Here is a 60948-nt window from a genome sequence, read left to right as displayed (position 1 = left end):
ACCCTGTCTCTACCAAAAACACAAAAATTAGCTGGGCATGGTGGTGTGGGCCTGTAGTTCCACCTACTTGGGGTGGTGGGGGGAGACAGGCAGGAGAATCGCTTGAACTCAGGAATGGAGGTTCTAGTGAGCCGAGATGGCACCACTGCACTCCAGCCTGGGCCACAGAGCGAGACTTGGTCTTAAAAAAAAAAGTCCGGAAGCGGTGGCTCATGCCTGTAATCCCAGCACTTTGAGAGGCTGAGGCGGGCAGATCACCTGAGGTCGGGAGTTCGAGACCAGCCTGACCAACATGGAGGAACTCTGTCTCTACTGAAAATACAAAATTAGCCAGGCATGGTGGCACATGCCTGTAATCCCGGTTACTCGGGAAGCTGAGGCAGGAGAATCGCTTGAACCCAGGAGGCAGAGGTTGTGGTGAGCCGAGATTGCACCATTATACTCCAGCCTGGGCAACAATTGCAAAACTCTATCTCAAAAAAAAAAAAAAAAAAAAAAAAAAATTGGCCGGGCGTGGTGGCTCATGCCTGTAATCCCAGCACTTTGGGAGGCAGAGGAGGGTAGATCACCTGAGTTCAGGAGTTTGAGACTAGCCTAGCCTAGCCTACATGGTGAAACCCTGTCTCTACTAAAAATACAAAGCCAGGCATGGTGGTGTGTGCCTGTAATCCCAGCTACTTGGGAGGCTGAGGCAGGAGAATCAATTGAACCCGGGAGGCAGAGGTTGCAGTGAGTCGAGATCGCACTCCACTGCACTCCAGTCTGGGTGACAGAGGGAGACTTTGTCTCAAAAAAAAAATTGTCTGAAGATTTCTGGGATACCCATGTGACTATCTCCTACCAGAATGGTTCTCCCATGCTCAGCCCTACCTGCCTTGTAGGTGACCCCCTCAAACCCAGCACCTCTCCTCCACCCAATCCATTCCTTCTTCCAGCATCCTTATCACCAAGCCAGATACCAAGGAGTAAGCATGGCTCCTTTCTCCTCTTAACCTCTGGCCTGTACACGTTCCCTTCCAACTCTGCCCCTTCCTCTTGGCATGGGCCAGTCCCTCTGCTGGGATGACTTCCCTCTAGCTCACCTTTCAGGGCCAAGCCCCACTGCACGTCCTCTTGGACGCCCTCCAGGGTGCACCCCCAGTCCATAGAACAGAGCGTGATATAGGGCTGGAGCCTTAGCCATACTTGCTGAATACATGAATGAACAAATAAATAACCCTCCCAGGCAAAGTCCTCACCCACCACCGGTGTACCCCAGGCCCTTCCCAGATTCCATGCCTTTCTCTGGCCCAGCCCTGAGCCCTCCACACTGGGTGTGTGTGCGTCTAGCTTTTTCTTCCCCAGACTGGAAGTTCCTCCAGGGCTGGGCTCCAGGCCTCTCAGGGTCCCCTTTCTTTCCACAGGAACAGAGGGAGCTGCAGGAAGGCTGTGCAGCATGACTGATTTGGGAAAAGGCAATTGATCAAGGCTGGGCGTGGTGGCTCACACCTGTAATCCCAGCACTTTGGGAGGCTGAGGCGGGCGGATCACTTGAAGTCAGGAGTTCGAGACCAGCCTGGCCAACATGCTGAAACCCCGACTCTACTGAAAATACAAAAATTAGCTGAGCGTGGTGGTGCACGCCTGTAGTCCCAGCTATTCGAGAGGAGCCACCGCGCCCGGTCCGACTTTTAGGTTTGTGAATGTTTTAGATCAGAGTCCTGGGGAAGCTTGGTGCATGGGCTTGCATTTGTGCGTCCGTGGCTGTGGGTCCATGAGCCTCTCAGGACGTGACTGGCCTCAGTTTCCAGGGTTTCTGGGAGGCTGTGTTTTTTGTCCCGGCTCCAGAGGTGTCCGGCTCTGGGTGTGTACTGGGGGATGGGGATGGGGTGCGTGGGCGTTCACGAGGTTGGGTGTGCCCGCCACTCCGGGTTCTGCCCGCGTCTCACTGCATGCTCGGCCTGGGTTTCCGAGGGTCCGCGCGTCCCAGGCTGTGCGGGTGGAGGGTGGGCAGGGACCCCGGGAGGTCGGGAGGGGGGCGGGGGCGCGCTGGGCCGGCCCCGGGGCGGGGCGAGCCTTCGAGGGCTGGGGGCGGGGCGGCCCGGCCGCCTCACTTCGGCGAAGTTGGCGGCGCGGAGGCTGGCCCGGGACGCGCCCGGAGCCCAGGGAAGGAGGGAGGAGGGGAGGGTCGCGGCCGGCCGCCATGGGGCCGGGGGCCCGTGGCCGCCGCCGCCGCCGTTGCCCGATGTCGCCGCCACCGCCACCGCCACCCGTGCGGGCGCTGCCCCTGCTGCTGCTGCTAGCGGGGCCGGGGGCTGCAGGTGAGGGGCCGGGACCTGGCGGATGGGACGAGGGCGGCAGAGGGGGAGTGCAAGAACCCCCAAGGCCGGGGCTGGGGGGGGTTCATGGGAGACAGGAACCAGGGTCTGGGAAGGGACGCAGGAGCTCCGGACTTCATGCCAGTCCTGGAGGACGCAGAGATTCAGAATGGGGAGGACCCCAGAGGCCCAAGGAACAGGGACCCTTGAGCGATCAGAGCTGAAGATGAAGGGACCCAGGAGTCCGAGACTGGGAGCTCGAGGTGCGGGGATCAGGGACTCGAGGTGGGGGGGGCGTACAGAGTTCGGGACTCGTTCCCATCCAACTCACGCCTGGAGTCCTGGGTAGGTTATGACTGGGGGCCCAGGTACTTCTAGGCCGGGGACCTCTCGCACAAAAGCCCCCCCACCCCGGCCCCGACACCCCGGGCGGGCCGGGCCAGGCGGGGGGTGGGGAGGGGGCGCGAAGTTCTGGGAGCTCTGAACTCGGAGAAAACTTCCCAGGCCGGCGCGCAGCAAGACCCGGAGCCGGATTCGGAGCCGGAGCCTCGGCGGCGCGCGCGCCCCCTCCCCCGCCCGCAGCCCCGCTCCCTCCTCTGGTCGCGGGGACCCGGAGGCCCTGGGACCCCGCCCCTGCGCGGGGAGGGGAAGGGGCGAGGGCCCACGTGCTCCCCTTCGGCTCCAGCGCCCCCTCCCCGCGGCCAGAGCCCCTCCCCAGCCGGCCAGGGGCCCCCCGCCCCTCCTCCTCTCTTCCCTCCCCTCCCCCGCTCGGGACAATGGCCGCGCCGTCTAGACACCCCCTCCCCCCGGCCGGCCTCGCGCTTTCTTTGCCAGACAAAGCGGGACCCGCTGCTGGGCCGGGGAGGGGGCTGCGGGGGCACCCCCCTCACCGCTACGGGAGGCCTGGTGGGCGGGGGAGGGGCGCGGGCCAAGGCCCCTCGCCAGGGGTCCCAGACGCCACTGTGGGGCTTGGCGCTGGGCGGGGTGGGGGTTTCGGGAGTGAACGTCTTCCCCAGCCCAGCCCCGGGGCCCGGACGGGGCAGGACCAGGCAGGAGCCGCCGCCTCCGCTGGACCAGCGGCGCACACACATGGCCTGTGACATACTCGCTGGCGCACACAGCTCTAGGTCACGTAACAGAGATGCAAACCTGCACACACACAGCACACTCGCAGACATGCACACCTGGCTCAGGAAAGACACACCCAGCTGCACGCACACAGCTCACACATTCACATACATACACACACAAATATGATCACACAGGTGTGGCACACACGCTGCCTGCACACACTCAGACAGCACATAGATGAAGACTCCAGGACATGCTTACACCCAGCTCACACATGCAGATGGACAGACACAGCCAACCCATACACAGACACACCGGTGCACACACAGGTCACACCAACACACAGCTGTACACCCATTTACACGGTTCACATACACAGACGCACAACACACACAACCCGCATACAGACAGCACACACATCTGTGCATTCCCGTATGGGTGTGCAGCTCATACACACACAGGCACACCCACAGATAGACTCACATGTAGCTGCACTGGGACACAATAGATGCATGCCCAAATCCACATACAGACTGACACACAAGCCCGTGCACGCACGCACATGTGGCTCACATTGCCTACAGCTCAGCGTGGCCCATAGCCCATGTTATGGGACCCACAGTGTGAGCTCACGAACACCCACAGGTCCTGGTGTGGGTGATAGTGTCCAATCAGCTTGTCCTGTGAGGAAGGGGCCTATATCATGTAGGCGCATGCTAAGGTTCAGCTCGACAGATTCTGTAACTCACCCTCTTGTTTTCCATTTCTTTCTGTCCTTCTCTCTCTCTCTTTTTTTGAGACAGAGTCTCACTCTGTCGCCAGGCTGGAGTGCAGTGGCGCAATCTCGGCTCACGGCAACCTCCGCTTCCCGGGTTCAAGCGATTCTCCTGCCTCAGCCTCCCTAGTAGCTGGGACTACAGGCGTGCGCCACCACACCCAGCTAATTTTTTTTTTTTTTTTTTTTTGAGAAGGAGTTTGGCTCTTGTTGCCCAGGGTGGAGTGCAATGGCGTGATCTCGGCTCACTGGAATCTCCGGCTCCTGGGTTCAAGCGATTCTCCTGCCTCAGCCTCCTGAGTAGCTAGGATTACAGGCACCCGCCACCATGCCCAGCTAATTTTTGTATTTTTAGTACAGACTGGGTTTCACTATGTTGGCCAGGCTGGTCTCGAACTCCTGACCTCAGGTCATCCACCTGCCTCGACCTCCCAAAGTGCTGGAATTACAGGCATGAGCCACCGTGCCTGGCCGCTTTCTTTTTCTTTCTGTCCTTCTCTGTCTTCTCCTGGTCTGTCTGCTTCTAGTTCATTCTTACGTGTCTTTGTGTTTTTCTCGATCTTCCTTCCTCTCTCCATCACCCTCTCTCTGACAAGAGCACGCATGGACACACGCACTGTGTCCCCACACCTGATCGCATGCACACAGTTCTCCACTAGCTCAGACCCAGCCATACCCTGGACCCTTCTGGTAGGACAGTTAGACTATGCCACACCCTAGAGGGACACAGCCCTTAGGGATGGCGATGTTGGACAGGGCAGCACATGCCTTATGCCAGTTGCCCCTCCCTTCAACACACACCCTACTCCAGCAACGCCCAGCACTGGCTGCTTCTGGAGATGCTGTGCTCACTCGTGGGTACATGCCTTGGTCCCTCTCCCAAGAGCACCACGCAGGCCTGCCTGGCAGGAGTAGATGCCCATCAGGAAAAGGAAGACCCGTGGCCCTAGGACCCCCTGCCCCTTCCCCTTCTATTACCCCTGAACCTGGGCATGAAGCCCCAGACCTCCCTGTAACACTCAGCACCCTTACTTCCTGTCTCAGCACACCCCATTCTGCACATCTTAGCTCTGGCAGCTTCCCGAGCCCCCACATCTGGCACAAGACAGCCCCTCCTCCTGCCCGCCCCTGCTTTGTGGTTCCCAGGGCTTGAGCTGGCAGGGACAGCTGCAGCCTCAACAGCTGGGGCTGGGGCGGGGGGGCCGTGGGAACTGTGGATGGGGGGACTCCCTGCACCCGCAGAGACGCCCCCAGCCCCATGCAGCTGTTGCCTGGTGGAGGGAGGGAGGGGGTTTGTCACTTGGGACCTGGGGTTCCTGGGCACCTGGCTGATTCTCCACCTTCCTTCACCCCCACACAGCCCCTCCTTGCCTGGACGGAAGCCCGTGTGCAAATGGAGGTCGTTGCACCCAGCTGCCCTCCCGGGAGGCTGCCTGCCTGTGAGTGCCTGGCTCAGAGCCACCAGTGGGCCCTGTGTGTGGGGGCGGGGGGGGGGCGATTTGTCTTCTCCCTCTGCCTCTGTGTTCACCATGGATGTCTCTACCACTTCCTACATGTGTGTGGCTTGGGCAACCTCTCGTGTTTCCCCATTGGAAACTGAGCAGGGGCTCTGCACTCTTCTTGGCATGGGTTCAAGTCCCATATCATGTTGCTGACCGGCTAGGAATTAAACTCTTTACATCTCAGTGTCATGGTCTGCAAAATGGGCCCAGTAATCCCAGCTTCACAGTTCTTGGCCACCTGAGGTCACATGTAAAGCCCCCCATGAGGCAGGTATTATTCAATCCACAAACTATCAGGGACCAATGGCAGTGGCTCACACCCTCCACACCCCTCCCATCTCTCAACATTTAGTGGTGGGGGACATAGGAGGCCTATAATACAGTCCCACACTGCCACTTACTTGCAGTGTGACTTTGGGCTAGTCACTTTCCCTCTCTGATCATCATTGCACCTGTGAAATAGGGAATGCTTCACTCTGGCGACTGTGAAGGGACTTAACAATTTAGTTGTTAGATATCACAAGGAAAGGCAAGGGGTTGCGGGGAGCAGAGCAGAGGCTGGGAAGGAGCTGAGCAGAGACAGAAAGAGCTCAGTTTGAATTCTGGGGTCTGGGACACCTTGAGCATTCAAGCTTTTTGAGCCTCAGTTATTGCATCTGGAAAATGGGGCAATAATAACTCCTGTATGCACGCAACATACATTAAGTGCTCAGAATATCGTATGTGCTCAACATAGACATTATTATAAATAATAATGGTAAGGAGGCAGGAAACAGGTGCTCTAAGGAGAAGTCTCTCAAGGTTATGAGGAAATGCTTGGCTCCTTTCATGCTATCATTAATAACAGCAGTTCACGCAGTAGCCATTAATTGACTCATTAATGTATTCATTTATTCAGCATCATGTGTGCCAAGTACTGGGTCAGGCCCAAGCTGGGTGGGTCTGGGGTGATTTTAGACCAAGAAGAGCCGCTTTGAAGTTACACCTACATTTACTTTGGCTGGATCTCCCACTCGGGCTCACCTTTGTGGAGGGCTGAGCCTGACTGAGAGGGTTTCCTGGGGCTGGGGGGTCTGCGAAGGTGGGGCGGGATGGGCAAAAGTGTGACCTTACCTGGAGCCACACACCTGGGAGGGCGAGCGGTGGGGCCGGGCGCCTGCGCAGTGGAGCTCCGCGCCTGGAATACTGCCGACAGGTGAATGCGCCCGCGGCTGCCCCGCCCTTCGACAGGTGAATCACCGGCGCGCGCGGCACCCGGAGCCCGGATCGCCCGGAGTGGAGCGGGCTCAGTCCTCCGAGCTGGGCTGTGGGAACCACTCCCTACACGCCCTCCACCCCCCACGAGTCTCTTTCATGGTCTCAAATACTCAAGTCCTTTCAAGGATGCCCCAAGCTGTCACCCCACCCATGGATCCCCCAAGACCCCCCCACCGGCCGCAGACGTTTCCACAGACCTCGTCCCCATCTCCTAGTCCTCGCCTCACCCGCCGTGCCCCCCCTAACTAGGTCTGCACTCCCCCCTCCGTCTCCCCCAAAGCTTAGGCCGTGGGGCGGGGCGCGGGCTGGGGCTGGAACCGGCCCGACCGGTCGGCGGGGGCGCGGGACGCAGAGCGTGGGAACCCGCCCGGGGCGTTGGGAGGGGGCCCGCGCGGGTCGCGCCCTGCCTGGCGGTGGGACCTGCTATCCTCGGCGCCCAGAGCAGCGCGCCCCCTCCCGACGCGCGGTCGGGGCCGCAGTGGTCGCCCTGCGGGCCTTGGAGGAGGGGGCGGGAGCTGTGCCCTCCCCTCCCAACGCCACACGCACCCCTGCTTGTTCGGCCGTGCCCCGACCTGTTTCGCTGGGGGCCGGGGTGGGGGGGATCTTGCGGGTGACGCTAAGGACTGAGTCAGCCGCTTGTTGAGTTCAGTCTCAGGCGTCTGGGACAAGCCGGAGGGAGGACAACTGCGCCAGGGGCGGGGGGGAGGGTAGAGAGGGGTGGGGGTTGGCAGCGTCGGGGGGCGGAGCTTGGACTCTGGCTTCTCTAAGCCCCTCCCTCTGACCCCGCTAGTGCCCCTTGGAGATTTCCAGTCTTAAGACCAACCCCTCCCAGTTCCAATTCCTCACACTCCTTGGTGGGCTTGGGGAGGGGGCTGCAGGTTGAAGGACCACCCCCCCAAGATGAGGGTACCAACAGTGGTGTCAGTACCCCAACCCTCCACCCTCCCATCCCTTCATAGGAGGCTGTATAAGTCCCAGGGAAGGGACTTGAGGGTTTGTGGGAGCCCTGCTGTCTGTCCCTGTGAGTGAGAGTTGCTCATTTCCGCGTGGGATGCTGTGGGTTGGTATCTTGAGTGCTGGCCAGGCCATGGCGTCCAGTTGGTGTGTCCCTCTGTGTGTGTAGCTGTGGTTTCTGGGCCTGTCTGTGTGTGCCTGGGTGGTTGTGTCCTGGGGTCTGAGACTTCTTTTTTTCCTTTTTCCTCCTTTTTTTTGAGATCGAGTATCGTTCTTGTTGCCCAGGCTGGAGTGCAGTGGCTCGATCTCGGCTCACTGCAGCCTCTACCTCCTGGGTTCAAGCGATTTTCCTGCCTCAGCCTCCCGAGTAGCTGGGATTACAGGCATGCGCCACCACACCCGGCTGATTTTTTGTGTTTTTAGTAGAGAAGGGGTTTCTTCATGTTGGTCAGGCTGGTCTCGAACTCTTGATGTCAGGTGATCCACCTGCCTCGGTCTCCCAAAGTGTTGGGATTACAGGCGTGAGCCACTGCGCCTGGACATGGGTCTGAGACTTTTCATTTGCTGTTCCCTCTGCCTGAAATGCTGTTCCCCAGAAAGCCCCATGGCCCCCTCCTTACCTTCATATGTCTGTGAAAATAGAATTCCACCTCCTCAACCCCATCATTCTATCCCCCTTAACCCAGTGGTTTAGCTTCTGACGGCTGCTCTAACAAATTACCACAAACTGGATAACTTGAATAATAGTAATTTATTCTCTTGAAGTTCTGAAGGTTGGAAGTCTGAAAAAAAGGTATCGGCAGGGCTGAGCCTCTCCATGGGGACCCAGGGGAGAACTGACTCTTGCAGCTTCTGGTGGCTCCAGACATTTCTCAGCTAGTGGCTGTCTCACTCCAGTCCCTGTCTCTGTCTCCTTCTCTTCCTTCTCCCACCCAAATCTCCTTTTGGCTGCCTCTCTCATTTTTTGAGACAGAGTCTTGCTCTGTCACCCAGACTGGAGTGCAGTGGTGCAATCTCAGTTCACTGCAGCCTTCAACTCCCAGGCTGAAGTGATCCTCCCACCTCAGCCTCCCAAGAAGCTGGGACTACAGGTGTGAGCCACCACGGCCAGCTAATCTTTCATTTTTATTTTTTAGATGGAGTCTCTCTCTGTCACCCAGGCTGGAGTGCAGTGGCATGATCTCGGCTTCCTGCAACCTCCGCCTCCCAGGTTCAAGCAATTCTTCTGTCTCAGCCTCCTGAGTAGCGGGGACTACACGCGTGCACCACCACGCACGGCTAATTTTTGTATTTTTAGTAGCGACGAGGTTTCACCATATTGGCCAGGCTGGTCTTGAACTCCTGACCTCGTGATCCACCCGCCTCAGTCTCCCAGAGTGCTGGGATTACAGGCGTGAGCCACTGCGCCCGGCCAGTTTATTTTTATTTTTTTATTTTTTTATTTTTTTGAGATGGAGTCTCCCTCTGTCAACCAGGCTGGAGTGCAGTGGCGCAATTTCGGCTCACTGCAACCTCCGCCTCCTGGGTTCAAGCGATCCTCCTGCCTCAGCCTCCAGAGTAGCTGGGATTACAGGCTCCTGCCACCATGCCCGGTTATAATTTTTAAATTATTTTTGTGGAAAAAAGGTCTCCTTATGTTGCTCAGGCTGATCTTGAACTTCTGGCTTGCAGTGATTATCCTGTCTTGACCTCCCAAACAGCTGGGATTACAGTTGTGAGCCTTTCTCTTGTATGAACACTTGTCACTGAATTTAGGGCCCAGGTGGATAATTCAGAATAATCTCATCTTGACATCTCTCCTTTAATTACATCTACATAGCCAGGCGTGGTGGCATGTGTCTGTACTCCCAGCTACTCAGGAGGCTGAGACAAAGAATTGCTTGGACCCCGGGAGGTGGAGGTCACAGTGAGCCAAGATCGTGCCACTGCACTGCAGCCTGGGTGACAGAGCAAGATTCCGTCTCTTAAAAAAAAAAAAAAATTACATCTGCAAAGAGCCATTTAAAAAAAAATAAGGTCCTAGTCACAGGTTCTGGGACATGGACGTCATCTTTTCAGGGGCCACCACCCAAATGACTACATCCTTCATGGTTCTGATGGCTTTCACCACCCGCTGCCAGCATGTTGTATATTAATTTGTTATTTGGATATGTTCTCCTTGCCTGGATCTGGCTGCAAGGATCCAGAGGGGTAGGGACCCCTTTCATTGTGTTTGTTGCTGTATTTCTATTGCTCAGAACATAGTAGGTACTCAGTAAATATTCGTTGCATGAATGAATGTGTGTTTTGTTTTGTTTTGTTTTGTTTGAGACCGAGTCTCACTCTGTCACCCAGGCTGCAGTGCAGTGGCGCGATCTTGGCTCACTGCAACCTCCACCTCCCAAGTTCAAGTGATTCTCCTGCCTCAGCCTCTTGAGTAGCTGGAACTACAGGCATGCACCACCAAGCCCAGCAAAGTTTTGTACTTTTAGTAGAGATGGAGTTACACCATGTTGGCTAGGCTGGTCTTGAACTCCTGACCCCAAGTGATCTGCCCTCCGCAGCCTCCCAAAGTTCTGGGATTACAGGCGTGAGCCACTGCACCCAGCAAATGTGTGTTTGCTGCTCTGTTTCCCTGTGTGTTTCTTGCCTGTCTTGTGTGTATCTTTGTGTCTGGGGCCATCCTGCCCTGTGCTGCCCGACCAAGCCATCTCTGCCCACAGGTGCCCACCCGGCTGGGTGGGTGAGCGGTGTCAACTGGAGGACCCCTGTCACTCAGGCCCCTGTGCTGGCCGTGGTGTCTGCCAGAGTTCAGTGGTGGCTGGCACCGCCCGATTCTCATGCCGGTGCCCCCGTGGCTTCCGAGGTGAGAGGGGAAGAGTCTGGAGGGGAGGCAGGCGGGGGTGTGGTCAGTCCTAAACTCACCCTGTCCCGGCCCCTCCAGGCCCTGACTGCTCCCTGCCAGATCCCTGCCTCAGCAGCCCTTGTGCCCACGGTGCCCGCTGCTCAGTGGGGCCCGATGGACGCTTCCTCTGCTCCTGCCCACCTGGCTACCAGGGCCGCAGCTGCCGAAGCGACGTGGATGAGTGCCGGGTGGGTGAGCCCTGCCGCCATGGTGGCACCTGCCTCAACACGCCTGGCTCCTTCCGCTGCCAGTGTCCAGCTGGCTACACGGGGCCGCTATGCGAGAACCCCGCGGTACCCTGTGCACCCTCGCCATGCCGTAACGGGGGCACCTGCAGGCAGAGTGGCGACCTCACTTATGACTGCGCCTGTCTTCCTGGTGAGTGAGCCCTACTCAGGGGAGGCAGAGGTGTGGGCGTGGGGACAGCAGGCCAGCCCGGCGGTGACCATCCTTGCCCCTTTCCCTGCTAGGGTTTGAGGGTCAGAATTGTGAAGTGAATGTGGACGACTGTCCAGGACACCGATGTCTCAATGGGGGGACATGCGTGGATGGCGTCAATACCTATAACTGCCAGTGCCCTCCTGAGTGGACAGGTGGGCACCGCGGCCAGAGGGAGCGGGGAGGCAGGCCTCTGGTGGACATGAACCAGGTGGCTGGACTGCTGCATCTGTGTGCCACAGGCCAGTTCTGCACGGAGGACGTGGATGAGTGTCAGCTGCAGCCCAACGCCTGCCACAATGGGGGTACCTGCTTCAACACGCTGGGTGGCCACAGCTGCGTGTGTGTCAATGGCTGGACAGGCGAGAGCTGCAGTCAGAATATCGATGACTGTGCCACAGCCGTGTGCTTCCATGGGGCCACCTGCCATGACCGCGTGGCTTCTTTCTACTGTGCCTGCCCCATGGGCAAGACTGGTGAGCGGCCGTTTTCTCTGCAGGGAGCCATGGATGGTTTTTAGTGGGGGCAAATAAGAAGTCTGACTTGAGTGTGTTAGAAAGATTATGCTAGGCTGGGCGCAGTGGCTCATGCCTGTAATCATAGCACTTTGGGAGTCCCAGGCGGGCGGATCATCAGGGTCAGGAGTTTGAGACCAGCCTGGTCAATATGGTGAAACCCTATCTCTCCTAAAAACACAAAAATTAGCTGCGTGTGGTGGCGCGCACCTGTAATCCAAGTTTCTCAGGAGGCTAAGGCACGAGAATAGCTTGAACCCAGGAGTGGAGATTGCAGTAAGCCAAGATCACGCCACTGCACTCCAGTCTGGGTGACAGAGTGAGACTCCTTCTCAAATTAAAAATAAAAATAAAAAGATTATGCTAGGCTGGGCACAGTGGCTCATGCCTGTAATCCCAGCACTTTGGGAGGCCAAGATGGGAGGATCGCTTGGGCCCAGGACTTTGAGACGAGCCTGGACAACATAGTGAGACCTCATCTCTACAAAAACTTGGTAGGCTGGGTGTGGTGGCTCACGCCTGTAACCCCAACACATTGGGAGGCCCGGGCAGGTGGATTGCTTGAGCTCAGCAGTTTGAGACCAGCCTGGGCAACATGGCAAAACCCTATCTCTACCAAAAATACAGAAAATTAGCTGGGCATGGTAGCGCATGCCTGTAGTCCCAGCTACTCTGGATGCTAAGGTTGAAGGATGGCTTGAGCCCAGAAGATGGAGGTTGCAGTGAGCTGAGATTGAGCCACTGCATTCCAGCCCGGGAGACAGTGTAAGACCGTGTATAAAAAAAAAGAGAGAGGAAAGAAGGATTATGCTGGAGGCAGCTTTAGAGGGGAAGTGTAAGCCTGGGAGAGGCTTGGGAGGAGGCTGACATTGCACTGATGCATGGCTCAGGGCAGAAGCCATTGGGATGGGAAACTCCTGGGAGTTACCTTTGGAAGTGGCAAAGATCAGAGAACATGTTTAGGAGGGGAACGTGGATATAGAAAGAAGGCGTACATGGCAGAGGGTATTACAGAAGCAAAGGCTGGAGTGTAGGACCCTTTTGTAATCAGAAGAGTCAAAAGGTTTTAAAACAATATGTGGATGTTTGCAATTTATTTTATTTTGTTTTTGAGACAGAGTCTCACTTTGTCACCCAGGCTGGAGTACAGTGGCATGATCTCAGCTCACTGCAGCCTCGACTTCCTGGGCTCAAGTGATCCTCCCACCTCAGTCCCCCAAGTAGCTGGGATTACAGGCGTGCGCCACCATGCCCAGCTAAGCTTTGTATTTTTTGTAGAGACGGGTCTCGCTATATTGCCCAGGCTGGTCTTGAACTCTTGAACTCAAGCGATGCACTCACCTTGGCCTCCCAAAGTGCTGGGATTATAGACGTGAGCCACTGTGTCCGGTCTGCAATTTATTTTTAAATGGTTTAGAAAAAAAGATTAGTAGATTAAGCTAACAATAGTTGAATCTAGGTGGTGGGTATATGAATGGTCAACTTTTCTGTATGTTTGATAGTTCTCATAATAAATGGATAAAAAAAGCAGCTACTAAATACTGTTTAGGTTTAATAAAAACAACAACAGGCCGGGCGCGGTGGCTCACGCCTGTAATCCCAGCACTTTGGGAGGCTGAGGCAGGCAGATCACCTGAGATCAGGAGTTTGAGACCAGCCTGGCTAACTTGGTGAAACCCCATTTCTACTAAAAATACAAAAAATTAGCCGGGCGTGGTGGCACATGCCTGTAATCCCAGTTACTCGGGAGGCTGAGCAGGAGAATCGCTTGAACCCGGGAGGTGGAGGTTGCAGTGAGCCGGGATCGCGCTATTGTACTCCAGCTTGGGCAACAAGAGCGAAACTTCGTCTCAAAAAACAAAACAAAAACAACAACAACAACAAAACAATACTCAAGGGGTGTGGGCCTTTTGGGCAGAGCAGGAAGATCTGCCTATGACTTCTGCTTACCACTTCCCAGGCCTCCTGTGTCACCTGGATGACGCCTGTGTCAGCAACCCCTGCCACGAGGATGCTATCTGTGACACAAATCCGGTGAACGGCCGGGCCATTTGCACCTGTCCTCCCGGCTTCACGGGTGGGGCGTGTGACCAGGATGTGGACGAGTGCTCTATCGGTGAGGGGAGCGCCATCGTCTGTGAATGGGCTGGGAAAGAGGGGAGAGGAGGGGGTCCCGGCCAGCCACGCCCACACCGATCGCACTCCATCCGGCAGGCGCCAACCCCTGCGAGCACTTGGGCAGGTGCGTGAACACGCAGGGCTCCTTCCTGTGCCAGTGCGGCCGTGGCTACACTGGACCTCGCTGTGAGACCGACGTCAACGAGTGTCTGTCGGGGCCCTGCAGAAACCAGGCCACGTGCCTCGACCGCATAGGCCAGTTCACCTGTATCTGTATGGCAGGTGGGTGGTGGGCGTGGCCTGGGCGGGTCCTGAGGCAGGGGGCGGGGCCAGAGAAGCCCGCGGATGGGGAGCTGAGCAGAATGGGGTGTAAGTGGGTTTGGAGTGGGACCCTTAGAGACTGAAGCCTGGAAGGAGGTGGGGTCAGGGCCAGAAGGGAATCCTGTGTGATTCTGGGGGCTTGGTCAAATGGAGTCAGCAGAACTTCAGGTGGGCTGGGAGTATTCTTGGCCTTAGGACCCACTCGGGAAGGGGTTGGGGATAGAGAGGCAGAGTCGGGGCTGCTGTGAGGTCAAGGTGAAGCCTGCAGACAAGCTTGCAGTAAGCCTGGGCAAAGGCTATGGGGGGCCCTGGGGTTGGGGGCTGGGGACTGGGGAAAGGGCTTAGTCTGAGGGCTGGGGAGAGAAGGAGAGGTTTGAAGGCAAGGCCTCTGCGGACACCCATGAGCCTTGGGCCAGTTGGGACCACGGCTGGGTGACAGTCCAGCCTGTGGCTGAAAATTAAGGTTGGGCTGGGAGTGTGGAGGTGGGGACGAAGGCTCGGGGGATTTGTCGATGAGTAGGAAGGGAAGTACCTCCTTCCTTGCACCCCTTTCACACCATAGGGTAGCCCCCGCTTTCCTAAGCCCTATTCCCTGCCCCAGGCTTCACAGGAACCTATTGCGAGGTGGACATTGACGAGTGTCAGAGTAGCCCGTGTGTCAACGGTGGGGTCTGCAAGGACCGAGTCAATGGCTTCAGCTGCACCTGCCCCTCAGGTGAGGACCTCGGGAGAGGGAGCCCGAAAAGACATGTCTGGGAAGGGGCAAAAACTCCAGGGTGGGAACCTATAAAACCACGTTAGCAGATAACTTACAGTAGAAACCATATGTTATGAAACACATTGAAGTTAATTTAAATCTAAGTAAATGGGTTTTTCCACCCAAACAAGGCGGGCCTGGAGAGGGGTGTACTGCTCTCACCCTTTCTGGGCCTCTGCTCATCCCACTCCCCACCCCAGGCTTCAGTGGCTCCACGTGTCAGCTGGACGTGGACGAATGCGCCAGCACGCCCTGCAGGAATGGCGCCAAGTGCGTGGACCAGCCCGATGGCTACGAGTGCCGCTGCGCTGAGGGTGAGGCGGGCCAATGACAGTCCGACAAGAATCAGGAGGCGGGGCTTGTGGGCTACAGGGCCAATAACAGACTTGGGGAGAGCTTGGGGGCGGGGTTGTAGCAAGGCAGGACCCAGTGACAGAGTTGCGGGGTGGAGCCAATAATGCATATAGACTGACATAAGGCTACGTGTGGAGCCAAAGGGTTGGGCTGGGCACAGGGTGCGTGTAACTGAATGGGGAGGGCCCAATACCTTCCCCTACCACCTGCCATGTGCTCCCATCTCCAGTGGAGGGTGGGGCAGAAACAGGGCTGGAAGTGGGGCCACAGCTGGGGGTGGGATTTAACTGTGGGAGAGTCTTGGCTAGGGACGAATTCTGGAGCTTGTAGCGGGGTGGAGTGGAAGTAAGTGGGGGGTGGGGGGTGGGGCCTGTATTGAGCCTGCCTCCTGACAGCTTGATGGGCAGGGCCTCAGATAGTGCTGAACCAGGATTGGTCCGAGGCCTCACCTGTGGGCAGGCCCCTGGCGAGTGGGCAGAGCCTGACCCTTCTGGCCCCGCAGGCTTTGAGGGCACGCTGTGTGAGCGCAACGTGGACGACTGCTCGCCTGACCCATGCCACCATGGTCGCTGCGTGGATGGCATCGCCAGCTTCTCATGTGCCTGTGCCCCTGGCTACACGGGCACACGCTGCGAGAGCCAGGTGGACGAATGCCGCAGCCAGCCCTGCCGCCATGGCGGCAAATGCCTAGACCTGGTGGACAAGTACCTCTGCCGCTGCCCTTCTGGGACCACAGGTGGGACCGGGGGCTGGGGCAGAAACAGCACACCTGGAGGGGCACAGAGGGTTTGGGAATGGTGCATCTAGTGGGACACAGTGGTGGCCACTCCATGCCATGTTCCTGGCCCCCAGGTGTGAACTGCGAAGTGAACATTGACGACTGTGCCAGCAACCCCTGCACCTTTGGAGTCTGCCGTGATGGTATCAACCGCTACGACTGTGTCTGCCAACCTGGCTTCACAGGTGGGCAAGTGGCTGCCATGGAGAGGGGGTCCTTAGATGGAGGGTGAAGTCACTCGTCTCTGTGGGCCTGTTTTTCCCGTATCTTTGCAGACTCTTGTCCAACGAGGTTGTCCATGCTTTGCCCTGAGTCTGTGCTGTCTCACTGTCATAAGGTTGTTTCGAGATTATTCTGGAGGCCGGGCGCGGTGGCTCACGCCTGTAATCCCAGCGCTCTGGGAGGCCAAGGCAGGTGGATCATTTGAGGTCAGGAGTTCGAGACCAGCGTGGCCAACATCGCGAAGCCCCGTCTCTACTAAAAATACAAAAATTAGCCGGGTGTGGTGGTGGGCGCCTGCAGTCCCAGCTATTCCGGAGGCTGAGGCAGGAGAGTTGCTTGAACCCAGGAGGCGGAGGTGGCAGTGAGCCAAGATTGTGCCACTGTACTCCAGTCTGGACGACAGAGGGAGACTTCATGTCAAACACACACACACACACACACACACACACACACACACACACACACACACACACACACACACAAAGATTATTCTGGAACATAGATGAAAGTGTCCTAACTCAGTGACTAGATTATTTCTGAATGGGGCTAAAGTAATCCTTAGTGGAAATGAATGTGACTTTGCTAGGTGTGTTGGCTCATGTCTGTAATCCCCCAGCACTTTGGGAGGCTGAGACATGAGGATCACTTGAGCCCAGGAGTGCGAGACTAGCCTGGGCAACATAATGAAACCCTGTCTCCACAAAAAATAAACACACTCCCAAAGCCAGATTAGTCGATAAGTAGATAAACACACACACACACGCACACACAATTAGCCAGACGTGGTGGTGTGCAACTGTAGTCCCAGCTGCTCGGGGGGCTGAGGTGGGAGGATCGCTTGAGCCCAGGAGGTGGAGGCTGTGGTGAGCTATGATCATGCCACTGCAGTCCAGCCTGGGTGACAGAGTGAGACCCTATCTCAAAAAATAATAAGAAGAAAAGAAAAAGAAAGGGACTTCATGGAAGTTTGGGGACCAGAATGATCTGGGGCAAGTCAGCTCTTGGTTGAGGAGGTGGGTGTCCTAATTTGCACAAGAGCTGATGCATTATGAAAAAGAGGTCCTTGCTCGGGGGTGTGGGTGTGCTAAGTGGGGTCAGGTTGTCCCTCCCTGGTTGTCCCTGCTGGCTTTGTTTTGAGATGAGATTGCTTGTGTACTCCCCAGGGCCCCTTTGTAACGTGGAGATCAATGAGTGTGCTTCCAGCCCGTGCGGCGAGGGAGGTTCCTGTGTGGATGGGGAAAACGGCTTTCGCTGCCTCTGCCCGCCTGGCTCCTTGCCCCCACTCTGCCTCCCACCGAGCCATCCCTGTGCCCATGAACCCTGCAGTCACGGCATCTGCTATGATGCACCTGGCGGGTGAGGGCCCTTCTCAGCCTCAGACACTGCCCCCTCTCCCTGGCCCACCTCCCTGGCCTGACTACCTTCCCCTGCCAGGTTCCGCTGTGTGTGTGAGCCTGGCTGGAGTGGCCCCCGCTGCAGCCAGAGCCTGGCCCGAGATGCCTGTGAGTCCCAGCCCTGCCGGGCCGGTGGGACATGCAGCAGCGATGGAATGGGTTTCCACTGCACCTGCCCCCCTGGTGTCCAGGGTGTGTACCTCACCTTCCCTCTGCAGCCCCACCAACACCATGGGCCTTCTCATCTCTCTTCTCCTCTACTCTCTCCTCCCCCTATATTAGCTTCTTTTTTGCTTTCAATCATTTCCCTCCAGGAGCTTGGGAGGTGGGTATCGAGGTGGGGACCCTGGGGTTGGGGGAGGTGGGGGGAGATGGGATCAGGGAGTCCCTCAATGCTATCTCTGCTTCCCTCTCTTCCACCCCTCACAGGACGTCAGTGTGAGCTCCTCTCCCCCTGCACCCCGAACCCCTGTGAGCATGGGGGCCGCTGCGAGTCTGCCCCTGGCCAGCTGCCTGTCTGCTCCTGCCCCCAGAGCTGGCAAGGTATGCCACCTGCTTCTCTTCCCTCCTCCTCTCCGTCTCCTCTGCCCCCTACCCTATCAGGGATGATGCTGGGGATCCAGAGGGGGACCCATCCCCAGCCCTGCCTTTGAGAGGGGCTTCCTTCTGGGAAGGACAGAGCTGGACACAGATATGCAGCCTGTGTGGGTCAGCCCTTGGAAGAGGAAGGGCTATGGGGCTGGAGATGCTGGGACTTAGGGCGGGGTTTGGGGTACAGCTTCCTGGAGGAGCAGACCTCATAGTAGGTATTTGCCACCGACTGAGATGGGGAGATGGCCATTCTGAAACTGTATATGCAAAATGCCTAGACGCGAATGACAGCATGGCTTATTTTGCCTTCACCCATCTCGGCCTGCAGGTTCTTCCTGAGCCCCAGGTCCCTGGGACCCTGCTCTGTACCCTGTAATCCTAGGTGTAACCTTGCTCCCCACCCTCAGGCCCACGATGCCAGCAGGATGTGGACGAGTGTGCTGGCCCCGCACCCTGTGGCCCTCATGGTATCTGCACCAACCTGGCAGGGAGTTTCAGCTGCACCTGCCATGGAGGGTACACTGGCCCTTCCTGCGATCAGGACATCAATGACTGTGACCCCAGTGAGTGCAGGGGAGCTCTTGGGGGTGCTGCTCTGGGGAACACAGTCATTAAGCTTGAACTGTGTGCCTGGCACTGTGCTGTCATTTCATCTTCACAGTTATCTTACTTTTCCCATTTTATTTATATGGAAACTGAGGCCCGAGGAGGTTGAGTGACTTCTTGCCCAAGGCCATGGAACGAGTTAGGGAATGAGCTGGGCTTAGAACCTTGGAGTCTGTGCGCTGCCTTTTTTTTTTTTTTTTTTTTTGAGACAGAGTCTTAGCTCTGTCGCTGGAGTGCAGTGGTGCAATCATGGCTCACTGCAACCTCTGCCTTCTGGGCTCAAGCGCCTCAGCCTCCCCAGTGGCTGGGACTATAGGCGCGCACCACCACGCCCAGCTAATATTTTGTGTTTTTTATAGAGATGGAGTTTCGCCATGTTGCCCACGGTGGTCTCCAATTCCTGGGCTCAAGCAATCTACCTGTCTCCACCTCCCAAAGTGCTGGGATTACAGGCGTGAGCAACCACACCCGGCCTGAGTGCACTGTCTTTGAGAGCAAGCAAGTTAATATCGTGTGCAAAGTATGAGATAAAATACCCCCCAGAGGCCAGGCGAGGTGGCTCACACCTGTAATCCCAGCACTTTGGGAGGCCGAGGTGGGTGGATCACCTGAGGTCAGGAGTTCGAGACCAGCCTGGCCAACATGGAGAAACCCCATCTCTACTAAAAATACAAAATTAGCAGGGCATGGTGGCGCATGCCTGTAATCCCAGCTACTTGGGAGGCTGAGGCAGGAGAATCACTTGAACCTTGGAGGTGGAGGTTGCGGTGAGCCGAGATCGTGTCATTGTACTGCAGCCTGGGCAACAAGGCGAAACTCCATCTCAAAAACAAACAAACAAAAAGGCCCCCCAGAGGGTTCCCCAGGGGCGCTGCTGAACAGATAAATAACACAAGCCACATATGCAATTTAAAATTTCCTAGTAGCCACATTAAAAAATAAACAGAAATGGGAGATATTAAATTTAATATTTTATATTTATTTATTTATTATGTATTCAGAGTGAGGCTCTGTCGTCCAGGCTGGAGTGCAGTGGTGCGATCTTGGCTCAGTGCAGTCTCGAACTCCTGGGCTGAGGCATTCCTCCTGTCTTAACCTCCTGAGTAGCTAGGATTACAGGCACTCACTACGATGCCTAGCTAATATTTTTATTTTAATTTTGTAGAGATGGGGTCTCGCTGTGTTGTCTAGGCTGGTCTCAAACTCCTGGCCTCAAGCCATCCTCCTGCCTTGGCCTCTCAAACTGCTGCCACTGTGCCTGGCCAAATTTAATATATTTAAATTTAATTTATTGAATGTATATAATCGGCTGGGTGCGGTGGCTCACACCTGTAATCCCAGCACTTTGGGAGGCTGAGGCAGGTGGATCACCTGAGGTGAGAAGTTTGAGACCAGCCTGACCAGCATGGAGAAACCCTGTCTCTACTAAAAATACAAAATTAGCTGGGCGTGGTGGCGCATGCCTGTAATCCCAGCTACTCGGGAGGCTGAGGTAGGAGAATCACTTGAACCTGGGAGGCAGAGGTTATGGTGAGCTGAGATCGTGCCATTGCACTCCAGCCTGGGCAACAAGAGCAAAACTCCATCTCAAAACCAAAAAATAAAAATAAAAGTAAATAAATAAATAAATAAATAAATATAATCTATTTTATTTAACCCAATATATTAACATATCATTTCAACATGTAATCAGTATAAAATTGTTAATGAGATATTTTACATTGTTTCCTTTTTTTTTTGAGACGAGGTCTCACTCTGTCACCTAGACTGGAGTGCAGTGGTGCGATCATGACTCACTGTAGCCTTGACCTCCCAGGCTCAAGTAATCCTCCCGTCTCAGCCTCCCCAGTAGCTGGGACTACAGGTGTTCACCTTCACGCCCAGCTAATTTTTGTATTTTTTATAGAAATGGGGTCTTGCCATGTTGCCCAGGTTGTTCTTGAACTCCTGAGCTGAAGTGATCTGCCCACCTCGGCCTCCCAAAGTGCTGGGATTACAAGTGTGTGCCACCACGCCCAGCCTATTTTTTTTTTATACCAAGTCTTCAAAATCTGAAACCCAGTGTGTATTTTACATTTATAGCACATCTCCATTTAGTCACAATTTCAAGGACTCAGTAGCCACATGTGGCTAATGGCCACTGTCCTTGGCCTGTTCCAAGCACAGGAATTAGATCAGGCACAATTAGCAGCGTTTGCTTGGCAGCTTAAAGGGACCTTTTGGTTTTCCCAACATCCTGCCCTTGCCACATAGGTGAGGTTTCCAGATAAAGGAGGGGACGAGGCCACAGAAGGGCATGGATTTAGAGTCCTCTGACCAAATGCACCCCATCCCAGTTGAATCTGGTTTCCTCCTGAATTCTTCTCAATCCAAGGCATATCCCAGTCGGACTGGGCTAATGGGGGCAAGGTAGGTGACCAGACCGCCTTCTTCCTGTCCGCAGACCCATGCCTGAACGGTGGCTCGTGCCAAGACGGCGTGGGCTCCTTTTCCTGCTCCTGCCTCGCTGGTTTCGCCGGCCCACGATGCGCCCGCGACGTGGACGAGTGCCTGAGCAACCCCTGCGGCCCAGGCACCTGCACCGACCACGTGGCCTCCTTCACCTGCACCTGCCCGCCGGGCTATGGAGGCTTCCACTGCGAACAGGACCTGCCCGACTGCAGCCCCAGGTGGGCGGGGCCTCTGCTTGGAGCGCAGGGACTCTGGCTTGGGATGGGGCCTGGGACCTGGGACGAAGTGGGGACAGCAAGGACTTGGGGGAGTCCTCAGCTTGGTACCCACTGCGGACTCTGATGACTGATGGGGCAGGGCCAGGAAAGGAGCAGGGCGTCTGTTTGGAGATCACCTTGGAGTCTCTGGCGCCTGAGAGGGCATGGCCTCCAGGTGGCTCTCACCTTAGGGCTGAAGTCCCTGGTGAATTGGAGCTGAGGGACCTGATTGGCTTCTGCTGGGGCTGCAGCTTCTTGCGGAGATACGGGTCAGGGAGTGGGACGTCCCCAGCGATACCAGCGGGACTCAGCGATACCAGCGGGACTCAGGAAGGAGGGCAGAGCCTGTAACGGGGCGGAGCCTGATCCTCTCTCCCACTCCTTCCGCTCCAGCTCCTGCTTCAATGGCGGGACCTGTGTGGACGGCGTGAACTCGTTCAGCTGCCTGTGCCGTCCCGGCTACACAGGAGCCCACTGCCAACATGAGGCAGACCCCTGCCTCTCGCGGCCCTGCCTGCACGGGGGCGTCTGCAGCGCCGCCCACCCTGGCTTCCGCTGCACCTGCCCCGAGAGCTTCACGGGCCCGCAGTGCCAGGTGGGTGGAGTTACTGGGGACCTGGGGGAGGAGCCTGCCTGGGATCCTAGGAGGGAGAAGCCAAGTCGGAGCACAGTTTCTCCCAGACTACCCCTCACCCCTCCCCAGTACTGACTCTGAGCGCTTCCCCTCCAGACGCTGGTGGATTGGTGCAGCCGCCAGCCTTGTCAAAACGGGGGTCGCTGCGTCCAGACTGGGGCCTATTGCCTTTGTCCCCCTGGATGGAGCGGACGCCTCTGTGACATCCGAAGCTTGCCCTGCAGGGAGGCCGCAGCCCAGATCGGTGAGTGGGAGCACGCGGCGGGCGTGTGGGGCCTCGGGAAGGGGCTCATGCACGTCCCTCCTGCTAGTGTGAGCCGAATGGGGGTGCCACAGAGCCTATGGGGCATGATGGGGTGTGGCTGAGTGGTGTGGGTGTGTGAGCATGTGACAACTGGCCAGGATGGTGTGTGTCTGTCACTGTGAGACAGCAGGGATGGTGTATGTGCTACAGGGTGTGACCGAGCTGCTGTGAGCATTGAAGGCATGTGTGTGTATGTCAGTGATGAGACCTTGCCTGCTGGGGGGATGTGTGACAACCTGATGGAGTGTGGGTGCGATCCTGGGGACTCATTCCACCAAGGATGTTGAATGATCTGTGTGATGGAGGCAGAAGGGGGATGTATGGGATTACCTCTGTTCCTGTGCCACTCTCCTCTTTGCAGGGGTGCGGCTGGAGCAGCTGTGTCAGGCGGGTGGGCAGTGTGTGGATGAAGACAGCTCCCACTACTGCGTGTGCCTAGAGGGCCGTACTGGTAGCCACTGTGAGCAGGAGGTGGACCCCTGCTTGGCCCAGCCCTGCCAGCATGGGGGGACCTGCCGTGGCTATATGGGGGGCTACATGTGTGAGGTAAGGGGGTGCTCCCCAGGAGAGGGAAGAGGGGGTGGGCATGCTTGGGTGTGTCTGGGCACATGTTTCTGTGCATCCGTGACTTGGTATGGGTGTGTCTCTAGATGTGTCTGAGTTTTTGCTTTTGTGACTCTTGGTGTATCTGTGGGTGTCACTCTGGGTAGATCTGGGGTGTTTTTTGTTTGTTTGTTTGTTTGAGACAGGTTCTCACTCTGTCACCCAGACGAGTGCAGTGGCATGATCTCGGCTCACTGCAACCTTTGCCTCCCGGGTTCAGGTGATTCTTCTGCCTCAGCCTCTCGTTATAGCTGGGAGTACAGGCACCCACCACCACGCCCAGCTAATTTTTGTATTTTTCGTAGAGATGGGGTTTCACCATGTTGGCCAGGCTGGTCTCGAACTCCTGATCTCAGGTGATCTGCCCACCTCGGCCTCCCAAAGTGCTGGGATTACCTACTGGTAGTGTGCTGAACATCTGTGTGTGTCCTTTTGTGCTGGGGTTCTTTGCATCTTCATGGGTATGTCCAGGTGTGTCTGTGTCCCACTAAGCTGAGTGGGTCCCTCTCTTACCCCACTGAAGTGTCTTCCTGGCTACATTGGTGATAACTGTGAGGACGACGTGGACGAATGTGCTTCCCAGCCCTGCCAGCACGGGGGTTCATGCATTGACCTCGTGGCCCGCTATCTCTGCTCCTGTCCCCCAGGAACGCTGGGTATGCCAGGGCCAGGGTTGGGGGGACAGGATGAGAGGCTGTCTTCATTCCCTCTTCACCACCCCTCGTTTCTTCCCCCAGGCGTGCTCTGCGAGATTAATGAGGATGACTGCGGCCCAGGCCCCCCCCTGGACTCAGGGCCCCGGTGCCTACACAATGGCACCTGCGTGGACCTGGTGGGCGGTTTCCGCTGCACCTGTCCCCCAGGATACACTGGTTTGCGTTGCGAGGCAGATATCAATGAGTGTCGCTCAGGTGCCTGCCATGCAGCACACACCCGGGACTGCCTGCAGGACCCAGGCGGAGGTTTCCGTTGTCTTTGTCATGCTGGCTTCTCAGGTAAGTGTTGGCGAAGGGGCTGGCCTGGGACCCCGCCTGTCATTCCTCCATTGTGGCTGATCTACATGCTCCTGATCGCTCAGGTCCTCGCTGTCAGACTGTTCTGTCCCCCTGCGAGTCGCAGCCATGCCAGCATGGAGGCCAGTGCCGTCCTAGCCCGGGTCCTGGGGGGGGGTTGACCTTCACCTGTCACTGTGCCCAGGTAGGTGTGGGTGGCGGCCTTTGGAGGAGGAGTAGGGGCGTGGCCTCTGGAGGAGGTGGTAGGGGCGTGGCCTCTGGAGTAGTAAGGGCGTGGCGTCTAGGAGGAGGATGTGGCTTTAGGGGAGACATCGAAGGGAAGGGAGTTTCTGGAAAATGCTGACATTTCCGCCGGGTGTGGTGGCTCACACCTGTAATCCCAGCACATTGGGAGGCCGAGGCGGGAGGATCACTTGAGGCCAGGAGTTCGAGACCAGCCTGGGCAACATTGTGAAACCCCGTCTCTACTAAAAATATAAAAATTAGCCGGGCGTAGTGGCAGCCGCCTGTAATCCCAGCTACTCGGGAGGCTGAGGCAGGAGAATCACTCGAACCCGGGAGGCAGAGGTTGCAGTGAGCCATCGCGCCATTGCACTCCAGCCTGTCAACTGAGTGACACTCCGTCTCAAAAAACAAAGAAACAACCCCCTGCCCCGACATTTCCTGGAGGTTTGAAGGGAAAAGGGGGTGAGGATGGTGATTGGGGGGCGTGGCCTCCTGGGATGGCAGGGCTTATCTGCCAGGTGGGGTCTCCACTGTGGAAAGGGGAGAGGTTGGGTGGGACATGGGGAGGTTGGGGGGGTCTAACCTTCCTTAGTCTTGACCTCTTCTCTCCCCCCTGTCTCCCCTTGACTCTTCTTTTCCCCACTCCTCCATTCTTCTCCTCCTTCCCTCCACTCCCCACCCTCACTTTTTTTCCTCCCTCCCCAAACCCGACCCCCAGCCATTCTGGGGTCCGCGTTGCGAGCGGGTGGCGCGCTCCTGCCGGGAGCTGCAGTGCCCGGTGGGCGTCCCATGCCAGCAGACGCCCCGCGGGCCGCGCTGCACCTGCCCCCCAGGGTTGTCGGGACCCTCCTGCCGCAGCTTCCCGGGGTCGCCGCCGGGAGCCAGCAACGCCAGCTGCGCGGCCGCCCCCTGTCTCCACGGGGGCTCCTGCCGCCCCGCGCCCCTCGCGCCCTTCTATCGCTGCGCTTGCGCGCAGGGCTGGACCGGGCCGCGCTGCGAGGCGCCCGCCGCGGCACCCGAGGTCTCGGAGGAGCCGCGGTGCCCGCGCGCCGCCTGCCAGGCCAAGCGCGGGGACCAGCGCTGCGACCGCGAGTGCAACAGCCCGGGCTGCGGCTGGGACGGCGGCGACTGCTCGCTGAGCGTGGGCGACCCCTGGCGGCAGTGCGAGGCGCTGCAGTGCTGGCGCCTCTTCAACAACAGCCGCTGCGACCCCGCCTGCAGCTCGCCCGCCTGCCTCTACGACAACTTCGACTGCCATGCCGGTGGCCGCGAGCGCACTTGCAAGTGAGCCCATCCACCAGATCGATCCGTCTGTCTATGCATCCATCCCAGTCTGTTTGTCCATGGGCCCTGCCTCTCTTTCCGCCTGCCCATCCACTTGCCCCTCTGTTTCTCTGTGCACCCTATCTGCCCATCAGTGTGTCCCACGTGTCTGTCTGTCTGTCTGTTCATCCATGTGCCCTGCCTATCTTGTTCCTGTTTCTATCTGCCTATGCACTTCTCTGCCCCGTTTGTCTGCCCTTTTCTCCTTCCAATAATTCCTTTTTTTTTTCTTTTTTTCTTTTTTTCCCGAGATGGAGTCTTGCTCTGTGGCCCAGGCTAGAGTGCAGTGGCGCGATCTCGGCTCACTGCAACCTCCGCCTCCCGGGTTTAAGCAGTTCTCCTGCCTCAGCCTCTGGAGTAGCTGGGATTACAAGAGTGAGCCACCGTGCCCAGCCGAATTCCTTTTTTGTTGTTGTTGTTGAGACAGAGTCTGGATCTCTTGCCCAGGCTGGAGTGCAGTGGCTCCATCTCGGCTCACTGCAACCTCCGCCTCCCGGGTTCAAGCGATTCTCCTGCCTCAGCCTTCCGAGTAGCTGGGACTACAGGTGCCTGCCACCACGCCTGGCTTTTTTTTTTTTTTTTTTTTTTTTTGTATTTTTAGTAGAGACAGGGTTTCACCATATTGGCCAGGCTGGTCGCAAACTCCTCACCTTGTGATCCGCCCACCTGGGCCTCCCAAAGTGCTGGGATTACAGGCGTGAGCCACCGCACCTGGCTCCTTTTTTTTTTTTAGACAGGGTCTTGCTCTGTGGCCCAGGCTGGAGTGCAGTGGTGCGATCTTGGCTCACTGCAATCTCTACCTCCTGGGCTCAAGTAACCCTCACACCTCAGCCTCCCTAGGAGCTGGGACCACAGGTGCGAGCCACCATGCCCGAGTAACTTTTGTGCTTTTTTTTAGAGATGGGATTTTGCCATGTTGTCCAGGCTAGTCTTGAACACCTGAGCTCAAAGCGATCCACCCAGCTTAGCCTCTCAAAGTGCTGGGATTATGGGCCTGAGCCACCATATCTGGCCTAAAAATTCCTTTTATTGGCCGGGCACAATGGCTCACGCCTGTAATCCCAGCACTTTGGGAGGCCGAGGAGGGCGGATCACCTGAGGTCAGGAGTTCGAGCTTGGGCAATATGGTGAAACTCCGTCTCTACTAAAAATACAAAATTAGCCGGCTGTGGTGGCACATGGCTGTAATCCCAGCTACTCGGGAGGCTGAGGCAGGAGAATTGCTTGAACCTGGGAGGTGGAGGATGCGGTGAGCTGAGATCATACCATTGCACTCCAGCCTGGACAACAAGAGTAAATCTCTGTCTCACCAAAAAAAAAAAAAAAAAAAAAAAAAAATTGCTTTTGTTCCTCTGTGTACCCAACTGTCTTCCTCCACCCCTGCTTGTCCATCCTTGGGTGGAATCTGTCCATCCATGCACTCTTTTTGCTTCTCTATATGGCAATCTGTGTGTGCCCCTGACTATCTCTGCCCCTCTCTCTGTCTGTCCTAGGCAGTCCATCTGTCCATCCCTACACCCTGCCCTTTCTGTTCCTCTGCATACCTCTCTGTCCGCTTGGAACCCTCCACCCCCTTAATCTCCACATCCTCGTCTTCTCTGCTTTCCCCTCACTCACTCTGTTCCAGCCACCCTGGCCTCTCTGCTGTTTCCCAGATACCCCAGGCTTGATCCCACATCAGGGCCTTTGCACAAACTGTTCCTACTGCCTGGCTGTTCCCTTCCCCCACGTGGCTCCTCCCTCACCTCCTTCAAGTCTTTGCTGAAATGGTGCTACCTTCTCAGTGAGCACCTCCCTGGTCACCCCCAGCCCTTCCTCTGCTTTATTTTCCTGCTCAGCATTTAATTCCATCCAGCACTATGTGTGTGCATGTGTGTGTGTGTGTGTGTGTGTGTGTGTGTGTGTGTATATATATATATATATATATATATTTTTTTTTTTTTTTTTGAGACAGGATTTCTCTCCCATTGCCCAGGCTGGAGTGCAGTGGTGTGATCTTGGCTCACTGCAACCTCCACCTCCTGGGTTCAAGCTATTCTCCTGCCTCAGCTTCCCGAGTAGCTGGGATTACAGGCGCCCGCCACCACGCCTGACTAATTTTTGTATTTTTAGTAGAGACAGGGGTTTTACCATGTTGGCCAGGCTGGCCTAGAACTCCTGACCTCAGGTGATCCGTACACCTCGGCCTCCCAAAGTGCTGGAATTAGAGGCATGAGCCACCGCACCCAGGCTGTATTTTGATTTTATTGATGAGTGATGGAGATGCTGTATATTTGGCTCATGTATCTCCCTTACTATCTGTCTTCACCCAGTGGAATGCCAGCTGCACATGGACCAGGAATTGTGGCCAGGCCTTATCCTTGTGCCTGCAGCAGTGCCCAACACATGGTAGTCAGTTAGTATTTACTGATTAATTAATAGTTAGCCAGTGAGGGCAGGAGTCTGGTGTGGGCTTGTAGTCCTAGCTACTTGGGAGGCTGAAGAGGGAGGATAATTTGAGTCCAGGAGTTTGAGACTGCAGAGAGCTATGATCGCACCACTGCACTCCAGCATGGGCAACAGAGCAAGACCCCATTTCAATCAATCAATTTAAAAAAATATTATCAAGGGCTGGGCGCGGTGACTTATGCCTGTAATCCCAGCACTTTGGGAGGCCGAGGTGGGTGGATCACCTGAGGTCAGGAGTTCAACAGCAGCCTGGCCAACACGGTAAAACCCTGTCTCTGCTAAAAATACAAAAATTAGATGGGCGTGGTGGTGCATGCCTGTAATCCCAGCTACTTGGGAGGCTGAAGCGGGAAAATTGCTGGAATCGGGGAGGTGGAGGCTGCGGTGAGACGAGAGATCATGCTACTGTATTCCGGCCTGGACGACAGAGCAAGACTCCGTCTCAAAAAAAAAAAAAAAAAAAAAAAAAAAAAATCCAGTGAATAGCAAGATTTGCAGAAAGCCTGACATGGGTCCGTACATTCCAGTCCCTTGTGCAAGCCTTGTCTGGAGTCTCTGTACTCTACGGTGTGCATGCATGGAGGGGGATCGTCTCCTCTGACCCCTGACTCCGCCCCTCTCTGCCTCACCCTTCCCCACCAGCCCAGTGTACGAGAAGTACTGCGCCGACCACTTTGCCGACGGCCGCTGCGACCAGGGCTGCAACACGGAGGAGTGCGGCTGGGATGGGCTAGATTGTGCCAGCGAGGTGCCGGCCCTGCTGGCCCGCGGCGTGCTGGTGCTCACGGTGCTGCTGCCGCCGGAGGAGCTACTGCGTTCCAGCGCCGACTTTCTGCAGCGGCTCAGCGCCATCCTGCGCACCTCGCTGCGCTTCCGCCTGGACGCGCACGGCCAGGCCATGGTCTTCCCTTACCACCGGCCTAGTCCTGGCTCCGAATCCCGGGCCCGTCGGGAGCTGGCCCCCGAGGTGATCGGGTGAGTGACCCCACCTGGAAGAGCCGTGGTGGCCGGGGAGAGGAGAGATGCCGTTGATCCAGGTCTTGTGTGCTTCATTTCACTTAAAGCCTTTACCCACCAGATGTCAGGAGCACCGCCTCCTGGCTGTGACAAGCAAAAAATGCCTCCAGATGGAGCTAGTGCTTCTGGGGTAGAATTGCCGAGGTCTAGCGCTGGCTCCTGGGGAGGCAGATTGCTAAGTGGCTTGGCAGAGTGGTTAAAGATATGCGTAGGGTTTTTTTCTTCGTCTTCTTTTTTTTTTGAGACGGAGTCTGTCTCTGTCGCCCAGCTGGAGTGCAGTGGCGCGATCTCGGCTCACTGCAACCTCTGCCTCCCGGGTTCAAACAATTCTCTGCCTCAGCCTCCAGACTAGCTGGGATTACAGGCAACCACCACCACGCCGGGCTAATTTTCTTCTTCTTAAAGACATGGAAGATAAAGCCGGGCACAATGTGTATTCTTGTAGTCCCAGCTACTTGCCAGATCACTTGAGCCCAGGAATTAAAATCTAGCCTGGGCAACATAGCAAGACTCCCATCTCTCTCTCTCTCTCTTTTTTTTTTTTTTTTCTGAGACGGAGTCTTACTCTGTCGCCCAGGCTAGAGTGCAGTAGTGCGATCTCGGCTTACTGCAAGCTCCGCCTCCTGGGTTCATGCCATTCTCCTGCCTCAGCCTCCCGAGTAGCTGGGACTACAGGCGCCCACCACCACGCCCGGCTAATTTTTTGTATTTTTAGTAGAGACGGGGTTTCACCGTGTTAGCCAGGATGGTCTTGATCTCCTGACCTCGTGATCCACCTGCCTCGGCCTCCCAAAGTGCTGGGATTACAGGCGTGAGCCACCGCGCCCGGCCTCCCATCTCTTTAAAAAAAAAGAAGAAGAAGAAGAAAGAAGACGAAGAAGAAGAGGAAGAGGAAGAGGAAGAAGAAAGAAATAGGCCGGCGCAGTGGCTCACGCCTGTAATCCTAGCACTTTGGAAGGCCGAGGCAGGCAGATCATTTGACATCGGGAGTTTGAGACCAGCCTGGGCAACATGGCAAAACCCCGTCTCTACTAAAAATACAAAAAATTAGCCAGGCGTGGTGGTGCATGCCTTTAGTTCCAGCTACTCAGGAGGCTGAGGCATGAGAATCACTTGAACTCAGGAAGCGAATGTTGCAGTGAGCCAAGATTGTGCCACTGCCCTCCAGCCGGGCAACAGACCAAGACTCTGTCTCAAAAAAAAAAAAAAAAAAGAAAAAAGAAAAAGAAAAAATATAGAAGTATCCTGCTAGTGGCCTGGTAGAGGTACAAGAAGGGAGGTTTAGCTGTTGTTGAGGAGAGGGCAGAGACCTGAGAGGGGTGGGTCTCTGACACAGAGAGGAGGGTTGGGTTTTACAGATATTGGGATGTGGGTGGTGGAAGGGGAGGGGTAGAGGGATGAAGGAGAGTGGTTGATGTACCAGCCCCTGGCTAAGCTAGCTGAATGATAGGGCCACAAAGTGAAAAACAGGTCATTTTGGAGCTTGCAGAGTCTGAGGGACCTGGGAGTATTGGGAAGGCCTCCAAGGAGGTACCTGGGGGCCAAAGACACAAACAAGAAAGACATAAAAGTGTTGATGATCATTGAAGCTATGAGAGGGACTCAAAGGACTGGGGAGAGAAGGGAACAGAAGAATTAATCTGGGGACATGGAGACCTAAGGATTGGACAAATGGAATTAGCTCAAAAAAGAGAAAGAGGCTGGGTATGATGGCTCACAACTGTGATCCCAGCACTTTGGGAGGTCGAGGCGGGAGGATCACCTGAGGTCAGGAGTTCGAGACCAACCTGACCAACAGGGAGAAACCCTGTGTATACTAAAAATACAAAATTACCGTGGCGTGGTGGCGCATGCCTGTAATCCCAGCTACTCGGGAGGCTGAGGCAGGAGAATTGCCTGAACCCTGGAGATGGAGGTTGTGGTGAGCCAAGATAGCACCATTGCACTCCAGCCTAGGCAACAAGAGTGAAACTCTGTCTCAAAACAAACAAACAAACAAAAACAATGTCCTGGCCAACACGGTGAAACCTCGTTTCTACTAAAAATACAAAAATTACCTGGGCGTGGTGGCGCATGCCTGTAATCCCAGCTACTCGGGAGGCTGAGGCAGAGAATCACTTGAACCAGGGAGTCGGAGGTTGCAGTGAGCTGAGATGGCACCACTGCACTCCAGCCTGTCGACAGAGCGAGACTTCGTCTCAAAAACAAAAAACAAAAAACAAACAATGTCTATTGGCTGGGTGTAGTGGCCCAGGCCTGTAAACTCAGCACATTGGGAGGCTGAGGTGGGAGGATTGCTTGAGCCCGGGAGTTCAAGACTAACCTGGGCAACGTAGTGAGACCTAGTCCCTATCCCCCCACACCCACCCCCCCCACAAAAAAATTAGCCGGGTGTGGTGGCACATGCCTGTGGTCCCAGCTCTTTGGGAGAATGAGGTAGAAAGATTGCTTGAGGCTGGGAGGTCAAGGCTACAGTGAGCTGAGAGTTCGCCACTGTGCTCCAGCCTGGGTGACAGAGTGAGACTGTCTCAAAAAACAAAACAAAACAGAACAAACAAAAAAAGACAGGCTGGGCACAGTGGCGGCTCACGCCTGTAATCCCAGCACTTTGGGAGGCCAAGGCAGGAGTATCACTTGAGGTCAGGAGTAAAAGACCAGCCTGGCCAACGTGGTGAAACCCTGTCTATACTAAAAATACAAAAAAATTAGCTGGGCATGGTGGTGCACGCCTGTAATCCCAGCTACTCGGGAGGATGAGGCAGGAGAATCACTTGAACCCAGGAGGGGAAGTTGCAGTGAGCCGAGATCGCACCACTGCACTCCAGCCTGGGTGCAAGACCAAAAAACAATATCCATTGGATTCACGGCTCTGAGGGGAGTGCTGACCACAGCAAGACACGTTTTAGGGGTGCAGTGGGGTTGGATGCCAGGTGGATGCAGGTGGGCCACAGAGACCTGTGGGTGGAGATGGCGCTTCAGAGCTAGGCACTGGGGAGGGAAGGTGGGGCTTGGTGCCAGGGGGTGCATCGGGCAATTCTTGAGCCCTCTGGTCCCTCGCTGCTGTCCCTGCAGCTCCGTAGTGATGCTGGAGATTGACAACCGGCTCTGCCTCCAGTCGCCTGAGAATGATCACTGCTTCCCCGATGCCCAGAGCGCCGCTGACTACCTGGGAGCGCTGTCAGCGGTGGAGCGCCTGGACTTCCCGTACCCACTGCGGGACGTGCGGGGTGCGGCCCGGCCTTGGGGAGGGAGTGGAGGGAGCGGAGCTGGGGGCAGCCGAAGCCCCGCCCCGAGGCCAAAGCCCCGCCCTCGACTGAAGCCCCGCCCTCTGCTTGCTGCTCTTAGGGGAGCCGCTGGAGCCTCCAGAACCCAGCGTCCCGCTGCTGCCGCTGCTACTGGCGGGCGCTGTCTTGCTGCTGGTCATCCTCGTCCTGGGTGTCATGGTGGCCCGGCGCAAGCGCGAGCACAGCACCCTCTGGTTCCCCGAGGGCTTCTCACTGCACAAGGACGTGGCCTCTGGTCACAAGGGCCGGCGGGAACCCGTGGGCCAAGACGCGCTGGGCATGAAGTGAGAACCCAGCTCGCTCCCTGTCCCTGACTACGGGGACCTTGTGAACCCTGGACCCCGCCTTGACCTGACTCAGACCTCTGACCCCACCCCAAATCCTCCTTCCCAGCTGGACACCTCTAGTGTCCCCTCTCACATCCCCTCTTCCCATTGTCCGCCAGGAACATGGCCAAAGGTGAGAGCCTGATGGGGGAGGTGGCCACAGACTGGATGGACACAGAGTGCCCAGAGGCCAAGCGGTTGAAGGTACTGCCCCTTCTCTGACCTTTGCCTCCTCCTCTGACCCCTCCCCTCAGGGTACTGGCTGGGGTCCCCAATGGATGATGGGCATAATCAGGGGGTGGCACTGCTGTCCCCACCTCCCTAGCTCCAGAGAATAGTCCCAGCTTTGCAACCGTTTCTTCTTGGTGTGGTTCTTGACCTTAGAGGGAGGAAGATTTGCCATTGGGGCCCCAAGGGTCCCTCTGGGCAGGTGGAAAATCCTCCCCTCCATCCTGCCCCTCCCCAGCCAGGATCCTGCTTCCTGGCCAGCCTGCACTCTTCCTGGAGGTGTGCCCCCAGCCCAGAGAATGAGTCTGCCTTATCTGTCAGTTCCTATTTCGTCTAGCATGGGCTTAGCCTGAGAGTGCTCTGAGCCAGTTCTGAGCTCATGGAGTCATGCCCCTGGGTTCAGTATGAGTCAGCTTTGGCTGCCATTAAAAGATCCCACAGAGTTGGATCACCTGAGGTCAGGAGTTCGAGACCAGCCTGACCAACATGGTGAAACCCAGTCTCTACTAAAAATACAAAAGATTAGCTGGGCATGGTGGCGGATGCCTGTAATCCCAGCTACTCGGGAGGCTGAGGCAGGAGAATCCCTTGAACCCGGCACTCCAGACTGGGCAACAAGAGCGAAACTCCGTCTCAAAAAAAAAAAAAAAGTCCCACAGCATGGGTGACCTAAACAACAGAAATTAATTTTTTCATGGTTCTGGTGGTTGGAAGTCCAAGCCCAAGGTGCCATCAGGGCTGGTTCCTGGTAAGGGCTCTCTTCCTGGCTTGCAGATGGCCACCTTCTCACTGTAGCCTCACATGGCCTTTCCTCCATGTACACAGAGGGGAGAGAGAGAGAGAGAGACAGAGATTTGGCGTCCCATCCTCTTCTTGTAAGGATACCAGTCCTATCGGATTAGGGTCCCACATTTATAACCTCATATAACCTTGATTACCTCCTTAAAGGCCCTATCTCACCAGGCTTGGTGGCTTGCACCTGTAATTTCAGCTACTTGGGAGGCTGAGGCAGGAGGATCGTTTGAGTCTAGGAGTTGGAGGCTGCAGTGAGCTATGATTGCATCACTTCACTCCAGCCTGGGTAACAGAGCGAGACCCTGTCTGAAAAAAAAGTCCTATCTTCAAATGCAGGCACATGGAAGTTTTATATATGATTTAGGGTTTTAGTGTATGATTTCTATTTATTTATTTATTTGAGACCGGGTCTTACACTGTTGCCCAAGCTGGAGTGCAGTGGCGTGATCTTGGCTCATTGCAGCCTCCACCTCCCAGGTTCAAGTGATTCTCCTGCCTCAGCCTCCCGAGTAGCTGGGATTGATTATTGGCATGTGCTACCATGCCCGGCTAATTTTTGTATTTTTAGCAGAGATGGGGTTTCACCATGTTGGCCAGGCTGGTCTCAAACTGCAGACCTCAAGTGACCCACCCGCCTTGGCATCCCAAAGTGCTGGGATTACAGACGTGAGCCACCGTGCCCAGCCCGTGTATGATTTTTAGAGGGGGCACAATTGAGTCTATACAGACTCCTGCTAGCATTACTGAGGCACCCACTGAATGTCTCTAATGCACATAAAACATCTTATTTCATCTTTTTGAGGACTCTGTAAAGTAGCTATTGACATATACTTCAATTTACAAACTCCCTTCCTCTGTCCATATTTTGATGTTGTGAAGTGGAGGCATCTATTACAGTGGACAGATAAAAAAATCTGCTCAACCCAGAATTTTCTTTCTGCTTTCCCATCCCAAAGTAGCTATTAGAGGTATTAAACGGGTGGCCCAGTGTAATTGTGGTGGTATCTTAGCATGGTGGAATGGCTGCGTCATCCTGATTTTGCCAATGAGAAGCTCAGAGCTTCAGTGTGATCTGCCCAGAGCCTTCCAGCTACTAAGGGGTGGGGTTGGAACTTGAACCTGGATCAGATGCTATCCTAAGCTGCTTATACTGTGTGCTTATAGTCCCAGCTACTCGGGCTGCTGAGGTGGGAGGATCATTTGAGCCCAGGAAGTTGAGGCTGCAGTGAGGTATGATTGCACCACTGCACTCCAGCTTGAGTGACACAGTGAGACTCAGTCTCTAAAAAATATATACATAAATAATTAAAGCCATTTATTACTTTAAAAGACCAAAAAAAAAAAAAAGAAATCTTGTATCTTCCTTTTATTAGCTCCTTGGGCTGTGGCACACATTGATTTCCTGTTAATCCCAGCACTTTGGGAGGCTGAGGGGGCGGATCACCTGAGGTCAGGAGTTCGAGACCAGCCTGGCCAACATGGTGAAACCCCTTCTCTACTAAAAATACAAAAAATTAGCTGGACACGGTGGCATGTGCCTGTACTCCCAGCTACTCCAGAGGCTGAGGCAGGAGAATCACTTGAACCCGGGAGGCAGAGGTTGCAGTGAGCTGAGATCATGCCACTGCACTCCAGCCTGGGCAACAGAGAGAGACTCTGTCTCAAAAACAAATAAACAGAAAACCAAGCAGATGGTAAATGATTTTCCAGGGCTCTGTGTGTATCTCCTAAAGAGAAACCTGTAGGAATGCCCAGCCCCATCCCTGGCAGTGGCTCTCCCCAGCGCCAAAGGGTGAGATCTGAGATCCCGGGTGCCTGCCCCTCCAGGTAGAGGAGCCGGGCATGGGGGCTGAGGAGGCTGTGGATTGCCGTCAGTGGACTCAACACCATCTGGTTGCTGCTGACATCCGCGTGGCACCAGCCATGGCACTGACACCACCACAGGGAGACGCAGATGCTGATGGCATGGATGTCAATGTGCGTGGCCCAGGTCAGTGACAGTGCCCGTCCCAAAGGGATGCCCCTCACCCATCCTACCTGTGAGAGGTTATTTCTGACTCTGTGTTTTGGGGAGAACTGGGGGAGTCCCTAAGCTTCTGTGAAGGGTGTGTGTTCAGCAACACTCTTGGTTGGAAGTGACAAAGGTCCAACTCAAACTAGCTTAAGTAAAACAAGGGATTTATCAACTCATTTAACTAAAAGTGGCACATTTGGATCCGGGACTCAGTTTTCCCCTCTCTACCCTTTGACTCCAATCTTACAAAACCTTCTTAATGCTGCAGCAAAAGTCTCAGGATGCATTCTGATTGGACAGACTAGGGTCACGTGCTCATCCTTGAGCCAATCAGTATGACCAGGGGGCTGGAATATGCAAATTGACCAAGCCTGATTCACTTACCTGTCTTTGAGCTGGCGGAGGTCGGGTCTGGGGGCGGAGCCGGGAGGTCGGTCTCTACCCAGGGCTTGAGAATGGAGAACTGGATGCAAGTGGCTCCCTAAGAAAAATGAGGACAAGTGCTTGTGTACAGTGTGTGCAGTGTAGCGGACTATGTTGTTTGATCCTTTTAGATCCATCTTTGTTATGTTTCAGGGCATTCCTGCCTTAGCTTCATTTTGCTTTTGCTCCAAATGGCCTGTACTTATAGCTCTCTTTTGAAGTCCCTCTGGCTACTGGGGCCTGAAGTGCCTGGGATTTTATGTTCCTGGGGGCAGCTCTTTTTTTTTCCCCACCCCTTTTAAAATACTCAAATGAATTGGCAGAAAGGGGCAGCTCCTAACCAGTGGGTGCAGGAGTATGAAGGGGATGGTTTCTTTGCCTTGAGCTGGATTAGAACTCTGGGGTACAACACATGTTCCAGAGTCCCTTTGCAGGATCAGGGTGGAATAACCCTTTGGGAATTTACTGGAGGTTGCACACTTGCTTGATTCCCAGAGTCCCTTGTCCTGTGTTCCCTGTGCCCTAGGAGTTGTTCTGTGATAAATCACATGCCCACGAATCCTCATCCTGGGTGTGGGTGTGCAGATAGGAGGATCTGCTAATCCTCGTTCTTCCATGTGTCCCATTAGCTCCTAATGGGGTGCCCTTAATAACATTTCCTGGAAAAGGCCCTGTGTTTACCTTCCTGCTGACACACTCCTGTCCCTGCAGATGGCTTCACCCCACTAATGCTGGCTTCCTTCTGTGGGGGAGCCCTGGAGCCAATGCCAACTGAAGAGGATGAGGCAGATGACACATCAGCTAGCATCATCTCCGACCTGATCTGCCAGGGGGCTCAGCTTGGGGCACGGACTGACCGTACTGGCGAGACTGCTTTGCACCTGGCTGCCCGTTATGCCCGTGCTGACGCAGCCAAGCGGCTGCTGGATGCTGGGGCAGACACCAATGCCCAGGACCACTCAGGCCGCACTCCTCTGCACACAGCTGTCACAGCTGATGCCCAGGGTGTCTTCCAGGTAAGATAGGCACACACTTTGGACTTCAGAGCTGGGGCAGGCATTAGACTTACCTGGGTTTGAGCCCCAGTTCTGCCTTTCAGACAAATTTTTTCTCATTTGGAAAATGGGGATATATGGGAATACAGTATCTGTCAAGCAGCTGCTCCCTGAACCTCACCAATTTCAGGGGTTGGGGTGTGGGGGTTGGGGACTTCATGAGACTTAGGGGTGCTCCTGATTCCTCTGTTCCTGCCATGACCCCTCCTGCTGCATCCACTCTCTGTCCTAGATTCTCATCCGAAACCGCTCTACAGACTTGGATGCCCGCATGGCAGATGGCTCAACGGCACTGATCCTGGCAGCCCGCCTGGCAGTAGAGGGCATGGTGGAAGAGCTCATCGCCAGCCATGCTGATGTCAATGCTGTGGATGAGCTTGGTAGGTTGGCAGAGGAATCAAATCTAGGCTGGGTTAGTGTCACCTGGGCCCTGAGGGTCATGTTGGTGCAAATTCATACCCATGTTGAGACCCAATCACTGAAGCTCCCGCACACACAACCAGGCTTCATGAAGCCTGCAGGGTCATGCAGGGTCACCACTAGTCCTTAGGGTGCCTCAGGGATTTAGAAAAAGGTGCCTTTCCCCTAGATACTTCATTTCCACCTGATTTGTTAGATGGACACACTCTACTTCCACCTGCTGGAAGTTATTATAATAAACGTACACATCAGGCCATGTGTGGTGGCTCATGCCTGTGATCCCAACACTTTGGGAGGCCGAGGCAGGAGGATGACTTGAGGCCAGGAGTTTGAGACCAGACTGGGCAACATAGTGGGTTCTACAAAAGTTTTTTGAAAGATTAGCCACGTGCGGTGGTGCATACCTGTGGCCCTAGCTACTTGAGAAACTGAGGTGGGAGGGTCGTTTGATCCCAGGAGGTTGAGTCTGTGAGCCGTGATTGTGCCCCTGCACTCCAGCCTGGGGGACAGACTCCATCTCAAAAAAAAAAAAGTCTCCAGACATTGCCAAATGCCCTGGGGGCAGGGGGCAGGGAGTTTCTCCTGGTTGAGAACCACAGTTCTAGGGCAGGGCTGGCCAATAGGACTTTCTGTGATGATGGAATTATTCTCTGCACTGTCCAATATAGTAGCCACTGGCCACATGTGGTGACTTGAAATGTGACTGGGGCAAATGAAGAAGTAAATGTTTTAGTTCATTTAATTTTTTTTCTCCTTATGTTGCCCTTTTTTTGTTTTTTTCTTTGAGACAGAGTCTCGCTCTTGTTGCCCAGGCTGGAGTGCAATGGTGTGATCTTGGCTCACTGCAACCTCCACTACCCAGGTTCCAGTGATTCTCCTGTCTCAGCCTCCCGAGTGTCTGGGACTAGAGATGCCTGCCACCATGCCTGGCTATTTTTTTGTATTTTTAGTAGAGACGGGGTTTCGCAATGTTGGCCAGGCTGGCCTCGAACTCCTGACCTCAGGTGATCCACCTGCCTTGGCCTCCCAAAGTGCTGGGGTTATAGGCATGAGCCACTGAGTCCATCCTTTTTTTTAAAAACAAAAAACAAAACACAAAAAACTGCTTTATTGAGATATAATTAACATGCCATACAATTCACCCATTTAAAGTGTACAATTCAATGGCTCTTAGTATAATCAGAGTCATACAACTATTACCACAATCAATTTTAGAACATTTCGTCACCTGAAAAAGAAATTCTCACCACTTGGCCATCATCTGCCAAACCCCTCATCTGTCCAGCCCTGTGCAACCACTGATTTGCTTTTTGTCTCCATGGATTTGCCTGTTCTGGAAATTTCATATAAATGTAATCACATGATACGTGGTCTTTTTTGTCTGCCTTTTTTTCAGTTAGCATTATGTTCTCAAGGTTCACCCATGTTGTAGCATAGTTCAGCTGAATAATAATCCATTGTATCGATGGACCACTTTTTTTTTCTTTCTTTAATTTTTAGACAGTAGGGTATCACTCTGTCACTCAGGCTGGAGTGCAGTGGCATGATTACGGCTCGCTGCAGCCTCAAACTCCCAGGCTCAAGTGATCCTCCCATCCCACCCTCCTGAATAGCTGGTATTACAGGTGTGTGCCAGCACACCTGGGTAATTCTTAAATTTTTTGTGGAAATGGGGTCTCACTTTGTTGCCCAGGCTGATCTCAAACTCCTGGCCTTAAGCAATGCTCCCACCTTGGCCTCCCAGAGTGTTGAGATTATAGGCGTGAGCCACTGTGCCTGGCCAAAAGTTTCAATTTTGATCATGTCCAATTTATCTGTTTTGTAGTTGTTATTGTTATTTGTGGTTTTGGTGTCACATTTAAGAATCTTGGCCTAATTCAAGGTCATGAAGATTTATGTTTTCTTCTAGATGTTTAGTTCTATAGTTGGAGCTCTTATATTTAGGTTTCTGATCCATTTTGAGTCAATGTTTGTATAAAGTGTGAGGTAGGGGTCCAGCTTCATTCTTTGAATGTGAATATTCAGTTGTTCCAGCACCATTAGTTGAGAAGACCATTCTTTCCCCGTTGAATGGTCCTGGCACCTATTTTATTAAATTTAAATCTAAAGAACCGCATGTGGGTTGGGCACGGTGGCTCACGCCTGTAATCCCAACACTTTGGGAGGCCAAGGCTGGTGGATCACTTGAGCTTAGGAGTTTGAGACCAGTTTGGGCAACATAGTGGAACTCTATCTCTATCAAAAATAGAAAAAATCAGCTGGGTGTGGTGGTACATGCCTGTAGTCCCAGCTACTAGGGAGGCTGAGGCAGGAAAATCGCTTGAGCCCAGGAGGTAGAGGTTGCAGTGAACTGAGATTGTGCCAATGGACTCCAGCCTGGGTGACAGAACAAGACACTACCTCAAAAATAAATAAATGGATAAATAAAAACCACATGTGACTGACTACTGTATTGGATGTCACAACCCTAGGTTCAACTGAAGGAGGTCCACACAGCACCTCGTGTGTATAGACAGTCACGCACATGCATGCACACACACACACACAGACACAGAGTGCTTCCCCATTGCACAGAGTCATTTTGCAGATTTGCACACACCTGGATCCAGACACAAGTACTTGGATATTCATGGCAGGACTGCCTCCTCTACCCCTAGGCCACATTCTAGACAATTTCTGCCTCCCTGACATGGGGGCCCCAGGACAGGAGCCTGGTCCTGACCTTTCTCCCCTTCACCCTCCAGGGAAATCAGCCTTACACTGGGCTGCGGCCGTGAACAACGTGGAAGCCACTTTGGCCCTGCTCAAAAATGGAGCCAATAAGGACATGCAAGATACCAAGGTGAGCCCCAGCCCTTGGTCCAGTGGGGGTCAGCAGTGGCACGGCGCCATTGCATTCCAGCCTGGGCAACAGCGTGAGACTCTGTCTCAAAAAACAAAACAAAACAAAACCCCAAACATTGCATTAAAATATAATTTACTTTGGTGACTAAAGTTTTTGGGGGCCCCTTAAATTTTGTGCCTAATGGCTCAGTGTGGTGGTTCACGCCTATAATCCCAGCACTTTGGGAGGTCGAGATGGGTGGATTACTTGAGGTCAGGAGTTGGAGACCAGCCTGGCCAACGTAGTAAAACCCTGTCTCTATTAAAAATACAAAAATTAGCTGGGCGTAGTGGTGCACACCTGTAACCCCAGCTGCTCAGGAGGCTGAGGCGGGAGAATCGCTTGAACCCGGAAGGCTGAGGTTGCAGTGAACTGAGATGGCGCCACTCACTGCACTCCAGCCTGGGTGACACAGCGAGACTCTGTCAAAAAAAAAAAAAAAAAAAAAAAAGACAAGAAAAAAAAAGTTATGCCTAAGGTGAGTACCTCGCTTAACTCACTCTAGTCCTGGCCTTGACCTCTGGCACTTAGTAGTTATGGATGAATGTGGTTTAGAGGAAAGAACTTGTCCAGGCTCCCCCAGCACAGCTGGGAGTTAACCCAGGTCTGTCAAGCTCCAGTGTACAAACTCATAGCTCTCGGGCTCCCCCAAGAGGCTGGAAGACTTTGCTACTGTTAGCTGGGGTTTCGCTGACCTCTGTGGGTTCTGGCCCCCCAGGAGGAGACCCCCCTGTTCCTGGCCGCCCGCGAGGGCAGCTATGAGGCTGCCAAGCTGCTGTTGGACCACTTTGCCAACCGTGAGATCACCGACCACCTGGACAGGCTGCCGCGGGACGTAGCCCAGGAGAGACTGCACCAGGACATCGTGCGCTTGCTGGATCAACCCAGTGGGCCCCGCAGCCCCCCCGGTCCCCACGGCCTGGGGCCTCTGCTCTGTCCTCCAGGGGCCTTCCTCCCCGGCCTCAAAGCGGCACAGTCGGGGTCCAAGAAGAGCAGGAGGCCCCCCGGGAAGGCGGGGCTGGGGCCGCAGGGGCCCCGGGGGCGGGGCAAGAAGCTGACGCTGGCCTGCCCGGGCCCCCTGGCTGACAGCTCGGTCACGCTGTCGCCCGTGGACTCGCTGGACTCCCCGCGGCCTTTCGGTGGGCCCCCTGCTTCCCCTGGTGGCTTCCCCCTTGAGGGGCCCTATGCAGCTGCCACTGCCACTGCAGTGTCTCTGGCGCAGCTTGGTGGCCCAGGCCGGGCGGGTCTAGGGCGCCAGCCCCCTGGAGGGTGTGTACTCAGCCTGGGCCTGCTGAACCCTGTGGCTGTCCCCCTCGATTGGGCCCGGCTGCCCCCACCTGCCCCTCCAGGCCCCTCGTTCCTGCTGCCACTGGCACCAGGACCCCAGCTGCTCAACCCAGGGACCCCTGTCTCCCCGCAGGAGCGGCCCCCGCCTTACCTGGCAGTCCCAGGACATGGCGAGGAGTACCCGGCGGCTGGGGCACATAGCAGCCCCCCAAAGGCCCGCTTCCTGCGGGTTCCCAGTGAGCACCCTTACCTGACCCCATCCCCCGAATCCCCTGAGCACTGGGCCAGCCCCTCGCCTCCCTCCCTCTCAGACTGGTCCGAATCCACGCCCAGCCCGGCCACTGCCACCGGGGCCATGGCCACCACCACTGGGGCACTGCCTGCCCAGCCACTTCCCTTGTCTGTTCCCAGCTCCCTTGCTCAGGCCCAGACCCAGCTGGGGCCCCAGCCGGAAGTTACCCCCAAGAGGCAAGTGTTGGCCTGAGATGCTCGTCAGTTCTTAGATCTTGGGGGCCTAAAGAGACCCCCGTCCTGCCTCCTTTCTTTCTCTGTCTCTTCCTTCCTTTTAGTCTTTTTCATCCTCTCCTCTTTCCACCAACCCTCCTGCATCCTTGCCTTGCAGTGTGACCAAGATAGGTTGTCAGCCCAGGGCTTCAGTCTTCCTTTATTTATAATGGGTGGGGGCTACCACCCACCCTCTCAGTCTTGTGAAGAGTCTGGGACCTCCTTCTTCCCCACTTCTCTCTTCCCTCATTCCTTTCTCTCTCCTTCTGGCCTCTCATTTCCTTACACTCTGACATGAATGAATTATTATTATTTTTCTTTTTCTTTTTCTTTTTTTTTTTTTTTACATTTTGTATAGAAACAAATTCATTTAAACAAACTTATTATTATTATTTTTTACAAAATATATATATGGAGATGCTCCCTCCCCCGTGAACCCCCCAGTGCCCCCGTGGGGCTGAGTCTGTGGGCCCATTCGGCCAAGCTGGATTCTGTGTACCTAGTACACAGGCATGACTGGGATCCCGTGTACCGAGTACACAACCCAGGTATGTACCAAGTAGGCACCCTTGGGCACACCCACTGGGGCCAGGGGTCGGGGGAGTGTTGGGAGCCTCCTCCCCACCCCACCTCCCTCACTTCACTGCATTCCAGATGGGACATGTTCCATAGCCTTGCTGGGGAAGGGCCCACTGCCAACTCCCTCTGCCCCAGCCCCACCCTTGGCCACCTCCCTTTGGGAACTAGGGGGCTGCTGGTGGGAAATGGGAGCCAGGGAGATGTATGCCTTCCTTTGTGTCCCCGTAAATGCGGGACTACAAGAAGAGGAGCTGCCTGAGTGGTACTTCCTCCTCCTGGTAATCTTCTGGCCCAGCCTCATGGCAGAATAGAGGTATTTTTAGGCTATTTTTGTAATATGGCTTCTGGTCAAAATCCCTGTGTAGCTGAATTCCCAAGCCCTGCATTGTACAGCCCCCCACTCCCCTCACCACCTAATAAAGGAATAGTTAACACTCAGTGTTGTCGGTCTGTGTCTAGGTAAGGTGGGGAGTGGTGGCAGTGGGACATCTATCTCCCCCACCCAGGGCTAACTTGAGCTCCCATCTTGGGGTAAATACATTTGACTTGCCAGTCTACTTATGCTTCCTCTTTTGGCAGATGACTACCGATTGGATTAGTGGTTGTCACCTGGCTTAAGCTGAGCCAATCAGATTCTTTTGCTCAAGAACTTTCTTTAATGGAGAGGCTAAGAAAGTTGTCAGTTGGTGGAGCTCTTAAGGTCACAATCAGATTTAGAAATATCAGTGGCCAATTCGAGGTGGTGGGCAAAGAGATGAGCAAACAGGGCAGAAGAATGAAGCTAATATTCAGAGAGAATCAGAAATGAGAGCTCAAATGGCTCCTTGAGGGCTGGGGAGGGTTATCTCGGCTCCCAGTGCAGTATCAATTCCAATTAATTGAGTGTTCATTCCATTGAGATCAACAGGTATTTATTAATTGCTTTCTAAGTGTTTGATCATGGTTCTGCATGAATTTCACTTTTACCTCATGCTCCTTTGGGTTTTGGACCCATGTAATAAATACTTCTTTACTTGTGCCAGCTTTAGTGGGTTTCTGTTTCTTGCAACAAATCGTGCTCCAAGACGAGGTTCTGTTTACGCTGGTGTCTTCAGGAAAGGAGGATAGGATTTAATATTCGTTGATTCTGTCAGTTGGAGTGCTCCTGGTTGCAAATGACACAAAAGTCTACTGGCTTAAACAAGAAAGGGGTTTATTAGCTCATATAAATTAAAAGGACCAACTTCAGGGGAGAATTGATTTAGTGGCTCAAATGTGGTCATCAATGGCTCAGTTTCTCTTCATCTCTACAGCTTTCTCTGGGCATCAGTTTCATCTACATGCTCCACATGGCACCCAGTACAACCTCTCTTCCCTACCTCACACAGCTCCAGCCTTCTCTCTGTGTTGGAAAGAGCCATATTGCTCTTTCCAGGGAAGAGAGAAATTTCTAGTATTGTGATTGATTTTTCTTTTCTTTACTTTCTTCCTTTTTTGTTTTTTTTTTTAGATAGAGTCTTGTTCTTGTCACCCAGGCTGGAGTGCAATGGCACAATCTCGGCTCACTGCATCCCCCGCCTCCCGGTTCAAGCAATTCTCCTGCCTCAGTCTCCCGAGTAGCTGGGATTACAGGTGTTCACCTCCATGTCTGGCTAATTTTTGTATTTTTAGTAGAGACAGTGTTTCACCATGTTGGCCAGGCTAGTCTCAAACTCCTGACCTCAGGTGATCCATCCACCTTGGCCTCCCAAAGTGCTGGGATTACAGGCATGAGTCATCGCACTCGACCTAGTGGTTGATTTTTCTATTGACTCCAATTCGTTCATGTATCCACCCTCTAACCTAAGGTTTCTTAATTTCAGCATTATTGACATTTGGGGCCAAATCATTCTTTGCTGTGGGGAGTTGTCCTGTGCATTGTAGGATATTTAATAGCATCTCTGGTCCCTACCCATTAACTACCAGCAGCACCCCTTTCCCAGTTGTGACAACCAATATAACATGTCTCCAGACATTGCCAATTGTCATCTGGGAGGCAGAATCACATGTGTTGTTGTCTTAAAGCATGTCTTAAAGTCTTTTCTTTGGAACTACTGGTGTGCTAAATTTAGGGGCAATCAGGTTTGCAGAAGCATGAATTCTGTGGAAGCTTCTAATAAATGTTTACTCCTCTCCCACTCCCTTTAGGCTAAGTCTTTGAAGATGAAACAGTCTCTTTTATGTTTGTCTCAACTTTATTTTATGTTTATTCCCTTACCCTCTAATCTGTATTGGGCACCTACTGTGTGCCAACTCCCGGACAAGTTTTTGAGAATAGAATGATGAATTATATAGGACCAGTCTCTGCTTTTATGGAATTTCAGGCTAGTTGGGGGATGTATGGGGGGTGCACCCCTGTATCCCCTTGGAACTTACCATTCTAGTGCTTGCTGACAGCATCTGACTGAACACCTGAGACTCTCCTCCTGGGAACTTTCTCTTGTGTGGGACAGGAGCAACCCTCAACATATGAGGGATGAATGAGAGATGGTGGATAAATACCCGAGCTTCCTCGCCACTCTCTGTGGGAATTCATGGATGTGATCCACAGAGTCTCCCAAAGGATGCTTTTTGGGATTAAGCCCCAGTTGCCCACAGCAGCGACCTACTCTTCCTCACTCCTACTAGAGCTTTCTGGAATGATCTTGTGAATAAATTCCTTGCACTTGAATCATTGGCCCAAGAGAAGTCCATCTTAGCTTTATGCATGAGTAGATTCTTGGGAATAAAAAATAAAATATCTACTGGGGCTTAAGCAAGTTTGGGTATTCTTCTTCCCAAGTACTGTACAAATGAGGAGAAAGTCATTCTCCCTACCCATTTTGTCCACTCTATCATGCAACCTTGGCTTTATGTCAACAGAATATTGAAGAAGAGTGTCCCACAGTGGGAACCCACTTTCGTACCTGGTGGAGCTGACTTATTTGTAAGCACATGTGAGACTCACCCACACTGGGAGCTCCCTGGAATGATTGCAGAAAGGATGTTAGGTTGAGGACTAGGAAGCCTGCACTGGTGATTGAGGAAAATTAACTAATGAGATTCAAAGATTCATATGTATGTGATTTCATTGGCATGCTGAAGTTGGGAAGGGTTGGGGACTTTGGAATTGACATCCTAGTTGGTTTTTTGACTGAAAGGACAATGATAAAACAGCTGAGTGTCTGCTTTTTGCCTCCAGATCTGCACTTATCTTCCTCGACTCTTCTCTGTGCTCTGGGAGAATGACCCAGGTAGACGGCATCAGTGGGTTTCCTTACTCTCTGGCTTCCACTTGGGTTTGGCCAATGAGAGACACAGGTGAGGGATTAGAGGGTGGAATGTATTTGTCTCCCTGGCTCCCTGCCTGCAGGGTACCTGCAGTGCTCTCCCTCCAGCTACCTACCCTCTGTGGGTCTGGGTTATTGTTTCCTCTGCTTGGCCCTTTTGGCCTAGAAGTGATAAAGGCTCTCCACCATTGTGAGCCCCAAGGTATAGTAACATTCCTTGCCTACATTCTGCGCATGCCTCATCTGTCTAGCATGTCAATCATTTATCTATTATCTATGTCTATCATCTATTGATTATCTTCATCTATATCTATCTTATGCTTCTCTGTCCTCTGTTGTCTATTTATATCTATGAATCTTTCTATTTTTCTATCATCTATCATTTATATATCTTTCTCTCTATCCATCTACCAATCTTTCTTCTTCTTCCTCTTTTTTTTTTTTTTTGAGACGGAGTCTTGCTCTATTGCCCAGGCTGGAGTGCAGTGGCGAGATCTCGGCTCACTGCAAACTCTGCCTCCCAGGTTCATGCCATTCTCCTGCCTCAGCCTCCCAAGTGGCTGGGACTACAGGCGTCCACCACTGCGCCTGGCTAATTTTTTGTATTTTTAGTAGAGACGGGGTTTCACCATGTTAGCCAGGATGGTCTCGATCTCCTGACCTTGTGATCCACCCGCCTCGGCCTCCCAAAGTGCTGGGATTACAGGCATGAGCCACTGTGCCCGGCCTCGTCTCTTTTTTTTTTTTTTTTTTTTTGAGATGGAGTTTCACTCTTGTTGCCCAGGCTGGAGTGCAATGGCGTGATCTCGTCTCACCGCAACCTCTGCTTCCTGGGTTCAAGCGATTCTCCTGCCTTAACCTCCTGAGTAGCTGGGATTACAGGCATGTGCCACCATGCCTGGCTAATTTTTGTATTTTTAGTAGAGATGGGGTTTCTTCATGTTGGTCAGCCTGGTTTCGAACTCCTGACCTCAGGTGATCTGCCTGCCTCAGCCTCCCAAAGTGCTGGGATTACAGGCGTAAGCCACTGCGACTGGCCTAATTTTTGTATTTTTAAGTAGAGACAGGGTCACCATGTTGGCAGGCTGGTCTTGAACTCCTGACCTCGTGATCCACCCTCCTTGGCCTCCCAATGTGCTGGGATTACAGGCATAAGCCACTGCGCCCAGCCTTATCTGAGCTTTTCGAAGCCTCTATAGACAGCTCATTCCTTAGCTTTTGGTTTAGTCGATTTGTCTCAACTGTCACTCACTGCCTCAGGCATCCATGAAGCTAAAATACCTTCCTGTAGCTGTTGTCAGCAAAGGATCCCCAGGGTGAAGGCTTTTTGCATGGTTTATCTCAGAGCCAGGTCAAATACAGAGAGCTTTGCCAGTGGGATCTTGCGGGGAACCATTAGCTTGGTAAATAATGACAATTCTTGGCCGGGTGCGGTGGCTCACACCTGTAATCCCAGCATTTTGGGAGGCCGAGGTGGGCAGATCATTTGAGGTCGGGAGTTTGACACCAGCTTGGCCAACATGGTAAAACCCTGTCTCTACTAAAAATACAAAAATTAGCCAGGCGTGGTGGTGCATGCCTGTAATTCCAGCTACTTGGGAGGCTGAGGCAGGAGAATTGCTTGAACCTGGGAGGCGGAGGTTGCAGTGAGCTGAGATTTCACCACCGTACTCCAGCCTGGGCGACAGAGAGAGAGACTCCATCTCAATAAATAAATAAATAAATAAATAAATAAATAAATGCATAAAATTTAAAAAATAATGACAATTCTTTGGGAATGAGGCTTGAAAAGGCTCTAGCTCTGTTTTGCTCTCTCTGGTGGATGCCAGGCTGCACCAGAGTTTGGACTGGTATTTTTCAAGATGACCATGGAGCTGGAGAGTCGGGGAGAAGACCAGAGATGTTAAAATGCTGAGTATGCTGTTCTCACTGATATTCAGTAATTTTCTGAATACATTTTCTCTGAGTTGCTGCAAGCCTTTAGTTAATTTCTAGAATTCCCAACAATTTAGTCTAACAATTTTTTCTAGCTTTTTCATTCTTTATGGAGGACATAATTTATGGAGGTCCTTACTCTGACATTTTTTCTGACATTCCACCTCACATTGGTTGATGACTGATTGTTGGATTATGCATCTGGAGCTCAGAGTGGTTGGCTGATCTAAGATGTAGATTTGGGGAATATTGGTAAGGAAGTGGTATTTAAAACCATATGATTGTACTAATCAGTTAGAGAGAAGGGAGTCAAGGTTGAAGCCATGAGCTGCTTCAATATCAGAACAGTAAAAGTACAGAAAGAGAGTGACAAAGAGTGGTCAGAAATGAAGTGGACAAACCACATGCAGCAGATGGTGTCAGTCCCCTGCCCGCATCCACTTTCTCTGACCACTTCACTGCATATTGGCCTGATTTCCAACACTCCGTGCTTGCATCTATTTATCTGAGGGCTTTCTCAGGACATTAAAGCTTACTCTATCCACATGTACAGCAGGACAGGAGTATTGGATAATTAATGCACTCAGGAGCAACCCTCAACAATTACCAACTGGAGTGGGTGTATACATACCTCAGCTCCCTCACCCCTCCGCGGTGAATGTTCTATGCTGCCACCCAGAGGTCTCCAGTGGGATTGACCCCAGTTGCTTACAGGGATAACTTACTTGATAGGACATGCTTTATAAACTTCCTTTTGTTCCTACTTTCACTTCTTCAGATCCAGTGTCACCTCCCAAATAAACTTACTTCCACTAGAATCCTTGTCTCAGAGTCTGTGTCTGGGGGAAACCCAAACTATGCAGGCTTTTTGGCATAGATTGGGTACACAGAATCATGAGTCTGTATTCATCAGCTAGGGAGAGATAAGAAGGTCTAGGACTGAGCCCTGGGGAATTATCATATTAGGGGTCAGAAGAGGAGGAGACTAAAGAAGAGTAGCCAGAGAAAAAGCATATACCATGAAAAGAAAGAGAAAGGAGCGTTGTAAGGAACAGATTTATCATCTAAGTTTAACGCTCCTGGAGAAAGGAATAAGATGAGGCCAGCTCACAGGCTAACAGGAGACACAGAGGAACACAGACAATATGAAGAGAAAACCCAGGACCTCTGGTGGCCCAGATACTGCATATGAGTAGCTTGGGGGTTCTTACAGAAGGCTTCCTGGAGAAGGGGATGCTGGTGATGTGTTTTTAGGAAAAGTAGAATGAGTGTTGTTATGAATGGAGCAATGGCTGTATTTAGAAGTAGAGGAGGTGGCAGGGGTCATATCACTACAGTCTTGGATGTGAAGATGGAGGGATTTTAAACTTTGAGAGCAATGGGGAGCCATGGAAGGTGCTTGTGTAGAGGAGGAGCACAGCTTGAGTTTTGTGTCCTGGGGTCAGTGCAGAGGTCAGACTGGAGGGAGTTGACACTGCAGGTTCTTGCAACAGGTAAGAACAATGCAGTCTTGAGTTGGGGTAGAGGTGAGGGGATAGAGAGAATTTTGAGAGGAAGAATGCTGATTTGGTAATTAATCGTCTAGGGAAGGAGGGATGGAGAAGGCTGAGGTCAACAAGAGATGTTAAACCTGGGCAACATTGGTAGAACAACATCAAATGATCCACTCCTTCCTCCCTCTCTTGAGGGCAGGGCCTGGGGGTGCATTTCCTAAGGAAGCAGCCTTGCCTAGCACAGGTGGGTACTAGGAGCATTAATGAATGCTCTGCCATTCATTAATGAATTTCTGCTTGTTATCCACAAAAAGAAATGGTAATTAGTCCTTTTCCTGCTCTGTGCATTCAGGGTCTGTGGGCTTAGGAAGCTGACCCAGCGGTCTTGAGTTTCCTGGAGGGAAAATCCCCTCAGGTTGCCACCTGCCTGAGCTCTGTGGGACTTCTTAGTGTTCAGGGAGCTTGTGGGATGGCAGCTCTGGGGACCCTCAGCATAACAGGAGCTGTGTCCTCAGATCCTCCTTTTTTAGGTGGTGAACAGAGAGATGCCAGCAGGCGCTGCAGGAGCCTCCCTTGGCAATGGTGAGTGTGAATTCAGAGGCTTTTCCTGGCTGAAGGAGCCACCCTGGCCCATCCCTGGCCTTAAGGTTCAGATCTGCAAATAAGTGGGGGGAGAGAGAAACTGTAGAGGGACTATGCTAACCCAGAAAAGGCTGAGCAGTGACACACTTGGATGGAGCTTCCCAGAAAGGTGTTCAATCTGTTTTTTGCCGACTACAAAGCATGGGCTGGAGGAGAATATAAGATTTTCCCAGAAAGGAAAGGAGGCGCATCTAGGGGAACCAAAAGGAGAGCCCTGAAAAGTCACACACATGCAGACACAACATCATGGTGTGAACAGGTGTGCAAGCAGACAGGGAAGATGTGGGGTGTGGACACGCATGTGCCCTAGTCTCATGAGTGCACACACACACACACACACACACACGGAGTCATTTAGGGTGGGGCTGAAAGGGGAGGAGAAGGGCCTTTGGGGGTCTTCCTGATGAGAAGAAAGAGGAAAAGGAAAGACTCCAGACCCCAGTCCCATGCATTCCTCGGCTTCCCGGCTCCAGACAGCTCTCAGGAGTGTCACCTGGTCCCCTCTCCCCTGCACTGTGGAGGTGGCATTGGCTTGGTCCCTGAACTCAGCACTAACTGGTTCCCTGTAACTCTCTCACTAAGCAAGCAACCAGCCTGGGCGCTCTCAATGGGTGCAATTTTCATGGGTTCCAGGTAGGCAAATAAGGAATATTCTACTCCTGTAAATTGACCTCCTTTTTGGTCAGGCCTGGAATCTGGACATACTGCGGCAAACTCAGTCACAGCTCCTCAGCTGTTGCAGAGTTAATGTTCAGCCATATTTGGGATTTTCTCCTTTCTTCTTCCTTCTGTCTGGGGTGGGTGCAGGGGGTTTGGGCAGATACCACCTCCAAGATGAGAGCGGAGAAGGGCCAAGTTGTCGGTTTGAGAGCTCTAGGCACTGTGGGTCCCCACCCCCAGCAATCCTGAGATGGACAGAGTCCTCGCTGAACTCCAGCTGGGCTGGCCCTGCCCCTATCCCCTGGTGTGACTCTGCCAGCTCCTCCACCAGCTCTTTCTTTGAACCTACTTCTGTTTTTAAAACAATAAAAATTTTTTTTTTTTTTGAGACAGAGTCTCACTCTTGTTGCCCAGGCTGGAGTGCAATGGTGCGATCTCAGCCCACTACAAACTCCGCCTCCTGGGTTCAAGTGATTCTCCTGCCTCAGCCTCCCAAGTAGCTGGTATTACAGGCGTGCGCCACCACACCCAGCTAATTTTTGTATTTTTGGTAGAGACGGGGTTTCACTATGATGGCCAGGCTGGTCTTGAACTCCTGACCTCAGGTGATCCACCCACCTTGGCTTCCCAAAGTGCTGGGATTATAGGTGTGAGTCACTGTGCCCAGCCAAAAAAAAATTTTTAATTAAAAGTATTTAAATATGTGTTCAATGAATACATGAATGAATGGAAATTGTTAAGGTTTTTTTTTTCCTTTTGAGATAGGATCTGGCTGTGTTGCCCAGGCTGGAGTGTAGTGGCATGATCACAGCTCATTGCAGCCTCAACCTCCTAGGCTCAAGCAATTCTTCCACCTCAGCCTCCAAAGTAGCGGGGACCACAGGAGCACACCACTGCACCTGACTTATTTGTTTATTTATTTAATTTTTTTGAGATGGAGTCTCACTCTCTTGCCCAGGTTGGAGTGCAGTGCCATAATCTCAGCTCACTGCAACCTCCGCCTCCCGGGTTGAAGCGATTCTCCTGCCTCAGCCTCCCAAGTAGCTGGGATTACAGGCATGTGCCACCACACCCAGCTAATTTTTGTATTTTTAGTAGAGACAGGGTTTCACCATGTTGGCCAGGCTGGTCTTGAACACCTGATGTCAAGTGATCTGCCTGCCTTGGCTTCCCAAAGTGCTGGGATTACAGGCATGAGCCACCACGCCCGGCCTGTCTCTAAACTCACTTCTAACCCATCAAAAAATTCATTGGGCTTCACCTTCACAACCCATCCAGATGGGCAACTCCTCACCACCTCCATGTGCCGACCATGGCCAACCCACTTCCATGGGCCCACGTGGTCCACACTGGTCCCATTATCATCGGTCTGGACCAGCCTAGTCACCTCTTAACCTGGTGTGTCCAATGTCTCACGCACACTGTTTTCCCATAGCCACCAGAGGGCGCCTGGGGACACCTGAGCCTGGGGATGTCCCTCCTCTGCTTAGAACCCTCCACAGTCCCACCTCACTAGGAGTAAATGCCAAGTCCTCCCCTTGACCTACAAGTCCTACACAACATCCCTCTGTCGCCTCCCTGTCCTCACCTGCTCCCTCTCCCTCACTGTCTCTCCCTCACCATTCCTCCTTGCTGCTCCTGTACCAGGCATGGTACAGCCACAGGGCGTTTGCACATACAGTTGCCTCTACGTGGAATGCTCTCCTCCGTCTTGACTCATTCCCTCATTCTTTTTCAGTTGTGAATTTGGGGTCTTTGCCTGGCTGGAGAAGCCACCCTGATCTATCTCTAGCCTACAGCTGAGATCAGAAAATTGGGGCAGTCGAGGAAGGAGAAATTCTGAGCTGATTGTGATTAAACATCAACAAGGACTTTTCTGACCATCCCATTAACAATGGCAACTCTCCCCTGATTTCCCAATTCTCCCTTTAGGTCCTCTTTTCTGTTTCTAGCACTTAGCTCTGATGTAACTCACTTGTTGAGTTATCCTGTTTGTGGCTTACTGCCCGGCTGCCTCCCCTAGTACCTTCTGCTCCTCCAGGGCAGGGGTCTCTGCCCATTTAGTTCCCTGCTGTGTCCTCATGCCCTCAGAAGCGCCTGTCACAGAGGCGCTGTTCATGAAGATATGTGTAATGAAAGGTGAGCCGCTGAAACTCACAGTCTCAAAAGCACAGCCTCCAGAGACAGACTCCTGGGTTCCAATCCTGATGCCAGGACTGAGAATGTGAGCAAATTAAACCTGCTATATACTCTGCCTCTCAAGCAGTGCAGAGCAGAGAATAAGAATCCCAGGTGTCCTCATAAGAAGTTAGAGACTGGCCGGGTGTGGTGGCTTATGCCTGTAATCCTAGCACTTTTGGAGGCCAAGGCAGGCAGATCACCTGAGGTCAGGAGTTCGAGACCAGCCTGGCCCATGGCCAACATGGTGAAACCCCGTGTATACTAAAAATACAAAAAATTAGCCGGGCGTGATGGTGGGCGCCTGTAATCCCAGTTACTTGGGAGGCTGAGGCAGGAGAATTGCTTGAACCCAGAAGCAGAGGTTGCAGTGAGCTGAGACTGCACCACTGAACTCCAGCCTGGGTGACAGAGAGAGACTCAGTCTAAAAAAAAAAAAAAAAAGTAGTTAGAGACCAAAAGATTCCTAACACTGTCAGGGCATCTTCCTATTACCCTTGACTTCAGAAGATCAATCTCCACTTCCATAGATGAAGCTCAGAGGAGCAAAATTAGCTGACCAAGGTCACCCTGTTCCTGGTAAGGCACCAGCATTCAAATCTAGGCTTGTGAAATTACAGATCTCTACTTGGTATTGCTGCTGGTCACTGAGGGGCTGTCCTTGAGCATGAAATTTCTGCTCTAGGTAATGGGCATTTTTTTACAGGTAGTGATCTTCTCATCACCAGAGGCAAGCAAGTGGAGGCAGGATAATTGTGGTAGAGGACACTCCTACACGGAGCAAATATCAAGGGGGGTTTCCTTTCCAATTTCCTTCCATGTGATGCCCAAGAGGGGGCTGACTTATACCTGAAGGGAGCCTGTGATAATACCTTAAAGGGTCTCTTCCACAGGCACTTGCTCTTCAGATTATTTCTTAAAACTTTAATTACAAATGATAGCTGGCTTGATGGCAGGTAGATGCCTGTAATTCTACCTACTCGGGAGGCTGAGGCAGGAGAATCATTTGAATCCAGGAGGCAGAGGTTTCAGTGAGGTGAGATTGCGCCACTGCACTCCAGTCCAGCCTGGGCGACAGAGTGAGACTCGATTTCAAACAAAACAAAACAAAACACTTTAGTTACAAATGGCTTTAGCATGCTTTGCATTGTTTATCTCAACCCTTGGCTTCCTCTGTCAAACTAGATTGATTAAACAGGAAAAGAGTTTATCAAGAGAAAAAAATTCCTCTAAGAAATGTTATTTTTCTATTGATACAAATTAGCAATTGATGTAGAAAATTTGGGGAATTCAAAAAAGTGTAAAGAATGTATGCAAATGTCATCACAGAAATTTTACTGTTTCGTATCCCATTCTCACACAACCCGTATATGAGACTTCTTCCCATGTTATTGTCTATTCTCAAATATATGACTTTAATAATGTCTTATTATTTTTGTGCTTTATATCTTTTTCAATTAGAGTGTCAGTATTTTGTTTTACCCTTGTTTGTAAGGGCATTTCGACTATAGAACACTTAGGTCATGTCCTCTTTAAAAATTTAAATAATGCAATTATGAACATTCCTATATATCTAAGTGAGGTTATTTTTCAATGAGAAAAATCTAGAGGTGAAATTATCTAGACAGACACATAATAATTCTATGTATTTATGGAGTACAGTTTGATGTTTCAGTCCATGTATACATTATATCATAATGAAATCAGGGTCATCTGCTGATTTTATACTGGGGTATTAGAGGACCACTGTTAGCTTTGGGCAAGAGGAACTCTGCCCTGGCACTGATGCATCTGAGGACTCTACTCTGACCCTGTTCTGTCCTACCCCATCCCAAGGGGTGAAGAGTTTACAAAGTCAAGAGTATGTGTTTACCTTGAGGTTGCACCTCATTGTAGATGATGCTTTACAAGGCCCTGGAATTCCCTGCCCAGGTGGCTCCAAGCCACTAGCAGGGCCAAAAGGTAGGACTTCTTTCTTCTGATATGAACCACACTGCTGGCGTCTATTTCCTTACGTGTGGTTAAACAGTGGTGTAGTTAAGGAGGGTGTTGCTGCATCTTGAATGTGCATGGTTGGGATATCTGTACACATACACACAAGGCCCCTTGCAGTGCTAAGTGGCACCTGGGGTGGGAAGAGAAGGGGATAGGACATGGGCTAGAAACTAGCACACGGTGCTCTCCACAGCATCACATTCTGGAGTGGAACTCTAAAGAGCCCAGAAATCCTAAATTGAATTCTGTTTTTTCATGTCATTATGAAGGCTGTCAGTGTGATGAGTTAGAGCATATTTTACTTAACTGTTTATTAGCTTTACTTTTAACTTTAAATAATCAGTCACATGGTATATGGGTCTTTATTTGAGCTCCATGAATGTTAGGGAGTGGTCCTATACATTTTCCCTTCCCTTCCCTTCCTTCTTTTGTCTTTCTTCCTTCGTCTTTCTTCCTTTCTTTCCCTTTCTTCCTTTCTTTCCCTCCCTCCCTCCCATCTTTCTTTCCTTCCTTCCTTCCTTCCTTCCTTTCTCTCTTTCTTTCTTCTTTCCTTCTCAGGGTCGCTCTCTGTCACCTAGGCTGGAGTGCAGTGGTGCAATCATGGCTTACTGTAGTTTTGTTCTCCTGGTCTCAAGTGATCCTCCCTTCTCAGCCTCCAGAGTAGCTGGGACTACAAGCACATGCTATTGTGGCTGGCTTATATATATATATATAAAAAATATAAAATATATAAAATATATATTGTATAAAATATATATTATATATTATACATATATTATAAATATATATTATATAGTATATTATATACTATATTATATATAGTATATTATATACTATATTATATATAGTATATTATATACTATATTATATATAGTATATTATATACTATATTATATATAGTATATTATATACTATATTATATATAGTATATTATATACTATATTATATATAGTATATTATATACTATATTATATATAGTATATTATATACTATATTATATATAGTATATTATATACTATATTATATATAGTATATTATATACTATATTATATATAGTATATTATATACTATATTATATATAGTATATTATATACTATATTATATATAGTATATTATATACTATATTATATATAGTATATTATATACTATATATATTATATATGTATATTATATACTATATATATTATATATGTATTATATATAATATATATATTATATATAAAATAAAATATATATTGTATATTATACATATATTATAAATATATATTATATATTATATTATATACTATATTATATATAGTATATATATTTTATAATATATAATATATAATATATAAATATAATATATATATTTATATATTATAAAATATATAATATATTATATATTATAAAATATATATTATATAATATATATTATAAAATATACATTATATAATATATATTATAAAATATATATTTCTAAAATATATGTTTTATTAAATAAATAAATAAATATATATATATATATATTTTTTTTTGAGATGGAGTCTTGCTCTGTTGCCCAGGCTGAAGTGCAATGGCTTGATTTCAGCTCGCTGCAAACTTTGCCTCCTGGGTTCAAGTAATTCTTCTGTCTCAGCTTCCCGAGTAGCTGGAACTACAGGCGTGCGCCACCACACCTGGCTATTTTTAGTAGACATGGCGTTTCACCATATCGGCCAGGCTGGCCTCAAACTCCTGACCTTGTGATCTGCCTGCCTTGGCCTCCCAAAGTGCTGGGGTTACAGGCATGAGCCATCACGCCGGGCCTAGATCTGGATTTCTTAAGTGGAGTCTGAGTTTCTTGGCTTGGGGTTTCATTTTACTTCAGTTTCTGAAGATTTGAAGTAAGGCTTTTTACTTTTTCATGGCATGAATCCCTCAGGGAATATGTGTTTTATACATTTATGCTTTCCATTGTTAGGTGCATATATATTTACAGTTGTTGTATCCTGTTACTGAATTGATCCCTTATCATTATATAATGTTTTTCTTTGTTTCTTTATAGTTTTTTATTTAAAGTTTATTTTCTTTTCCTGACATAAGGATTGTAATCCCTGCTCTTTTTTGGCTTCCCTTTGAGTGGATTATCTTTTTCTTTCTTTTCTTTTTCTTTTTTTTTTTTTGAGATGGAGTCTTGCTTTGTTGCCCAGGCTGGAGTGAGGTGGCGCGATCTCGACTCACTGCAACCTCCGCCTCTGGGTTCAAGTGATTCTTCTGCCTCAGCCTCCTTAGTAGCTGGGGTTACAGGCACACGCCACCACGTCCGGCTAATTTTTGTACTTTTAGTAAAGGTGGGGTTCCACCATGTTGGCCAGGATGGTCTCAAATGCCTACCTCAAGTGATCTGCTCACCTTGGCCTCCCAAAGCACTGGATTACAGGTGTGAGCCACCATGCCCAGCCCTAGAGTATCTTTTTCCATCCCATCTCTTTCATTCTGTGTTTCTTACAGGTGAATTAAGTCTCTTGTAGGCAGCACATGATTGGGTGCCTCTTTCTAGCTATTCCTTCACCCCATGTTTTTTGATGGAGAATGTAATTCATGTCCATTCAAGGTAATTGTTGACAGGTGAGGACTTACTATTGCCATTTTACTGATTATTTTCTAGTTATTTGATGTATTCTTTTTGTTTCTTCCTCATTTACTTTTTTTTTCTTAGTGCTTAAATGCTTTCTTCTAGTGGTATGTTTTGATTTCTTCCTTTTAAAATAAGTTTTATGTTGGGATGCTTCAAGAATGTGCATGTCATCTTTGTGCAGGGGCCACAATCATCCCTGTATCATTCCAGTTCTAGTAGATGTGCTGCCAAAGCGAACACTGACTCCTTCCTTTTCATTTGTTGTATATCTGTTATAGGCCTTTGCTTTGTGCTTGCCATGAGGCTTGCAAAATACATCTTATAGTGTTAAAAGATTATTTTAAGATGATAACCACTTAACTTCGATCACAAAAATAAAATATCTCTACACTCTTACTCCTACTTTGTATCAAACTTTTCATTTAGGTTATTATGTTTTTTCTTTCTAGGATTTCTATTTGTGCTTTTAATTGTTTCTACTTCTTTGCCAAACTTCTAATTTTGTTTATGAAGTTTTTTCAAATTTCATTTAATTTTCTATCTGTATTTTCTTTTAGGCTCCTGAACTTTTAGAGAATCATTGTGAATTCATTTTCAGTCATTTTATAGATTACCTTTTCTTCTGGGTCTGTTACTGGAGCTTTATTATTTTTTTCTAGTAGTGTTATGTTTCCTTGTTTTTTTATTTTTTTGTTTTTTAAAACATAAACCTGTGTCCTATCTAGCTGCTTTTACATTGGAGGAGATAGCCATCCTTTCCAGCCTTTGAAGGTGTAATTTGGTTGTGATAGACCTTTATTATTTAGTTTAGTTTGGAATTCTGGATGGGCTGGCTGGTTGAAACTCCGGACGGGCAGACTTTGCTGTGGGGTTCTCTAACTGGGCTGAGTTGCTTCCTGTTCTCTCAGGCTGAGTGGTATTTCTGAATGTGCTCCATAGTCTGGTAAGGGCACCTGGCTGGACTCTGCCATCATGTGGGGCTGCTGGCTGGGCTCTGCAATTGTCTTTGATCAGGCACGGTTGGATGTTGTTTTCCCCGGCTGGGTGGTAATGTTGTTAGGAACAATAGCATGCACCATGTTTCTTGCACATGATGCTGTTTGCTAATTTCTATGGTGTGGCAAGTGTAGTAAGCCATTCTTGGTATTGCTATAAAGAAATACCTGAGACTGCGTAATTCATGAGGAAAAGAGGTTTAATTGGCTAAGAGTGCTGCAGGCTGTACAGGAAGCATGGTGCCAGCATGCTTCATGGTGTCATCTGCTTTGCTTCTGGGGAGGCCTCAGGAAGCATTACTCATGATGAAAGGCAAAATGGGAGCAGACAATTCACATAACAAAAGCAGGAGCAAGAGAGAGAGAGGGGTGGAATAGCTCCACACTTTTAAATGACCAGATCTTGCAAGAACTCACTCACTATTGTGAGGACAGCACCAAGCCATGAAGGATCTGCCTCCATGACCCAAACACCTCCCACTAAGCCCCACCTCCAACATTAGGGATTATAATTCAACATGAGATTTGGGTGGGGACAAATATCCTAACCATGTCGGCACTTCTGCTGGTGGGGATGCGGAGCAAGCACCAAAACCCATGAGCTGGTTCCTGTGAGCCCCTTGTCTGCTGTTCTTTGACCCAACTGACCCCTGGTGTCCAGCCATGCCGGCATTCTCAACATTTCAAGTGGGACGAGATAGGAGCAAGCTACCCGCGAAGCATCCCAGAATGATGGAGAAGCTGAATGTTCACTTCCAACTCATCCCTTCTACTGCAAAAACCATGGGTCCAGGAGAACTCTCAGCATATTGTGTCCTGCTGGCCTCAGGGAGGGACAGTGTAGTCAGAGAGAACCATTCCTCTTACTGTTTCACCACAAATTTTTTTTTTTTTTTTTTGATTCTTCAGTCCAAGGGGGCATCTCAGCCTCACTCCTAAGGTCTTGATTGTAATGATAGAACTCTTGACTTTGAACAGTTGCCAGCAATTGCCAGTAGCTGAAGGAAGTAAAGGCAGAAAACTTCTATTCCACAATCTTGCTGACCTCATTCTCCTGAAAGTGTTGTTTGGTTTATTTCGGGTATCAATTTTGCAGTCTTTGCCTTTGCCTTCCTAAGGTTTTTGTTTTTTTTTTTTGAGACAGAGTCTTGCTTTGTCGTCCAAGCTGGAGTGTAGTGGCATGATCTTGGCTCACTGCAACATCCACTTCCTGGGTTCAAGCAATACTCTTGCCTCAGCCTCCTGAGTAGCTGGGATTACAGGTGCACACAACCATTCCTGGCTAATTTTTGTATTTTTAGTAGAGACAGGGTTTTACCATGTTGGTCGGGCTGGTCTCGAACTCCTGGCCTCAAGTGATCCACCTTCCTTGGCTTCCCAAAGTGTTGGGATTACAAGCGTGAGCCACTGTGTCTGGCCAGATATTCTTTTTCACCTGGACTATAGCAGAACCTGTAAAATTCTCACCTACATCCCCGTTGCTCCTATTTTTCTTGCTCGGCAGCCGGACTTTGAATTTTCTGTACACATGGCAAGCGGCATGTGCTGGCACTTTAATGCCTCCTGAGAGAAACCTTCAACCAGTGGCTAATGGGACTGAGTGGATATATCCCCAAGCTCCCTCATACCTTAGGTAAAAAAACACAGAAGTGTATATTCCTGGACATGTCCCAGGGTTCTGCACATAAGATTAAATTCCAGTGGCCCACGGCAGTACCTTCCTTGGTGATGTGTACATTGTATTGGTTGTCTACCCTCCTTGTTTCACGTCTTACTTCCCTACATATGTCATTTGAAATCATCTTTTATATAAAATATTTCTCTTGAATCCTTATGAAGCATCTGTTTCTAGAGAAATTCAACTTACCATCTTCCTTCCACACACCAAATATCATTTTCTCATACATTCCTCTGATTTTCTTATCTGTGGAATAGTCACTTGCTAGTTGTGTGACTCTTAGGAAAACAAAGGGCTTATTGTTTCTGAGTACCCCTTTCAGTTTTTGCAAAACAAGAATTATTATTATTATTATTATTTTTTTTTTTCTGAGATGGAGTTTCACTCAGTCCCCCAGGCTGGGGCAGTGGCGTGATCTCAGCTCACTACAACCTCCGCCTCCTGGGTTCGAGTTATTCTCCCGCCTCAACCTCCCAAGTAGCTGGGATTACAGATGTGTACCAATACGCCCAGCTACGTTTTTTGTATTTTTAGTAGAGATGGGATTCTGCCATGTTGGCCAGGCTGGTCTCGAACTC

General features: G+C 51.8%; 1 protein-coding gene and 1 non-coding gene across 2 annotated transcripts; one reads left to right on the top strand and one right to left on the bottom strand.

The window, feature by feature from the left end:
* Positions 1-2092: 2092 nt before the first annotated feature.
* On the top strand, positions 2093-43930 carry NOTCH3 (notch receptor 3). The gene is made up of 33 exons (XM_054465278.2): positions 2093-2300; positions 5504-5582; positions 10559-10701; positions 10780-11118; positions 11211-11333; positions 11421-11654; positions 13654-13809; positions 13908-14093; positions 14734-14847; positions 15090-15203; positions 15746-15979; positions 16096-16206; positions 17407-17599; positions 17678-17829; positions 18067-18180; positions 18636-18791; positions 21278-21503; positions 21936-22137; positions 22273-22420; positions 22842-23026; positions 23607-23739; positions 23821-24078; positions 24162-24280; positions 25040-25605; positions 28735-29067; positions 32182-32336; positions 32455-32677; positions 32839-32923; positions 35570-35732; positions 36891-37195; positions 37467-37614; positions 40399-40496; positions 41257-43930. Exons 1-33 carry the CDS (start codon positions 2183-2185, stop codon positions 42307-42309), a joined length of 6966 nt encoding a protein of 2321 aa, XP_054321253.2. The 5' UTR covers positions 2093-2182; the 3' UTR covers positions 42310-43930.
* Positions 43931-57825: 13895 nt separating this feature from the next.
* Positions 57826-57937, bottom strand: LOC129021273 (U6 spliceosomal RNA). Its single transcript, XR_008496003.1, has one exon. It is a non-coding gene; the product is annotated as a U6 spliceosomal RNA (small nuclear RNA).
* Positions 57938-60948: the final 3011 nt, after the last annotated feature.

Source organism: Pongo pygmaeus, chromosome 20 (assembly GCF_028885625.2).
Source record: "Pongo pygmaeus isolate AG05252 chromosome 20, NHGRI_mPonPyg2-v2.0_pri, whole genome shotgun sequence".
NCBI lineage: Eukaryota > Metazoa > Chordata > Mammalia > Primates > Hominidae > Pongo > Pongo pygmaeus.
This window is presented reverse-complemented; position numbering and strand designations above follow the sequence as displayed.

What these genes read in the sequence shown, in the direction of transcription:
- NOTCH3 (XM_054465278.2), top strand. Translation starts at nt 2,183, where the DNA reads ATGGGGCCGGGGGCCCGTGGCCGCCGCCGCCGCCGTTGCCCGATGTCG. An exon ending in GTGCCCCCGTGGCTTCCGAG is followed by an intron (nt 10,702 to 10,779) that starts GTGAGAGGGGAA and finishes CGGCCCCTCCAG; the next exon opens with GCCCTGACTGCTCCCTGCCA. An exon ending in GGCCGCGAGCGCACTTGCAA is followed by an intron (nt 25,606 to 28,734) that starts GTGAGCCCATCC and finishes CTTCCCCACCAG; the next exon opens with CCCAGTGTACGAGAAGTACT.